This window comes from Lathamus discolor, chromosome 1 (genome assembly GCF_037157495.1).
Source record: "Lathamus discolor isolate bLatDis1 chromosome 1, bLatDis1.hap1, whole genome shotgun sequence".
NCBI lineage: Eukaryota > Metazoa > Chordata > Aves > Psittaciformes > Psittacidae > Lathamus > Lathamus discolor.
Genome location: NC_088884.1, coordinates 50,016,139 through 50,088,227, shown reverse-complemented (window position 1 = coordinate 50,088,227; position 72,089 = coordinate 50,016,139).

The window sequence follows — 72,089 nt, the reverse complement described above, 5'->3', positions numbered from 1 at the left end:
AAAATCTCTCTAGCTTCTCAAGAAATCTCATTATTCATGATGTAACTAAAGGAGAGGAAAAAAAAGAAGAGAAAAAAAAAAAAAAGCCCTGCACAAGGAATAAAATCATGAATGTTAATTAATTTCCCCTAGAAAAAAATTTGTCCTTTTTGCAGCTTTTAAAGCAAAAAGGCTGTTAACCATTAGTGGACATTTGCCACTTGCTTGTGAAGACAAATTTGAAATGAAAATAAAAGACTTTCCTCCTTTTATAAACTCTTAAACCATTATTGTAATCTTATATATGTATTCATGTATTCACATACACCTTCATAAAAGATTTCCTTGCTTATTTTCCGAACAGTTTTTGATTTGGTTTAATTGCCTGTGAAACAGGAGCTTTTCATATTTTTGCTCAACACAAGGTGGCAGTAAGACATTGTCTGGTGACATACAATAGCTTGGGCTGCTTGTTTTCCCTCCTGTCTACTCAGCCTACAGATAACACTGTCCTGATGAGTAAGCCTTGAAAGCAAAGGAGTTTGTAAGAAGAACGGTTTAGAAAGATGCACGGATAAAGAAAATGCTCCAGATAAGATCCCAAATGATTTTTTACATTTTACTAAGCCATGTTGTATAACACTGTGGACAGTTATCACAAATGCTCTATTTCTCTCTGGTTTTATCTTGTGTTCTTATGTTTCCTTAGGATTTACATGTTAAATAACGGCTGCTCAGTGCAAAGGTGGATATTTACCAGGTTCTCAAGTTTTAATTTAACAATATACCCAATGTTAGCTGAGATTCTGAATTTTGGAAAGGGCAAAGCTTTCTACTTCAGTTCTTTGTTGTCCAGAAAACACTTCAGTGTCACTGCACTGAATAGTAGCTACAGTGATAAATTCCTTTTCAAATACAGTGGGAGTGAGGAATGAAGAGAGATGTGCCAGAGTATTCCACTGGCAATGTTGAGAGGTGTTTTTTTTTTTTTGCTTTGGGCATATATAAATCATATGGACATCCTGTGTGCAGACCAGCAACTTGCAAATGTAGCTGCTGCTGTTCTATTATTCATATTCACATTCCATCAGGCCCAAAGCAGATTCAAAGCATGGCTGGGTTACTGAACATGACGATATGATTAGAATTTATCCTCGTGGGACAGTGTAAGGTGATTTAGGTCTGTCTTACTCCCAGCTTCCATGATTACTATGAAAACTTATACATCACGTTTTTGGCTAGCTGTTCACCTGAAAGGGAGTTTCAGAGGGATGACTTTAACCTCCCAGCGGCCACTTGGTTTGCCTGTAGCCTCTGTACACAAACAAAGCACCAAGCAAAGTTTATAGATGTTTCAGACAAGCTGATTGTTGCCTCCTTGTTTCACAAGTTATACACATGTGGTTTATTTTCCAGGAACTGGTCGGCAGAGATCATGTTATTTTGTTTTCCATCAGAATGATTTACTTATAGCTTATAAAATCCAATACTGCTGTTGATACTGTGAACTCCTGTGCATGTGAATCATATACAAAACTTGGAATAAGCATCACTTAGTATCTGTCAAAAATATAGTAGTCTTATGGTGTCAAAATACTGTTAAGACAATAATGTAGACCTAGTTCTTCCTTTGCTTACCCCTTATAGTTTTGCCCTGGAGATGAATTATGGGCTTTGGGACTACGCAAAATAATACAGTTGCAGGAAGAAAACTCCAAACTCTGTGATCTTGATTTTATACTAACGGCTTTCATCATGAAGAATAGGCCCTACAGAACACCTTTATAGAATCATAGAATAGTTAGGGTTGGAAAGGACCTCAAGATCATGTGGTTCCAACCCCCCTGCCATGGGCAGGGACACCTCACACTAAACCATGTCACCCAAGACTCTGTCCAACCTGGCCTTGAACACCGCCAGGGATGGAGCATTCACAACTTCCTTGGGCAACACATTCCAGTACCTCACCACCCTTACAGTAAAGAATTTCTTCCTTATATCTAATCTAAACTTCCCCTGTTTAAGTTTTAACCTGTTACCCCTTGTCCTATCACTACAGTCCCTAATGAATAGTCCATCCCCAGCATTCCTATAGGCCCCCTTCAGGTACTGGAAGGCTGCTATGAGGTCTCCACGCAGCCTTCTCTTCTCCAGGCTGAACAGCCCCAACTTCCTCAGCCTGTCTTCATACGGGAGGTGCTCCAGTCCCCTGATCATCCTCGTGGCCCTCCTCTGGACTTGTTCCAACAGTTCCATGTCCTTTAAACTGGTATATGTGCTAATGTGTGATTCATTCATGAACACAGGGCTTGGAGTAAGAAAATGACAGAGTAAAACTCATCAGCTTGATTGACTATATATGAGGCTATGTTTTGAGATAACAATAAAGTTGAGGGTCAGAAGGAGATTTCTGGGAACCTTTTTAGGGTTCAGCTATTGCCCAAGAACTCTTAGCAAAAAGTATTTTGCATCAATTTCATAATTTTGAATGCACCATAAAATCAGAAAACTGTTGAAGTGTTATTATTATTAGAACATGAGTTGCTGAACTAGCAAGTTCTGTGTCTTCTTTTTAAAGGACTAAAGGTAACATGCTGTAATACTTTACTACTATATAATGTTTATTTACAGAGAAACAGGGCTTCTGCTCTGATATATACCTGCAATTGCCTTGGGTGGAACTCCAACAAATCTGAGACTGTTCAAAATGTGACTATTCTAAATGTAAAATGGAGACTTTTCTATGAAGGAACCTTCCCTGAAATCCTCCAACAAATCAAGTTTCAGTATCTGGTAACATTCCTTGGAAGTTTTTACATTATTTTAATCACGTGCCAGCAATTGTACCATTAATTTAAGTTTGTAAACCTGAAATAACACTACATTTCTAGCACTCTCATATTACACTTGGAATGGCTGAAACACTAGTAAACAGAGCTGTTCCACCGAATGCCCAAGGGAGGGACCCGGGAAAAAAAACTGCCGCACACTCCAAGAAAGAAATCTGAGGTCAAACTGTTTTCATGGGAGACAAACTACGTGGCTGGGATTATCCTGGCAAATTGTGGGTTACAAAATATCTCTTGAGAGTTTATCATAGCTAATTGCTGTAATAGCTTTCCACTTCTACATCTGTTTGTGGGTGTGGGCAGTACTCGGAATTGTTCCTTTTCTTGAAGGCTTTTTACAAGAAAGCATAGATGAGATGCCAGGACAGGCTCTCTCTGAATGGACTTGCCATGCTGCTCATAAAGTTGCTCGCTGTGTTCACATACACAGCAGACAGGTTCTCATTCTTTAAGCTTTTCCACACAGTGGACTGTTCTCTGGCATGAACCATCTTTTGTATGTACATGAGAAACAATGTGGTCTCAGCTGGGAAGCAGGGTAACCTCAGGGTTAAAGGTACTTCAAGAAATTTGAAAGCAAGTTAAATTGTCTACATAAATAAGGTCATTCTGTTCATTCTGAATTCTTTCTTGCTTTCTGCTTCTAATTAATACACTCAGTCTTGTATTTTTCATGCAAACATGTGATTTCTAACTTTTCCCACTCCTGTTAATGCTGTTACATCATTAACCACTGGTTTCAGCTGAGTTCAGACTCAGGCATCTATCATTAAGATAGTGCCAATCTGGAAGGATTTCTTCCTTAAATACCAGCAATTTCTGGGACCATATAAAAAGTGTACCTCTTTCTTTTCTGAGAATCCAATTAAGCAACTTACTGTGTGGCACAAAGTCTGGATTAGAATGCGCCTGTTACATTTACCATGACATTCACCTCCTGTGTTCTGAGGCAGGACTTCTCTTTCAGAAGTCAGGATTATGGACAACAAGAAGCTTAATAGTGGGATGGCTGTGCTTTTTGGCAAATAGTCATTACTTTATTTTATAATTCTGGAAAACAAAAAGGACCTAGGTGGTACAGATTCAAGATTTACTCACAAGTTCTCTATATCTTCATGCATAGAAAAGCATTAGAAATTGTATCTTACATGGAAGTTGGAGAGGTTGTGATGAATTTCTCTCCTTACAGTAGGTCATGAGGCCAAATAAAGCACAAGCAATTGGAGAAAGACACAGACTTTGGAACAATGAAGATCCTGGGATTTGTCTTTCTATGATAACAAAAAGGACTTTGCAAGTGCAAGTGAATTGTAAAAAGTTAGCATACTATGAACTGTGTGTTCCTCTTACATCATCAGTCATTCATAAACTCATTTCTCATCCTTGAAGGAAAGACTCCTCATTTTCTCTGTAGTGTTCACTCCATATATTTTGAGAGCAGCCAAGTACATGAAGTACATTTTTTATGATTTCATAGCAGAAATATGTTAGATTGGCACTGAATGCCATTTCTGTTTTTTTTAACAGATAGTCATCTTGACTCTGGCCAGAAAGTAAGAGAATTAATTTACTGTTTCTTTGTTTTTAAGAATAAACTATTTTAGGGTTAGATCATATGTCTTTTCTCATGAAATGTTTATTTCTATTTCTACCTACATAAACTTGTGCAAATGTGCTGGTAGCACTGTCTAGCAAATACCCAGTTCAGAACTACAGGCTCTCAGAGCTTGCTTATGCAATGGTGACACTCCCAGTATTTCAGTCCCTTGCTTGGCTTCTGGACTGGCACTGACACCTCTAGCTTAAAAGCCAGTAATCGCCATACACAAAAGTAGAGATTCAGGTATTTCCAATAGGGGTTTGGAACAGGCATAAGATGTGAAGGACAGCTAATGAAAAGGTTTAAAGTAACTGTAGGAAATGCTGATGTTAGAGGTGCTGGTATGATTTGTCTTGCTAACAGATATAAATACCTATCTGCAAGGGCAGAGCGATGTCCCTGTTAGGGAAGAACCAGGCTCCAAAGCTGCTGTAGGGCTAGAACACCTAAACCTGTTGTTTCTCGATAATGGGGTTCCTAAAAATGACATTTCTTATAGCAGAAAAAGAAAGAGAAGAGAAAATGTGAATAATTCCAGACAGATGACTGGGGCATTTTCCCAGATGCCAAAGCAATTTCTGTTTTTTGTCTGGATCATAGGTATACTTCATCCGTCAGTATCTTTGTATTGAAAAGCAAGAAAGTGTTGATGAGTTCTGAGGTAAAAAGTTTGATATGTTTGCCTGAGACCAAGTAAGTAAAACTTTGCACTTGATTTCATGTAATGATCAAGTTTGCATGAAACAGAGGGCAGAAGAAATCTGAGTTGGGACTAGGCTAGAGATGATATTTTCTTAGCTTTTTCTACCTTCAGCTATTTAATAGAGAATCAGGTATATAAGGAGAAAAGTTTCTTTGTGGCAGAGCAGGAAAATTAATTCTAGATTTGACTGAGTTCATGCTCGATATTTTCTGTGGAGCTCCGTATTTTATATGAGATGCCCAAATCTGGGGCTAAAATTTCTTTACTACAAGACAAATCAGTCTATAATGTAGGTCATTAAGCAGCTCATTACATGTTCAGGTAAGCATTTTTCCATGTTTGGTTCTTTCACCAGGAATTAATGGCTGCCATTAATTTGTTTCCTGTCTATGTGCCAATGACTCTATGCAATTTTTCAGTTGTACTTTTTTAGTAGGCAGAAGTCATGAATTTTGCTCTTTTGTACCACACTATTGTTAAAGAGTTTTTGTTGGCTTTACATAAAGGCCATACTCACAAGTTGAAAGTAACAGAGACAGAACTATTGCCTCCTATGAAACCCAACCCGCTCAACCTGTTAATTTTCCAGGTACATGTGGCTGTTATGTCCATGCCAGCAAACATAGCAGGATGGAGTTCTTGTCTCCCCTAGCAGCAGTGCCCCAGAACTTTACCTTTAATTATGGCTTGTTTGTTGTAATAAAAAACCCCAAACAAACAAATGAAGAACAAAGCAAAAATAATTTAAAGCTGGCCAAAGCAAAAGCTTCCAAACTTCGAAGACTTTTTTGTATTATTGAGACTTCAGTTGTGGCAGCACATAGAATTTTGCAGTTATTATGGGTGCTAGAGAGACCACAGAAACACTAAATCCTTGTGATTACTCTAGATGGGTCACTGCAACAGAAATTGTCTGTAGTAGGCTTCACCAACCAATAAGAATGTGCAGTTTTGTTGTCAGTACTCTGAATAGTTTGAAACCCTGGTTCAAAAGTTCACCTTCTTCTTGGCTGGAAAGAATGTTAAAAGCCTTCTCTGGGGAAATGATACTACTAGGCATTGAGTTAAAAATACTGATTTATCACATTTGATACATTAAAAACAAACAGAGAAAATGTATATTTAAAGTGCAAGTTTCAAAGTAGTAAGAGATGTGATTTCAGAGGGACATAATTTCCAGTTACCTAGCCTACACAGAAAGGGAATCTTCTGGATCTCTGATTAATTCACACACCTTTTACTGAGGACATGAACAGTAAACTGTGGGTTTGAAATCCACAGTGGAGATCAACTCTGTAGAAAATAACTGTTGTAGTATCTATGTTGTACATCTGGATTTACAGAATAGATAAAGGGGTTTTTGTTTAGCTCCATGGATGTCAAACAACCTGGTCAGCTGTTGTGGTTTGACCTCAGTCAGAAGCTAAGCCCTATACAACTGCTTTCTCAGTTCCCCACAGTGGGATGGGGGGGAGAGTCAGAAGAGTAAAAGTGGGAAAACTCATGGGTTGAGATGAAGACAGTTTAATAGGTAAAGCAAGAGCTGTGCACACAAGCAAAGAGAAACAAGGGCATTACTCACCACTGCCTACCGGCAGGGAGGTGTTCAACCATCTCCATGAAAGCAGGGCTGCATCATTCACAATGGCTATTTGGGATGACAAACGCCATCACTTCAAACGTCACCCCCCAACTTCCTTCTTCTCCTGCCAGCTTTATATGCTGATCGTGAGGCCATATGGTCTGGAAGATCCCTTTGGTCAGCTGGGGATCAGCTGTCCCAGCTGTGTCACCTCCCAACTCCTTGTGCTCCCCCCCCCAAGCCTACTCTCTGTGAGGTGGTGTGAGAGGCAGAAAAGGCCTTGACTCTGTGCGAGCACTGCTCAGCAATAGCTAAAACACCTCTGTATTATCAACATTGTTGTCAGCACAGGTCCAAAACAGAGCGCATAGTAGATGCTGTAAAGAAAATTAACTCTACCCAAGCCAAATCCAGCACATCAGCTTTTCTGGCCTGAAGGCTGGTCAAGTTGGATACTGGCCTTTGCAGGTGCTGGGGTAACAGTCACTATGTCAGCACGGCATTGTGCCGATACAAACCCTTTAAAGAAGAAAGAAAAAACCCTCCAAATTCCTTATCTGAGAATTGTTAGTGTGACAGAAACATTTCCTGTATCAAGCTCTAACTCAAAAAACAGACCTGGGAAGAAAACTGCAGTCTCATACTTTGTGTTAACCAGGTTACTTCTCTGAATCAAGCACCCTGAATCTCTTATGGCTGGAATTACAAGGCAGAGGTTCTACTGATAGGATGCTCCTTTTTTTCTTTTAAGAAGAAAATAAAACATGATCCAACCAGCAGAAACCCTTACAGCTCAAATTCCCTGCAGGCTCAAGGCAGGAAAACTAATGCCCAAATGCCCTCTGGCAGCGCTACCTTGCTAACTCCAAAATACGATTGTGTTATATCACTACTGAAGTTCTTTGTCTCAAAATGTGCTGATGTTATGCTAGATGATGTACAAATGTAAGAAGCAATGATGATCTCAATACAGGGGGATCTCAAAGCCTCTGAGAGCAAGAACATCTTTTCCTTCCTACATCAAGAATGTCGAGGGTCAGCTCAAGCTCTTTTCATGAGAGAACCACATGAAAGAGAGTTTTTAAAATGCTCCCTCTTACATGAGGCACTTCATAATATCTGCTCAAGTGTCTCTTGTTTTCTGATAAGACTAGAGAGCATTATGCAACAAGGAAGACAATGGAAGCAGTACAGTCCTTGATTCAGGCTTTCATGTTAAAATGGAAATAAAATGCAAATTTCTGTCTTGCTGCTGTATAAGTGCATTAAACCACAATGATAACACTGTTGAGCTGAGTAGGAAAGCACATTTTGATGCATTTTGTTAATGGAATATGGTACAGACAGATCAGCTAGAGTGATGCCTGTTTTTATGAAAACTTGTCAGATTTCTTACCTTCCTTGGAAAACTTTGGGAGACTTTTAGCAGAATTTACAAAATATTTTTTAGATTCCATTCATCTTACATATTAACAAGGTGATCAGTAGTAAAGCTTGGTGTTGCAGTGTATTGTAGTGAATTAGGAATTTATCTTCCTGAGGTAAAAGTTGCCTTTTAAATGAAGAGATGATTGGATCCAGTACTGACTTCTGAGGAATACTACTAGTTTCTGGTCTCAACTAGACTTCTTACCACTGATAGCCATCCCCTGGGCCTGGCCATTCAGCCAGTATTCAATCCGCCTAAATGTCTGCTCATCCAGCCTGTACTATATCAGCTTCTCTAGGAGGATCTTACGGGAGACACTGTTGAAAGCCTTACTGAACTATAAGGTAGAGAATACTCACTGGTCTCCCCTCATCTACCAAACCCTGTGAAGGTGCCTCCAGGAGGTGTTATAGCTTTCATCATCAACCATGCCTCTGCTTCCTCTTGCAATTCACAGCTCTTCTCTCATCCCTCCCCTTTCTAATTTCCCTGTCTTTCAGACAACTTACTTTTCTCCTCCTTAAACCCTCATCTTCTTTTCTTGGGGCAAAAGTCTCTTCCCTTTCTTGCCACTACAGTCACTAGCAGATAGACTATTGCAGATGTCCCTGACTTGCCACGCTATAAGAAGCCCTTTACAAAAACAAGGAAGCAATCCCAAATCTTCTTTTATCCTGTCTTCCTCTCACCAGTGGAGGGAAGACTTGTGTTTTACCACTGTGATTCCTCTTCCATCTCCTGCGAAACACTACCAGCCTCTTTCTCAGAGTCATGAATCAGGGAAAGGTAACACTATAGAGGAATGACAAGCGGAGGGATGCGAGTGGCAGTTATGAGACCGGTGGATAAGGGTGACAGGAACAATCATGTATAGTGAAGTAAAGAACTACCCCATTTTTGTCAAGTATGGCATGAAAATGTGTGAGAACATTCATGCCATGGCTCCTTGGGGATGTGCATGGGATCCTCAAGTGGCACTCCAAAGCTGGGATCATCCAGGGGTTACAGGCCATTTGTGGTTCTGTATGAACCAAATGCTGCTGAGGTTCCTCTTCCCCATTTTCAGCCACCCTATGGTCATCTGGGTATGGTACAGTGGGGACTCCTGCAAACATGCTGATGCCTGTGGGATGCTGTGGTAGAGGGAGGGAGTGACCGTCACTCTCTAGCTTTAGCTTCCAGCCACTGAATCTTGCTCTGCCACTGCAGGCACAAAGGACAGTCTATCAGAAAACTCTTCCTGTACAATTGCTCATGTATCATGGCAAGATCGCCTCTGACCTTTTCTTTGAACTGTTTCATTCTATTTTGCTGACCAGTCTCTCTGTAAGACAGGTTTTTCTTGAGATGAAACTGGTTTTGTAGCCCTCTTTTGAATTCAACACTTAACAGTACCTAAAGGATAGAGTAGTTAAGGATACATTTAATTCAGATTTTCTGGGTGTGTGAATCCTTGTAACACCAGTTGTTGTTGTAACCTAACAGCAGTTGGTATATGCTTATATACCTTATATATCTACTCAGGCATGGAAGCATTGGCCTGTAGCTGCAAAAGCTGGTTGACACTCAAGGGATGAGATTAAAATGCTTGTGAGGTCAGAACCTGAAAAGAATCTTGTAATAACAATATGACGAATGTATCCATATAGGTAACAATAGCACTTCTTACTGAACAGCTTTCTTTTGTTAGATAACTTTGTTTTCACCCAAGATGTGATTGAAAGGATCAAATAAAATCTCAGAGTCTGTGATTGAATTTTCTTTAGCCACCCTAATTCACAGCAATTGCAGCATTAGATTGATTTAGACCCTCTGAATCATGAGATTTAATAAGGAAAGATCTGTTAAATGCAATATTGCCTCCTTAAGAGCTTTTCTTAGACTTCAGGCCAACGACCATCTACCCTTCCTTCCTCAGTTTGGATGAGAATTCAGTACAGATTCAATGTGCAGGAAAATGTGCCTGCAACTGCCTGAGGATGGGTTGGCTGTGTTCAGGGTGAAGCTTCATGAGGGGGGAACTGAATCAATCCGTGTGGTCAGGAAGATGGCAGTCCTGCATCCCCTGCCTTGAATCCTGGCTTGTGTGAAATCGTATTGCTCTCTCTGAGCCCAGTGGTCCAGGCAAGAGCAGACTTAGCTGGGGCAGAAGGGGAGAGAAAGAGATTAGGGTAAAAACAATGAAAAAGAAGAAAGACTGGTTTTACTATGGCTTGGTGAGCTGAACTACCTCACTGAGACAATGCCGAGTACCACAGCAGGTGGAAAGGAGGAAGAAGTGCTACCTGAAGTGGAGATCTGAGAGGCAGAACCAGTCCCTTGGCAGCAGTAAGCTGTTAGACTGGCATATTTCTTCTTCCATTTTTGGCTCTCTGCTTCATCTCCTACCAGCTTGCTTCCTTCCTGATTGTAGCACATTCTCTCACATCTTGATTTGCTTTCTGCCCCCTGCCTTCTCTCCAGTCATGTTCTCTTACCTTCTTCTCCTCCCTGCCAGTTCCTGTGGTCTGTACATGCCAACCCAGAAACATGGTACATTCAGCTGAGGGCAGCCTAGCTTCAGCTGCAGAGGAAATTATGGGAAATGGCAGATGGTTTTGGCAGGGACATTGTTCTTCCAATAACTCGAAGACATTTCTCTGCTGTGAGCTACATTTGCCGGAATGATCTTTCCTTTCCTTAGCTTTGCTGCACCACTGTGGGTCTCGTGATTACTAAAGACCTCTTGCCCCGATGGATGTGGGTTTTAGTGTTCTTGTTCATGAGCACCCAGATTTCTAGCATTTGTGCGGTGTTCTTTGTCATGGACACAGAATAATCACAGGTGTGCCCTGCCTCCTCCCCAGAGGAATGCTTTGCCATTAAAAGTGTCACCACATTGACTGCTGCTGGCATGCTGCAGGCTCAGCTGTTTTGACAGAAAGGTTGTGATGATCCGGCAATCATCTCACAGGGGCTGAGTCTTCAGGGCTGAAGGTTCCCATTCTAGACCATTCAAAATAAATAAGAAGTAATGACTTCAGTTACGCTACTCTACATTGATATTACAAAAGAGGATCAACCATTACTTCAGCAAGGAAATGGAAACTAAAATTGCATTTACACTGCTCATTTTAATCTATGTATTAACTTATCTCTACTTGTCTATATCATAGACATGTATTTTTATTCAGCATACACAAAAAACTGAGCAATATTTCATGCTGCCAAATCTTTTTCTCTGCAGAATGCATACCCAAATACTGAATCTCTTGTGAAGAAGAGCTGATCAGTGGTAACAAATGTATGCTGTGGTAAGCACAGCATAGGTACTCAGTTGTCAGCAGTCCTGACTTTCTGACTGCTCTGAGCCCTTTGGTGAGGCACCCAGTCTGTCTTCATCACAGTTCATCACATAATAAATAGAGATAATAACCCTTAGCCCCAGTGTAAATAGGCTGATGATTTAAGGATGAAAAATATATAAAATTACATTGTATTGCTTTTACTCTCAAGGATTACAAAAGCATTCTGCACATTACAGTACAGTCAGCGCTAAAAGCATCAATCCTTAATGGCTGCATTTAAAAGCTTAAAGTACAACACTTGTACAATGCATGACCTATTATTGCAGTCACTGACATTTGGGAAAGTTCTCCCTTCTTTTAACATGTAGTTTTGGAACTTTGTTTTTTCCAGCTGGAAAATCTCCTAATTAAAGAGCTTGTTTTAGCTTTAACAGTCCCCACAGCATTAAAAAACCAAGCCAAACAAAAAAAAAAATGCCAAGACCAAATATTCAGACTAAGTTCACGATGCAAGAACATGACAGAAGCAGAGGAGGTGATGGCACAGTGCCACCTGTAAGAGAGCAGTACATCAGTTACAAAGCAGGGAAAACAAGCAGAAACCGTTCCAACTTAGGAGAGTTTCTTTGCTGCGCTTCAGTTTCAGGCTCAGGCATTAGAAAGTGTCTTGGCAGTTATTCTGAAACTTCAGGTATGTCCCTTCAAAGAGACTCTAAAAGGTCTCTCTTACCTACTTGTTCAGAATACAATTTTTTTTTTGTGGTAAAAAGATGATGTACAACAAGAACTCCCTCTCTACCTGCTGAATGGAAAGAGTCCTGTGCTTATTGGATCAGCGCCTTTAATCTAACACTAAAAAAACATTGCACCATTTCAGTTTATGAAACACATCTTTTCAAATGCCAGTTCAAATTGTCTGAGGCTGTCCGTTCCTTCTGTTTCTCTGGTAAAAATGTGTGAGTTAGGAACAACATTGGGTGCAAGAGTTTACTTTTCCTTGGCCTATAAATTTTCCTTTGATTCCATATGCTTACTTTTATATGCTAAAGATTGTCAAGTTTTAGTAGCTGCCTCCTAACAAAAGAACTATTTACATGGGGGTGTACCAAAGCAATCATTGTTTTATTTGCCTTTGAGCCCATGCTCTTCTCTATAAAACTCTAAACCAGTCAGAAACACTGCCATATAACAAGGTGAAACGGCACTTATTGCAAACAAAACCTTAAATAAATAGCTTGTTTTCAGCGCATAATCTGTTTAATAGATATTGTGATAACTACCTGCCAATAATACATTATTATGACTTTGCAGAAGTCCTACCGCATGAAAAAGGCAATATATGTTTAATATTTCATTTTTAGTTATTGTTACTGAGATCCCTAGGTTAGTGTTTTGTTAGAGGCAGAAGGCTTATCTGAAGATAAAGAATAAGACAGCACAGAATGAGGCCTTATGAAGAATGAGCAAATTATATGTCCAGCAGTACTCAGTGTACTGAGGAGCTATTTCAACTGACTTTTCTGGGTGACAATCTCTTGAGGAATCTGATTATTTTTTTTTTATATAACCTTCTCTAGACCTCCTTATTGCTCTGTAAAATTCTAACCTTTTATCTGCAATTAGTCATGCTATTTCTTGAAGTCCTGCTTATCGGGCTCTGGCATTCCCTAATGGTGGCCTGTGAGCCCGGATACTCAACAGGGAGCTGTTGGCATCTGTGAACCCTTTCACTTATGCAGCCACCTGTGCCTTTGAACTTGCTATCTTCTGCCAAGCCGTAAGCATCCTTCTCCCTTCTATCTGTGCACCTGTGCTTCTCACTTTTACTCTGCATCAGCCTTTTCTCAACTGTGGTCACCATCAGTGAGGCGCCATGAAAAAATTTAAAAGAAGCCATGAAAAGATTCAGAGACTGTGAAATACTGGAAGATGTAGAGTTGGCAGCAGCTTGGTACTTCACTGGGTGAGGAAATGGATGCTTATACTTGCATCCAGTAATGACAGCCTGTTCTTCCTTTCCTGACCTGAAGGAGCTGGGCTTCAGCCAACTCACGGGAAGCACAGGGACAAAAGGAGGTTCGCAGGAAAGCATCCAAGGCAAAAAAGAAGAACCGAAAAGCAGGGTGGGGTTGCTCACTCTTTCAGAAAATTTGAGAAAAACAGCTTGAGGTTTGCAATGTTTTCGTGTAGCCTGAACTATTGAAAATTCCCCCTCTGGAAAAACTCATAAATGAGAAACAATATTAATGAGAAATTGTTTTATATCTATCACCTGATTTCCTTGGCGTACCTTATAGTCTCTCTGCTTGATAAAGTAAAGCTCTGCATGACAGTGTCCAGAGGCTGTAATCACATAGCACTCATAAATCTAATCAATGACATTAATGAAACAGATCTAAAAAATGGATCAATAAAGTAGAAGTCATCACAGTGCTCTTGAGCTATATGTTTATGACCTTATGATTTGAAAGCAGAACAGACTTGTTGCTCTCACCAGTGGCTGCTCACAAATCCCTGACTATTTGGGGAGGTCTACAAATATCGTAATGGGGCAGTGACTATCCCCCAGTCCTTGCACAAATCAACACAGTACTCTCACAGAAGTAGAGGGAATGCAGAGCAGCACTGAGTCTACCATCCCTGTTGTTGCCTACAGCAGGATTTCCACAGCTTTATGCAGCTTTGCTAAGGATCAGTTTTCAAGGCAAGAAAAGTCCTGAAATACTAATCATCTTCCCATTAACTGTACTATTTCATTGTTTTCTGTAAATGAACTTACTTCATTCACTTGACCCTTTCTATTGTTACCACTATTAACAATAAAATGTAAGCCATCTAAGTACATTTAAGAAACACAGGTCCCAACATAGACCTTGAATAGTACCAAACCATATCATGTCTTATTTTATTTTTAAGCTTATTCACCCAGATCACATATATACTTCTCAGCTTTGCTCTCTTTTGATTAATTTCAGGGTGTTTAACTGCAGCAAAATCATATCATTTTTCCTCCCTTATCTTGAGGTGAGCCGCTTGTCAGGATCTATTTTGTTGCTCATGTGGCTAAGGAGCTGCTGAAGGGGATTTGGTCTGTGAGCTGCCGGGGTTGAGCTCTAGCAGAGCTGAGATAGGGCTGTTTGTGTAGATGTGCCAGTGGTCCATCTCCATACCCTACAACACCTCAGTGCAGACGTCTGTCTTTGGCTGGTGCCAGTGGCTGCATGAAGGATTGGTGAGCCCACACAGGCTTCATGAAGAAGCTAAATTCAGGTACTAAGCCCTGGTGCTGCTGTTGGCAGCCTGTGGCTCTAAAATATTATCCTCTTCTCTAATCTGTGGTGTACTCCCTGGCTTTCTCTGCCTGGATCTGTGATATGTTATCTTACTGCCTTCAATTTCAGTGTAAACAGCATCACGGTAACTGTAAGAAAGCCGGAAAAAACAAATTATTAAGCTGACTTCCATCACAAGGCGTTGACAGGAAACTCATGCTGAATACTTATTTTTGAGTCCTGTACCATTCATAGTTTGTCTTGCGGGTAAGATGTGGGTAAATATTTACACAGGCAATTGCAGTTATAAATGAAGTTTACATCAGCTTTTTTGATTGTGGTGTCACTTTTCCTTCCCTCTCCCTTCCTCAGTGGTATATTTGGAGAACCTGTTTTCACTCTTCCCTAGGCAAATACATATTTACCAGTCAGATAATACTTCATTATTAATGGAATTTGAACATGGGTTCATCATTAGAAATCAACAATTTCTATTTCTATTCTGGAATCAGAAGATAAAAATGGGGTGAAGACAGAAGTGCATTATAGTGATGGAGTAATGTATTGAAACAGTAGCTTCAAAACCACCATATTCACAGGAATTGAAAACTTTATACTGGATTGTGAGAAAAATCGTATGAACCGTGAATTGGAATTGGGTTAGTATTCAAGGAATAAATGATTCCTACAAACCCAAAAGCCTGATTTGCAGAAGCGTGAAGGAAATGTTGGTCTCCTTTACACTGCTGGGAGTTCATACCTCCTAAAAAGCAGATCCTCAGTTCAGCAATGAGACAAATTCTCATTGCCCAAATTAAGGACCAAATGAAATGAAAAATCAAGAAAAGCCTACTAGTGCAGTATGAATTGCAAATCTAATGTATCTAAGTGAAATCACTGTTTTATGTTTTAACTGTATGTAAAACCCTGGATCTAGATAAACAAAAGAGAAACTTGAAGATTGCTTTTTTCAGAAAAGAACAGAAAATAAATGATGACTTTGTTCCTTCCTCATGTTCTTTTCAGCTGTTCAGGCTATTCTGGCATCATTTGAGTTCAGGCTGAATGTTAGCTTATACTGTTGGTACCCAGCTTACCCATATCTAAAATAATGCTGTTCACTATCGATACTTGTGCACACCTTCTTGGATTCCTGTAGTTTAGGAAGGAAATATTTCTTTCTCAGCAGAGTGAGAGCTTAGAATGAAGGTAAACAGAAAAGCCACTCCTTTTTCAGAAGTCGAAAAGAAGAGAGCTAGCTCAGGAAGATAAATTCTTATTTTTACTATATTACTTTCTTCAGAAACCTGTTAACTTAATAAATACTTGAATGATGCATTTCCACAGTATCTGCACCTTATGAATCAGTCAGAACATTTCTTTCCCAGCCATGATTTCACCAAAGGCAAAGCAGAGGTAGAAACACCTCGCTGCAGCTCCCCTGCTGATCCATTAGCAGCACAACTCCATTTACCTCACTTAGGTCCAGCTATTACATCTTTCTCACTGGCAAGCCTTTGCCAGTGTTTTTCCGCTGTGTGCCAAAGAAAAAGCAGGTATTGCAGCAGTGTGCATTGGTGTCCAGCTCTCTTCCCATAGGGGCACCATGCAGGGATGGCGTTCTTATTTTTCTTATGCCATGGGCGAGGCAAGACAGTTCTTGCTGCTCTGGCTGGCTGGCTGAAGGAATGGTGTCTGGAGCACCTTGTTGCTCTGGGAAGTCTGCCTCCAGCGCTCTCCCAGGAGAGCTCTTTTCTGGGCTGTGGCCAAGGGAAGGAGGCAGGATGCATGCCCAGCTATGCATGTGTGGCAACACCCTGAGTTCCTGCATGGGGATCTGGGCCCTCTTGGGCAGCTGCTGCAAAGAGGAAGAGCGACATCTTCATTGCATATCAGGAGGCTGAGGCAGGTATAAGTCACTGTAGAGCAGGAGCAGACCTTGCTCTTGCGGGGTTACTGGCTGATAGAGGGCTGGGCCAGCATCTCCTTGCATCTTACATACTGGAGTGGGCTTGATTTTTGTCTGTGCGTTGCACATAGTGACATGTAGCTCATTTAAAGCAGATGGGAGTGAAAGTGTGTATGGCAAGGTAGAGTTAGCAGAATTAGACTCAGTAAAGCTAAAAGCAGCAACGGATGAAGCCTTAGAAGCAACAACAAAAAAGAAACAAGTAACATAAAATGACCAAACTGCTGTTTTATGGACTGAGAAACAGTAACAAGGAAGGATGTTGTTCATAACAAGCTATAAGCTGGCTTTCTCTTAGGCAGCTATTTATAGGAATACTCCCAATGTTGGGAAATATATCTCACATGAACAACCAAACACACTGCTTTGAGGCTTTTTACAAGTCTTCCCTCCTTCAAACTTCAATTGCTCCATCCCTGCCTATCACAACAGCTGCAGGATCCTACTATAAGGAGCATGCTGAACCTTTTTGATTTGCCTTCCTCCATAATTTCATGCTTACTTCCTACCTTGGTTCATTTTCATGTACAAAGTCTGTTTCATTTGAATGGGAGCCTACGAACTGAAAACTGAATTTGTAGGGGTTTTTGTGGCATTAATTTTCTTGCTGTAATGCTTGCAGAAATAGTCATGAGAGTGTGTAAGTTGTACCAAGCCTTGACTAGACAGGAACAAGAAAATTAAATTATATTGAATGTGTTCAATTAGTGTGCTTAATTAAACATTTTAAATAAGTATAGCTGGTCTTTTAACAATAGACAAATTAAGTTTGTTTTCTTTCCCTGAGAGAACCTTTCGGTTAGTTTATTTTTCAAAGCTAATGCTCTATATTTCCAGTGCAGGAGTAATTTTGGTTAATTTAATGAAGTATTTATCTAAGCCTGGAATTGTTTAATGAGGTGCAATTAATTTCTTTTAAAAAGGAGGAAGCTCCTATCCTTACCATGAAGTGAGAAGATTTTGTTCCTGGATTAATCCTTTAAATTCCAGTGAAATCGATTGGTCTGTGTGTGAATCATGCCCTGACTGATGCTACTAAACTAGAAATTTCTCACATTGACATTTACGTAACATTGGTCAAAATGTCTTGTTTACATCGGCGTGTCGATTCCATCATGACATATAGCACACAGGTAAGGAAAAGATATCTTCAGGTGTTACAGAACAGAGTGGAAAAACTCTGGATGAGAAATGCTTTATACCACTTGAAGAATATGTATGGTCAAGCTGTAGTGCCAGATTAGCCGCTTTGTTTGAAAATGGATATAATCCAAAAGCTGCCTGAGGCAGGAAGGCAATCCACTTACCACGCAGTGGGAGGGAAGGCACTTCTAGGATGCTAATTTTTCCCCCTTGGAGCTAGGGGAATGGTTTCAATTTGAGATGGGTGAACCTGGTGGTGTGAGGTTTTGCAAACCTCTCCAGCAGATCTATTTTTTGCTTCACTACCATAGCCCAAGTTTCAAACTCTTCTATTATGCAATTGAAACTCCAGGGTAATTCAGTCTAGAAAAACAGGCTACTTTTCTCTCTCTTGACAATCATGGAACCTATGTGATTACATACTGTGACTGAGACCAGCAAAACCGAGCATCTGGTAGATGTCACATATGTATTGAACTCAAATTTCATTTGCATTTTCCTTTCCTCCCCTTTTGAGATGAGGTACTGTATTGCCTTTATTAAAGGTTAGCATAGAATGAGAAACACGGTGGAAAATTCATGTGCTTGAGAGTCATGCAGAGGGAGTCAAACCACCATGATTCCTTCTCAGACAGGTTTTTGGGAACTAGCGGGAAGCTGTAGAAGCCTCTCTAGGAACAGCAGTCCTTTGTAAGGGCTGGCTGGACCTCAGGGTTGCCTGAATAATTGCTACACTCCTGCTCTGGGATTCTTCCCAGGTTTACCGACCAAGAGCATCCAAGAGGAGCCCAGTGCAGCAGTGTAGCGATACGCATTGCCAGGACCTATTTTCACCACTTCACTGCAATGAACACCCCTAAATCTCTTTTCTTATGCCCTAATGCTTACCTGTCCTGAGAAGGTGTCTCATGGAGAAGAAGGAGGGGGAAGAGGGAGAACTTCTTCTCTTGCTACCTTCCTTCCCTTCCCAATGTGTGAACCAGAAAGTGAGCCCTGAATTTGAGTGGGAATCCAGCCCTCAAAAACCAGCCTGCCCACCCACTGCTACCTCCACCTTCACTCACAATAAAAGCAAATGGGAAGTGACTTTGTTTTCTCACAGGTACTAGAAAACTGCTAACCAAGACTTACCAGGATCTGTGGAAGGTTTTATTGATTCAGGGAACACCCACATTCTTGACAGCAGTGTCTCCAACATTAATCATTGGGTTAGGTGTTATTTTATAACAGCATTGCCCAGTGCTAAGAAACAAATCTTCAGTGATGCGGAACAGCTGGATAGAAAATATTTCAGTGTTTGCAGGGTATATTTTATAAATCAGCTTGAAAAATCCTGTTTACTGCTTGGAAGAGTGGGGAGAGAAGAGGAAAGGCAAAGACAAAGAATGAACTGAGCTCTGTATTAGCAGTTGCAGGTCCATCTGCCAAAGCTGTAATGAGATACTCGTAGGGCAGTAATCAGCAGTATCAATGCTAAATTTCATTTAAAGTAGGGATGTGTGGTAAAAGAACCTAGAAAGAATTAGAGTGCTAAATTTCTCATTTTTTCCAGAAAATGTTCTGGTTCTCATAAGATAATTCAAAACTCATTTAGAATTGGTTTCCCAAAGGAAATATTAGGTAACTTGCATGAGTATGTTTTTCTGACTGAAATACTTGACATTTTGGTTGATGATGAAACATGATCCCCTGGGATGAAGAGTCTTCCCGGAGCTAGGTTCCTGGATGTATGTGTCTCTCTCTTTCTCTTTGCCCCTTTTGCTATTGGTGTCATTTGGGAGTATGTATAAGTACTTGCTTAATTTATGCCTTCCTAATAACCTTCTGCATTAAGACTTTGTCCTGCCCACAGACACCAGCTGGTCTGTAGCATCACCATAGTTGTTCTCAGCAGTGAATAGGCTATGTATCTTGCCCCACCTCAGCCCTCTGCAGCACTCGCTGGCCTGCTCCCAGCAGCAGTGCAATCTGCCCTTTGAGCTCTGTGCTCTGGGTGGTCATTGCCTCTTCATTCCGTCCGGATAGATGGAAGCTGCTAAACAACCCTTTTTTACCCTAACCCTTGGTCTTAGATGGTAAAGCTTTCCAAGTAGAATTAACAGTCCAAAATTCAGATGTACTTTCAATCATTTGTGATAACAAGTTCATGAACACTTCACTAATAGCCCTGAGGACCCAAAAAGAGATCCATAGCTTGCAACCTATTTGCAAATACTTTGCAGATCATCACACTCTACAGTTTCTTCTGATTATCGCAGTTACAAATCCTTGCTGTTTCACCTGCTGTTGCACCTTTGTGCCATAACCTGCTTTCAGGCAGTAGTTAGAAAAACTGCACTGTAAAGCTAACCAGCCAATACATGGAGCTTTTCCCTTGATTTAAGGCTTTTCCTCTTCTTACAGGTACTAATGAATATCTTTCCTAGTTGGCCGTAGGAGACACACCCCTGGGTGAACTTGATTATGAGGAAGGGGGGATGTCCAAGACCCTGCCAGCCCAGCAATGTATTTAGGATATATGATAAGGTGGGAAGCAGAACCACATAGACATGCTCGTACAGTACTGACATGGACTACATCTCTGTGTCGTTACCAGCTCTTCTCTGTGTTCACCAAGCAGTGTTTCAGGATGTTGCCAAACCTTTTCCAGCCTTGGCTCCCTCTTCAATTTTATGAGCGGATATCTTAATATTTGGCAGTTGAAGTTGTTGTGCTGTACTGTTAACTGGTGCAAACCAGGCTCTGCTTTTTGTCTTTCTTACTGTGTTTTTAATCTCAAGCAGAGAGGAAAAGCAAAGGGTTGGGGATTGCCAACATGGTAAATGACTGCACTTAGCTTCCTTAGGGCCACCAGTCCAGATAAGAGCATCTTATTTTCTTCAGGGCAGTTTATATCAGCTGGGAAGAAATTAATAACAAAAGAAAACACTGTAATACAGGATTGCCCACACTGTGACATGTCACAGGTGTGCTGTATCTGGCTGGGGTAATTTTCTACATAGCAGCTAGTATGGGCTATGTTTTGGATTTGTGCTGAAAACAGTGCTGATAATACAGAGATGTTTTAGTTGCTGCTGAGCAGCGCTCACACAGAGTCAAGGCCTTTTCTGCCTCTCACACCACACCACCAGTGAGTGGGCTAGGACTTGAGAGGGGACACAGCAGGGACAGCTGAGCCCAGATGAGCAAAGGGATATTCCGGACCACATGGCATCATGCTCAGCAGATAAAGCTGGGGGGGAGAAGGAAGAGGGTGACGTTTGGAGTGATGGTCTTCCCCAGTAACTGCAATGTGTGATGGAGCCTGGCTTTCCTGGAGATGGCTGAACACCTGCCTGCCAAGAACTGGTGAATGAATTCCTTGTTTTGCTTTTCTTGTGTTTGTGGCTCTTGCTTACCTATTAAACTGTCTTCATTAAAACCCCTCAGTTTTCCACTTTGACCCTTTCATCTCTCTCTCCCATCCTGCTGGGGCGGAGTGAGTGAGAGGCTGCGTGGGGCTTAGTTGCTGGCTGGGGTTAAACCACAACATCAGGAAAAGAATTTTACCTTTCCTGTACATACAAATTTTTCTGGCATGAACCTTGCTTGCTTTAGATCTTAAGAAAATGTGACAGGGTCCGTTTCATGAAAGGCAGTGTCAGCAATGGAACAGAAGGGGTCTCTTGTCAGAAATATTACCCAAAAGGCTCTTTTCCCTGATCCCCACAGTTATTTTTCTCTCCTTCCTCTTTCCCTTCCTGCAGCATGTTTGTGAATCAGATTTTTTTCAGAGTTTCTCTGCATTTGGGGGCACTTCTCCTGCACTCCTTAGAAGCAATCCTGCTTCTTAGAAACGTCCTTTGCTGGCAAGCAGCTAAGCAAGTCTCCATTGATGATACTTAGTGTGATAAAGAAACCTGATTTTCCGACTCTTTTTATTCTTTGAAGTCAAATGCACACAGCTTTTCTTTTCTTTTTTTTCTTTTCTTTTCTTTTCTTTTCTTTTCTTTTCTTTTCTTTTCTTTTCTTTTCTTTTCTTTTCTTTTCTTTTCTTTTCTTTTCTTTTCTTTTCTTTTCTTTTCTTTTCTTTTCTTTTCTTTTCTTTTCTTTTCTTTTCTTTTCTTTTCTTTTCTTTTCTTTTCTTTTCTTTTCTTTTCTTTTCTTTTCTTTTCTTTTCTTTTCTTCTTTTCTTTTTAAAGTAGAAAGTATTTTCACATGACTATCTCCAGCGTGTTGAAAATCACTGCCTTTTATGGGAATACTGATCCAATAGCCATGTATAGTGTACTGTCAGTGACAGTCTGCTATGACGAATTTTGAAATGGAGCAGATTTAGTAAAGGTGCAAAATCATGCTGAAAAGTCTTGGGGCTGTTTCAGGTTTTGTTACAAATTGAATATGATTCATTGCAGTCTACCTTTCCTCTCTCCAGATGACTTCATTTTTTTGAAATATGGTATTAGTATAAAACAGTCCATCATGTAATGCTGCTGGATTGGGTTTAGTGCTGGAGCATTTCTTATTTCTTCCTTTGCTCACAAAAAGAGTCAGGTGTGATAAGTCCAGATTAGTTGTCTAAATCTAGGTAAAATTTCTTATTGTGTATATCTTTCATGTAAAAAAATATGTATTACCTGTGTGTGCACAAATTTGTGTCTATGCATGTAGAAATATCTATATATGCACATACACACGTGTATGCTCATGTAGCCTGAAACTCTGTGACTTACACAGCCTTTATAACTTTAAAGCTAAGACCTTTTGTTAGAAATCTAAGTCCTCATCTTATACCCTGTTGTATTTTCAGTAGGACAAATTCCCTGCACAGAGTAATTTACAGCCTAAACAAGTAGAGAATGGGAGATTATTCAGAAGCTAGGATACGTAAAGTAAGCCCTGGCCAACATCGCAAGTGTCAGACATTTGAAGCAGTTGCTAGTTTCCCAGGGCAGGTAACTGCATGCTTGCCTTTCCTACCTTCTGGAATGAGGTAAAATGAACAGGTACAGGCTTTCTTATGCTGAAATCAGTGCTCCATGTTCATTTTTCCCTGGACTAGAAGCAGCATGGAGCAGCATGAATTTGCTGTGCTCTGAGTGGGCTAGCTAGGCTGGCAAAGGAGTTGTCCACACCAAGTAGGCTCTCCAGGAGTGTTTTGCCTAAAGAACTACAAGCTGTATAGTTAGAAAATTAGGATATAAAATTAAAGCCCTATGAAAGCGTCTGTTTGTGGAGAGAGCTGTAAATAGCCAGCCAACTCAGCAGAGTAAGCAGTCAGGCAGAGTGCTTTCCCAGCAACAGCTGAAACTGCGTTTCAAGCAGTGGAGGGGCTGGTGAGGGAGCTGTGCTGGGAGCAGTGACAAAATGTCCAAATGCAGACCCATTCTCTGAGTCCCTTGTATAAAAAGAGCTTCAAGAGCTGGATGCCGGAAGTGTCAGATCTACCACCCATGTGTCTCACAACTGTGCGCTTATGTGTGTATACCAGAGTTTTGCTATCACGCGCAGAGGAGAGAGCCTGAAGCACTGTGCACGTGCAGACATCTTCTGTTTACGTGCACATGTAGTACTCCCAGATGCTTAAAATCTTAATATAAGCTTGGATCAATTAGGAATATTATTTTATGCAGACTCGAGGCTCTCTTCGTTAAAATCATGAAAGAACCTCTTCTTTGGGCTTTTACTGCAGGACAAGAATGACAAAAATACCGTCTACACAAAGCAAAGAAGCATGTCTGTTTACTCCTAGTTACACCACTGAGTTCAAGGGCAAAGTGTAGTTTCTGGGGACCCAATCTATAAGTTTGCCTTGAATTTTGTAGTTGGCCCAACGGAAATAAAAAGTCAAGACCATCCCCAGTATGCATCTTCTGCTCCACAGTGTAAATATAAGCCCACTGTTGTTTATCACCTGGTTGTGTTTAACGTGTTGTGTAGCTGGTGTGTTAGCTTTCCCCTTCCTCTTGCTACCAGAACAGAATGATCTATCTTTGCAGTTATATAAAACAGTGTATGACTTGAGGTTCTCACAAATCCTGGCTCAAAACAGTATTTCCACTATTGATCTCCTTTTGTAAAACCGCTGAAATGCCTCTTCACAGGCTTTCCCATTTCCTGCGTCTTACAGAGAAATCAGGTACTCTGTATACATTGCATATATGAGCCAGCAGTGTGCCCAGGCAGCAAAGACTACTGGCAGAATCGTGGCTTATACCAGAAATAATGAGGCCAGCAGAACTAGCAAAGTGATTGTTCCCTGGTAATTGGTACTGTTGAGGCTGCATCTCGAATCCTGTGTACAGCTCTGGGCCCCTCACTACAAGAGAGACATTGAGGTGCTGGAGCAGGTCCAGAGAAGGGCAACAGAGCTGGTGAAGGGTCTGGAGCACAAGTCTGATGAGGAACAACTGAAGGAACTGGGGTTGTTTAGGCTGGAGAAGAGAAGGCTCAGGGGAGACCTTATCACTCTCTACAACTACTTGAAAGGAGGATGGAGTGAGGTGGTTGTCGGTCCCTTTTCCCAGATAACAAGTGACAGGACAAGAGGTAACGGCCTCAATGTGTACCAGGGGAGATTTAGACTGGGTATTAGGAAAAATTTCTTTACCAAAAGGGTTGTCAAGCACTGGAACAGGCTGCCCAGGGCAGTGGAGGTATAGAAAAAGTGTAGATGTGGGACTTAGAGACATGGTTTAGTGGTGTATTTGGTAGTGCTGGGTTAATGGTTTGACTTGACAACCTTAAAGATCTTTTCCAACCTAGATGATTCTATGATATATTCTCTTCTCTAGGCTTTATCATGAATGACAAATATGGAAGTTTGAGTGATTTCAGATGATCATGTAGATTTTTTCCACTCTGTTAATTCCTGATAACTGGAAAGATTCTTCTGAACAATGTCAGTGACCCCTCTCAGTTGCTTCTTTTTAACTCCCTTGTGCCATCACTCTATTTTCAACAAATCTTTATTTTTGAATTGAGGTTGAAAAAGTTCAGATCAAAACAAACAAAACTGTTATGTGAATTCAGGAGGTTTTTATTTGCTACTTTGTTCAACACATTTCGAAACTGAACATCCTTGGCTTTGTAATTTTTTCTGGAGTTATGCCAGCTTCAAAGACCATTGTTTGACGATGTGTCTGGTTTTGACTCAATTGTGCTCCCAGATAGAAACACACTGTATTTATTTTTGGCCTAACTGTTCACACAGAGCAGCTCCCCATTAATGGAAAAGCGTGCAGAATAGCTACCTTTCCTCTCTATGGAAAAAATATTCTATTTCATGTTCGAAAGGTGAATGTGAAGGCAAACGTACACAGGAAAGCTCGTCTCCATCAGATTGCAGTGCCTGTGACCTTTATAACTTCTCAATTAAAAAAAAATCCTGCTGGACTAGCTGTCCCTTCACACTGATTTCTCATATGTAATAATCTACATCCCTTTGGTGTGGATAATTGCAGCTCCTGTAGAATTGGATTACTGCCTTGAGAAATGAAAAAAAAACACCCCATCATTGCCTCTGAAATGCTAGGCTAATATTAAGAGCAATATAAATGTTATTAAAATGTTAAATTGCAAACCTCTAAAATATGTATTTTTTATTATAATTTGCTTAAAATAATTTTTCTGTTGGTCTCAGTACTATAACTATTACTGAAGTCAATGACTTACATTCTACCTTCACCAAGCCAGGCATTTTAATTCATTAGAGGTGATTATGCTAAGTAATAAAAAATGAAAAAAACGATCTGTGTCAGAAAGTCAGTTAATGCCTAGCTCTAGATAGTCCCACAAATTTCTGTGGAGTCTATTTTTAACTATATGCAAGAGATGATGGTTGATGACTTACTGAAACTACATTTGCTTGTTTATCTTTTTTGTGGTTTCTTAGGTCTGTCAGTCTGTGTCCATCAGCCCTTAAAACCATCCCTCTTGTCAGGCCTGTCTGCCACCTGTAATATAAAGGGTAGGAGATTAAACCAGAGAGAATGAATTTGATTTCTTTTTGTTTTCCTGAGGAAGATGTTTTTGAAGCTTGGCTGATGCAGTAGTAAGAATAAGGAAGAATTTAGTGCTAACCCTGATGCTTCAAAGGCTTCTGTATATCTAGAGGAATGCTCTAAAGGAGAAACCGTGGCCTGATTGTTTGGACAATGCATGCTGATGTGTGCAGTCCCCTTTGAGTCAAGGTTCCTCTTCACTCTAAAGACTGTCTTGATGGCCAAACAGAAGAACTATTCAAGAAGACCAGTTTAATTTGGAAATCAAACTGCTAGCTTGCCCTGAGGCACCTTCTGGTGGCTCTTAAGTGTTCAAATATGTATGGAGATAGCCTCAGACTCACTGAATGTGTTGTCAAACATTTATGCAAGTTAGAGCTATCTGTGAATAGCTTGTAATTTTTATTTAGCTATAGCTAAACATCATTGATTCAGCTGAAGTTTAAAACTGCTCAGTTTCTGTCTTATCCTTGTAAGAATGGGGAAGAAAAGTGTTTTTTTCTCTCTTCACTTAAAGCATATTTCTGTTGTTCTAGATGTGTAATCTGGGGTTTGATAGAGTCAGGCTTTACCTGGTACCACATTTCATGATCACTTCTGATTTTAAGTATGGATTCATTTAGAATTCCAGACCCTGTATTTTTAATTCAGTAAAATCCTATGAACCAGACCAATTTTTGGAATTTGCCTAGATACCTAACTTTGTTGCTCTCTTAGAGTTTTCTGTGACTTCATATCTCTGCTCTTTCTGTTGATTTACAACTATTATTTTCATTTCCATGACAAATCTTTTATTTCTGCCCATTTCTCCCTCCCATCAGACACACGGGAGATGCCTGATGAGAGAGAATGTCTGTCTTGCCATCTGTCAGCTAGTAAGGCACTGCTGGAAATTTGGTTATGTCCATCAGTCTGTCTGAAATGTAAAGCTATATTCTATACATACGATTATCAGGAAAAAGCCTTACAAATGGACTATAGGAAGCCCCTACCCCCTGCTAGAGTTAATGAATTCCAGTGAACATAATAATGCTTGTGGATGAGAAGTAGGGGGAGAGGGGAGAATTTTTCTTTAAGCCTGAAGACAGTATTGAAATATTTAAGTTAATACTATGAAAAGATATCACAGCATACATAAAACATGAAAAGCCGTACAGGAAAACTTCTAATATTGCAGTTGCTTTGCAAAGGCAGATGGTGTAGCACAGAAATAACATAATATTGCTCAGGCATTTGGTCCTTGCCTAAACAATAGGGTTAGTTTAAAATCTATTAAAAACAAAGGAAATTCTGCCTCCTGCCCAGGTTGGAAGGAACCAGCTGCTTCTTTTAAAAATGCCTTGTAGCATATCCTGTGCAAGGTATCTTAATGCCCTCCTTTCAAAAGAATCAGACCTCAGATCTGCTTCTAAACAAGTGGCGTTTTTTTCCCAGGAAGCCAAGCAGTCCTCATGAGCAGTATTTCAGATGTCCAAAGGAATTAGTATCTGCCAGGATTTTTTAAAGAAAGGTCTTTTAAATAAAGCATATAGTACCATATGTTCAAAGCTACTTTGGAAAAAACCTCAAAGCAGTAAGGCTAACATATGAATCTTTTCTAACACAGGAGTTTAACATGGTCGTGGGATTTTTGTATTGTTTTCCTTGTAGAGTGGGGTAGGGTGGGGTGCATGTGTCAGTTCAAACCTTATCCTCTTCCTTTGTCTTGCAAGTGGAATTAGTTTCTGAGATGAGCAGATACGTTCCAGCTGGATGTTGTAGCCTGTTTAAAACTGTGTAAATTTATCCTGACTAATGTAAACAGCCAGGCGATAACTTTCCACTAACCCAGTCTGGAAAACTGTAAGTCCATTTGTGCTGTATTTCTGTATTTTCCACTGTAAGGTGTTCCTAGCTGTTCCTCTGCTTGCCTGTGCAATTTTTTTTAACAAATGAAGGTTGAGTCTGGTGCCTCATATTTCTGTTAATACAAGACCAGTTAGATATAACTAGAGAAGAATATTCTAGCAAAGGATGATCAAGGATTAGTTCTGATAATATTCACTGTCACTGAAACTTCCTGGTCTAAATGTATTACATGGAAAAATTGTTCCTTAACAGCAATATCTTGGCTCTCTTCTCATCGCTGCCCACTTGGGGTGTTAATGTCTAGATGAGGTGCAAATTTACTGATATCCTGCCAGAGAAAAAGTCTTGGAGAAAGAAGCTTTCAGCACATCCTGCATTTCTGAAGTGTACAGGAGTGATGGAGAGGGCTGTGCTAAGGCTTCTGAGTTCTGGCTTAGCAGAGTTGACTGTTAACAGCACAGCTGGGCCCCAGCTCCACAGCTAAAACTGGTTCTCTGCTCCTTTCTGATGTGATTGACCCTTGGCAGCTGTGCTGCTTAAACTCCTGGTAGCTGGCTCCTTTCTACTTCTCCCTTCCAGTCTCAGATCTTGATGTCTTTGTCCCCCCCCTCCCGGTCTCTGTCCCTGTCAGGATTACTGGTGGTTTCAAAGTGTGCTTTTGGCAGTGGGTACAAGCATAAGCAATTGTTTTTTCTAGATAAAAGTATTTGGGGATTAATGCTCAATTGTTTGAATGGCAACAAACATATGGCTATCAATGTCTTTGATGCCAGCCTATGTGTCCAGGTAGACAGCTGAGCCCTCAGTTAACAGCAGGTTATGAAAGAAGTTACAATCCCACTGACATGCTGGCTAGTACAAGAGCACCGAGGCAGTGTGTGAGGTTGTGATGAATGTTGCTTCCCCACTGGCAAAGACCAAGGGTCCTGAAATACAGTGCTCCTGCATTTTCTGGAAGGCACAGCAGCTCTTCCAGGAATGGCTGTTGCATGTTCCTGAGACACTGAGCATTTCTTGCTGGTCACCTCCTCAAAGGAGAACAACTTCTTCATCAGGAGAAACAAAATTCTCCTGGGACTCACAGCCACATGCCCAGGCACCCTTCTTTTTCATTTGTCTCTGGCTTAGATAACACAATGCCTGCCATAGGCTTTGAGTCTTTCACAAAGACATCAATTCACAGCTTCTCATTACCTGCTTCCATCTGGGCAAAGAGCTTGGGCTTCTACCCAGCCTCCAGCATGGCCAGTGCCCAGCCCAAGGACACATGCTTCCCTAGTACGAAAAGCACAGGGAAGAGCAGCAATTTCACAAGACTTGGTTGCACTTAGGTACACTTTAAATAATGTAATACATTTTCAGAAACCTCATTAAATAGTCATAGTCTTTCCTTTCTTTTCCTTCCCATCATCACTGAACAATTAGCCATGCATTTGTGCATAAGTGGAAGTGCTATCCTTTCTATAATTAGAGAATGTTATAATTATAAATGCCTCCAATTCTAATTAGCCTTGGGCAGCCACCCCCAAGATCAGCTTTTGCATATGCAACTGTACACAAACCTCAGCGCCATGATGCTCAGAGGCATTTTTTTTTCCCCTTTACCAAATTTGACTCACATTTGTTTTGCTGTTCTTGGGGTTTGTAGGAGAAGATCTGTTATGCACAGAGTGTGGGTGAGGTGATCTTTGATTTATTTTGTGAAGCTTCATATATCATCTCTGTCTTTCTACTTCATGGCGAAAAAAATGACTGGGACAGGGAGATGGGATCAGAGAGGTGTGGGTTCTGCCCTTGACTCTGTAACAGATTTATGGAGTAATTTTGCAAACATCGCCTTGCCTCTGTGGCACTGTCTGTAAAATAAGGTTAATGATTTTTAATGCTTTTATGAAATGCTTTGAGCACTTTGGCTGAAAAATGTATAGCAGTGTTACTATCCGATGTGGACCAGTGAGGGGAAAAGGGATGATTACCAGCAACCATTTGTATTTATGCACATTTGCTAACCTCAGCAAGAAAAACGAAAACAAAATATTAAGTAGATAAGTAGAAGATAATGATCTTTTTATTTGATGAAACTTTATATGCCATTTCCTTAAGTGTGGCTGGAATATTTTTAACAATAAGTAAAATCTTGCAACTCATCCAATCTTCCTTAAGATGTTAGTAAGATATCTTTACCTATTCCTGATATTTTTTCCTGCTGTTTGTCAGTGTGAAGTAATCTTAGAAAATACAATAAATAAGCAATACTTAAAGAGGAAATAGAAACATTCCAGTAAGACTGTGGTAAAAATCACCAACTAAATGCACCTATTAGCCGTCTCAAATGAATATGTCACTGAAAAAAGCGGTTTTGGAAAGAATATTAGAGAGAAACAAATCAAACAGATTTGTGTAAAGAAACATTAAATCTCTATTCCTCATCCCTTTTCATGCTCTGTGCATTTTCTGATACACAAGTGTATTTCATCTACAGCAAGATCATCTTATGGAGTTTTTAATCCAGGAAGAATTTGGCTGATGAGTTAGGGTGAAAGATTTCTTTCTCAATGTCTTTCTGTACTCAAGTTGAAGTCTTCATTGACAGTTAAAATTCTGCTCTCTTCACTCAAGTGTCTGCTCTGAAGCCTGATTAATATCTGTCAGTGAAGTGAAAAGTAAAGGTGTGACTCATGATACCCTGGGTGGGAGTGGGTACTGTGTTGAAGGACTCCTGAGAATGGAAGAGGGAGAAGTTATTCTTATGTGTCTAATGCCCACTCTTAGTCTTATAAAAGCACCAAATGTCCTTAGAAATTAAGCCTAAAGAAAAGTGCTGAGATATTATAAACTAGCAAGACAATAATCTTTTAATTTTTTCATACATTGCCAACTAGGATAAATCCCTGGGATTTTGAGAGTTTCTGTGTGATGGGGCTTGCACTTCAATGCATTTGGGAATAAACTGTCTCCTTCACTTGTAGTTGGCCTACTCTCTAGTTTGTGATGCAGACACAAACATGTCAAAAGAAGAAGAGCTCTTTACCTGACCCTGCTGGATTTAGCACAGTCAACTTATCCTACATGAGTGAGCAATTGGATTGCATTGTCCACGAGCTGGGTCTCTGTAGCAAGCACTGGATTGGCTGATGGCACAACTTTTAGATCATCTGTGGCAAATACATGCTATGTTACACATAGGTAACATGAATCTAAGTGTGTGGTACTGAGTGATCTGTTTGTCAACTGTGTGAAGTGGCCTGCTATTGATTAACTATTCAAACTAATTAAACCTTCTGAAAATACTTGGAACAAGAATTGGAGAGGAAAAGCTAATTCTGTAGTGGGGCTGTATGCAGGTCTGAGGCTGTATGTGGCTGTACCTGTGCCTGCTCGGCTCCAGAATGCTGGGGCCTTGATGCTGACATTTCATGGACCACAGTCAAATCACCATAAGTTGAGGCAGAGTTCACTTGCACATTTAGTTTCCCAATCGCAGAGATTTTAGATAGTTATTGATTGTGTGGAAAACAGCTTAGCTTTGTCTGTGCCATTTAGAACAAATAAATTGAGCAGGTGTGAGAGCCAGGGAGCTCTCAGGTAGACCAGATGTGTGAGCCACTTACTCTCGCAGAAGCCAGTGGCTTATAGCAGTCCTGCACATGCCTTGCTGATAGCACAGCTCTCAGCACCTTCCTCACAATATCAACCCAGGGTGGGCCATAGCTGAAGGCATGGGTAAGGGACTGGCGCTCAGAAATCAGGGTCTAGTCTGGATCCTGATTCAGGAGAAAGTGGGGTAGAAAGAGCTGTGGCTCTGATACCCCTCCAGCTTCTTGTAGTCAGCTTGGACAGTTGGGAAGCTTACCACATAGCTTTGTTTTCTCTTTCTAGCAATCACTTCACAGACCTGTTGTACAAGGAAGTGATTTTAAAGATGTTTAACCACACATATGAAGGTCGACTGGAATCAGAAACCACTGGGAAATGACTATATTTAAAACATTAGCTGACCTATAATTTAACAGAACTCATTGCTGCTACTTCCCTGGATAAGCACTGAAAAAAATCCCCTCTTAGACCAGACAAAAATGTATCTGAAATTTATGTATAGATACATCTTCAGGATGACCAGGATTATTTGGTTTTGGAACTGAATTTGCTTTGTTTTTCATAAGATATCAATTTGGACAGGGCTACTTCAGGCTTGTGAGCTAGAGTAATTTACTTCTAACCTTGAAACATTTCAGTAATTCATATTTCCACATCAAAGGGGTGAGAAAAGAGATATGTGTCTTGCAATAGTTTTTTGTGGGTCATGATGAAATGGGTACATTCTGGAATAAGAAAACACAACTTGTAGCAGTATTCTCCAGTGGCTTTAAGACAGGCAAATTAAATGCCAGTTACCTCATTTAATTTCTCTAATAATTTTGTTAATTTTAAAATTTTTAGGAGTATAGGAGCAGGACTGAACCTCACAGCATGCTCTGAAAACAGCTATTTTTATTCAGAGTATTAAGGAAACCCTAAAGCAATTGAGTCCTAACAAAAAAAGGAACCAGTTTTCCACATATAAGAAAGCTTTCTCTGCTTTTATAGCTTCTGTTAACCACCGGGGTGGAGAATAGGCTCTTGCACTAATATTTGGCTGTGTCAGCTCTTTGTATGAATAGACCAGCTCATCGCATGCTTACAAGCCACCCACAGAAATCATAGTTTGCTCTCATTGTGTTTGCTGTGAAATGTGGCTCAAGAAGTGCACAACGGCAGAATGAAGCAGCTTCCCTGGGGTGCAGGATGTAGAAGGTACTGTTCTAGGTGATGAAAGCTTGTGTGGCTCTTGAACACATTGCATCTGAAATGATGAATCAAAATCAGAACAGGTCAGAAATTCTACGTCACGTGCTTGCTATTTGAGAATGCTGATGCCACAGTGCTGTTACGATCCATGGACATAGCTTCATTTCAACACAGGTCTTCCAGAACACAAGCAAACTCTTGACAGTCTAGCTACTTACTTCCCCTGCAGCCAGCTTCTGCTGTAGCGAGTTATTATCCTTGGATTATTTACAGCTGCTGATTTCCTTCTAGGAAAAAGTCCAAGGAAGTGTATTTAAAACATTACAATTTTCTGTGATCATTAAAACAGTATGTGCCTTAGGAGCATTTTCTAAACCAAAAAAATAGCGTTTTAAAAAAGCCATTGGTCATTCTAATGTCTTTTCATCTACTGCCATTAAGAAGACTTTCTTAAGTTCTTTTTGAGGGGAATCTAAACAGTGTAAAGAAAGATTATGAGCATTTTTTCTCAGATAACTTGGAGCATAGACATGCACATTTTTGACAAAGTATTAATATTTTTCCTGTAGTTTGAAACTTGCACGTAACTCATGCAATGGAACATTTTATAGCTGAATTGTTTTTGTCAATAGAGCTCAGAAGTGACCTTCTGCCATAAATACTGAAAAGGAAAATTGATGCTAGGCACCAGCTTTTCCATAGGGTGAAATTTTGAAGTGTATGGGATTGACCACTACCCTTATTATGGATGCTGTACATTGGAACTGGCCAACAGCCACATCTCCCTGCCCCTGAATTTGTCATGGGTATGTGGTGTTAGAAGTACGTTTCTTACAAGTTGTGTTGATGATGGCCTATATTTTTCCAAAATCTGCTTGAGTCTTCTTGGCATTTCTCTAATGTCAGCAATAAGCAACTACTGTGATAAAAATTTGCACAGTGACAGCCATATTATTTAACTGTACCTTTTTGAATATTGTTGAGTATTAACAGAAAACAAATCAAAGCCTCTAACATGCCTCCATTGACACTGGGCTCTGTTCATCTCTCGGTGACCAAACAGAAAGTGACAAGTGCTTCTTCACAACATGCTGGCTATATGAACAAGTGTTGATAACATGGGTTGAAAGCCACAGCCTGGTGCCACCATGCCCAGCTGTTTCTTCACTAGTTACCATTGTATTGCCTCTGTTTCTTTTCAGGTTGGCGAGTGTGTTTCCAACTAGCCTCACATTTTGTCTCCAGGGTACTGTATCTTTGGTGCTGCTTGCCAAGACAATAGAGGAGCCTCTTTCCCATTGCTGAATGTGATGCTTTTGTGTAGACTTAATCTTTGGTGAAACAGGTTTGTCCCTGCTGCTAACAAAATTTGTAGTGCTGAGTGCCAAGAAATGCATCTGCTATTGGCCCTGTCACTTCACTCTACTGAAACAACACTTGTTTTGTGTTTCTGGGCTCTGCTGTGCTGATTTACTATGCAGTGCAGTTTGAGGAGAATAATTTATTTTTATGCTTTGTGAGGATGGCTCTTCTTTCACTTGTTGAATTTTCATCACACAAGAAAGCATATTGATTCCCTGATATAGAGCCCTTCCTAAGGCAGGGTTTTATCCTCAGCCTTGGTCAAACAAACGTAGATACGAGTCCTTTTCGTTCAGTGAGATGGCAGGGTTTAAGCTCTGAATTTTTCTGTGGTCTTCTCTGGATTTATCTGTGGCACCTATGGCTGCTGTGCCTCGGGGGTGCAGACATGCTCCTAGCCCCAAACATAGAATCATAGAATAGTTAGGGTTGGAAAGGACCTCAAGATCATCTAGTTCCAACCCCCCTGCCATGGGCAGGGACACCTCACACTAAACCATCCCACCCAAGGCTTCATCCAACCTGGGATTGAACACTGCCAGGGATGGAGCACTCACAACCCCCCTGGGCAACCCATTCCAGTGCCTCACCACCCTAACAGGAAAGAATTTCCTCCTTATATCCAATCTAAACTTCCCCTGTTTAAGTTTTAACCCGTTACCCCTTGTCCTGTCACTACAGTCTCTGATGAAGAGTCCCTCCCCAGCATCCCTATGGGCCCCCTTCAGATACTGGAAGGCTGCTATGAGGTCTCCAGGCAGCCTTCTCCTCTCCAGGCTGAACAGCCCCAACTTCCTCAACCTATCTTCATACGGGAGGTGCTCCAGTCCCCTGATCATCCTCGTGGCCCTCCTCTGGACTTGTTCCAGCAGTTCCATGTCCTTTTTATGTTGAGGACACCAGAACTGCACACAATACTCCAGGTGAGGTCTCACATCCCGGTTTCCTTGCAGATTCAGACTAAGTACAAATCCCTGTAGTGGCTACTGGTGGGGCTTCTAAACAATATAATCTGCACAAACTCAGGCAGGAGATGCCATTGCAATACATGTAGGCAACCAATGCCTTTTCTCAAGTCTATTTCTGTTGGGACAGGTGGCAAAATTGATTTTGTGCCTATCTTGAGGCAACTTGTGAAAGAAAACATACATGAGAGGTGAATTTTGTCCTGGGGAAGGCGTGAACTACCTGAGCTACTAGAAGACATTGTATCCATACATGTAAATTGCACTCCATTTTAGATTGCTGTTTTTTTTTTAACGTCAGTCTGTATTTGACATTATGGTACCTAAGTGAACAGATTACATGCACACTTGTATTTTATGCACCTGATATTTGCAGTTAATGAATTTCCTGTCAGATGTCTGTACTACATTTCGACTGGCGTGAAACATGCTAAAGAAGAGCCATTTGTAACCACCTTTAGAAGCTCCTACCAAGCCAAGAACTCTACATAGGTCTTTCTAATTCAAAGTTTAACCTATTTTGAATGGGAAAGAAAAACACTTCAGATACTGTTAACTGACTTTGAGCTCTCCCTTATATTTAACACATTCAGCACTCACAAACAATCAAGCAAGGTTGAGGCTGATGCCAAGTGCTGTGAAGCAGAGAGGATATGTGAGGGGAGAGGATATTTTTTGCAATGAGCTCCACCTAATTAAGGCTCTGAGTTTTCATTCCTACCCTGTGTTTCAATTACAAGCAAGGATATCCATGTGTTGGCTGTGCTTCAGTCTCTGCCAAAGACAGCGGTCTGAGAGTAGCAGATTACTGTCCTAAAATAACAGAAGTTAAAGAGGGAAAAGGTTGCTTGTCAAGTCCAAGAACAGCAGAGTCATCTCCTGCTCCATGCTGTCTGGTGCTTTGCGGAGACTTCTTTTTAAATCCTTTCACTCTTGTTAATTCTCTTGAGAGCCAATTCTTAGCTTCAAAAATCTGAGCTGACAACTGAATCCTAAACTATGACTCCTTGTTTAACTCTTACAATACTTCCACTCCCCCACTCCCAGTAAATCTTAAAAGGAAATCAGATCATATTGAAGTTTTAAAAGGGAGAGTGGGATAAACTGTTCCTTACAGTGTAATGGACGCTTACATTTTAACGTTCCAAGCTTTATTGAAGACTTGGTATTTACTGGAATTTCACATCTCTCAGAGTGCAGGTGAAGGAAATTGTTCTTTTGCTGATCCCTATGACCACAGTATCCCTGAGCAACAGCAAACCACGATGCAAAACTAATGGCTTTCCTGAGATACACCTCTGGAATAACTGCAGCAAATCTGCCCACTTGCTCAATTTCTAAGAGGGCCAACTTTTGGGTTTTTTTTTTTTACTGTATCTGGCTGCAATAAAAGAAAGCCTGAAACAGTTCCCATCTTAAGCCCTTTCTTGTGGAAAGCTGACTCTGAAGGCACAGTCACAAACAGGATTATGTAGGTTGTCTTCTGATAACCTCCCCAGCAGTCCCCTGGAATTGCTCAGAGTGCTAAGTGCTCTATAATGCTGGCTGGAGATTGAAATTGAAACCATGTTCTCCCACTCCAGTAAATATCTGCTTCTCTCTATTGGCATATATAGAATAGTGGGATCACTTGTGCTTATTGCTATTTTTCCTTTCTCTTTTTAGTGTTATATTGTCTCCTCTTGTTATTTCTTTTATCATTATTATTGTTATTATTAGTAGTGGTGGTAGTAGTTTTATATTATGCTTTAGTTATTGGGCTGTTCTTATGTCAACCTGTAGGGTTTACATTCTTTTGGTTCTCTTCCCCATCCTGCCTGGAGAAGGGGGAAAGAAAAGGGAGTGAGCAAACAGCTGAGTTGCCGACTGGGTTTAAACCACAACAATTCCTCTTTGAGGTCTACCAGGTAAGTTAGGTCTAGGGAAGTTGGAAGTCCTCTGTTTCTTGGGTCATCAGTAACTCATTTTGGATAGGAATTTAGAAGCAGGCTGGGCTTTTTTAGAATGGGGCTGTATTCACTAGTGTGGCAGAACATAGAAAAGCCTGATAGCGGCTGGTCAACATGTTGACAGGACAGTGATTAACAGAACAGTGTGGGGCAATGATATGCTTTATCACAAAGTGCTCCTGGCTGGGGTGTAATTTAAGGCAACAAACTCGCCACTCTTCAGCCCAATTCCAATGCATCTTTCTAACCTGGCAGCTTGATATTTTCTGCCTGTGACAGTCAATGAGAGGCCATGTCTAAGGACAGCTATAGCCCTTGTACTCCACTGAGCTACTTTGACACTTCAATGGACTTTTAGCATCTGAACTTCAAATATATCTAATGGTCTAGGGAGGCAGATGAGCTTCCTAATCCTATTGCCGACATTCTACAGGCAGTGTCCTGCTGACTTCACCAATGAGGATCTCACTTGAACTCAAAGTTATAATGCAGTCAGGATTAAAGTCTTGGGATTAACAATTCATCAATCAGCTATTTGATGAAAATTTGGTCCCTCATCTCTGATCTTCTCATGCATATTGGCTTTTTACCTATGTGGTGTTCTCTGGCATTTTTCCCTTGGATTGCTTCCCTGTCCACTGTAACACAGACCAACAAGGAGTCTGATGGCTTTGCTCAGAGATGTTATAGGAGTTATAGGACAGTAGAGGGTGCAATGTGAGCAATAAATTAGTCTAGACGTTGCATCCTTGGATCATGGTAACCTTTCTGACTCACCAATGAAAATGAGCCCACAGTCAATGCCTGAGCAATAGTACCATGAAGGTCGACTGTGGCTAGGTTATAAGGCTTATTGAAAGTCTTAATGCTTAGGTTTCAGCAGTCTTTTGCAAGCATTAAGTTGCATATTCTTTTCACCTTTTACTCATCATAGTTCTTACTATATAACCTCTTGATGCTGATGTGGATAATCTAGATAGAATGTAAAGCCTGATCTTCCTCACTTCTTTCCAAATCTTGAACTATTCCAATATTCATGTGCTTTTCATAATTCTGGCTGTGAATCAAGATAATGAATCAACCTGGTTTTGGTTTTGTTAAAGATGGGTAATGAATTATTCATACCCTGGCAAAAGGCACAATGAAATAATTAGGCATTAACTATGCACTCTAAATCAACCATGAACAGAGACCCTTCCAAGCTGAGACTATATTTCATAAAGATTTCTATCCATATAGATCATAAATATCTGGCAATTAGTTTGCTGGTTTCCTGAAATAAAAACAAGGTTCATCTTCTTGTCAGGCTGTGATGAACTGGGGACAAAAAATGTGAAGAGAAATTGCAATGATCCCTACTCTGCATCTTTTCATCTTATCGTAGGTCCGTGGAGAACATTAGGTTTACGCTGTCTGACAAAACCAAACTTTTATCTTTCAAATTCAAGATAATAACAAGACAAGTAAATGACAGTTTAGTACTTAGTATAAGCACTTGGCAAGGCAACACTTAAACTTTCTATATGCTTAATAGGAAGCATCAATTAATCTGTTAGGCTTCTTTCAGATCATGTGTCTGAAGGCATCCAACATACTGTGGTTTCTTTCAGCTAATACAGTTAGTACAGTGAAGCAATACCTGATTATTATTTTATTGTTATTATTATTTTGGGTTTGTGGGGTTTTATTTGTTTGAGGAATAGGAAAAGATACAGTTTAATGAAGATTTACATAGCCCTTTGAGGGAATAATTTTTAAGTTGTTGGTCCTGTGGGCTACAAGATGTTCAACCTGTATTTTGATTGTTTAGAAATATCAGTGTTCTCTAGCCTCCACCATTGTTCAAGAAAAAATGAATCACAAAAAAAAAAAATTTGTAAACAATCCACAGCAAACCAAATTCATTTTTTTCTCATTCTAGAACTCCATGTTCACTAAATATCCTTACGTAAGGTGGGGTAGGTATGACTGTTATAATACAATTTACTTCAGAGAGAGAAAGTGGGAAACAGCACACAGAAGGAGCTAGGCACCAGGCAGAATGTTGACCCATTCCAAACGCCTTAGAGTCGCCAATGTAAGCATCTGTATCTGCTTATTGTACATGTTCAACTTAGCAAACACCAACAGAAGTGATAACCCATTAAACACACTTAAACACAAGGCATCCACAATCCAGATACAGCACCAACATTGTTAGACTGAAATCACAGACAGAAGCTTTCTTGTAACAATGCAACTATTTTTAAAAAAACAATAGGCTACACAACTGGAAATACAAAATTCACAGTTCTGTGTATTTTGTGAAGGACTGGAAACAAATACTGAAAACACCTCCTTGCAGGACAAATTTGAACCATCTCCAATGTAAACATGAGAGCACAAAAAATAAGTGCAGAAGTGATATTATTCTAGCAACACAGTTGCATGCTAATGTTAGAAAGCACATACCATATAAACTTAAGAGCCCACGTGCTCTTGGAAGAGCACTGTAATACCACAAAAACTACCTAGGGCTATAAGTTGGGTCATAGCTGTGCTTTATTTGGAAAAAGAGTACAACTGTGTTAAGGGCATGAGAGGGAAAAGCCACTCCCCTTAAGCAGTATTGAAAGTAAGCAACTCCTACTGATAAATTCACAATGGAGGCTGAAAACATATCCTTATAAACAGGAAGGGAAAGCTATCAATGGCTAACACAGCCACTGCAGAAAATGTGCAATCACAGGATCAAAATAAACGTGTTATACCCGGGGACTGGAATCCAAAGCTGGCCAAAATCTGGGAGCTGTTATTCTGTTACAGGAACACAGAGTGCTATGAGTTGTTTTGCTTTTGCAATCAGGCATGGCTTTTTACAGCTACTTCTTCACTGCCTTGTGTGCTTCTCATGCCATTTCTACTGCTTATCTAGAAGAATACACAGTCTTAATTAATAGCAGCCACAGGTATAAAGCACAGCAGACTTTGTAATTTGTTCAGGATTTTCCTGAAATACCTGTTGACTAGGTTTTTAGTCAGAGGGGAAGTCAACAGTAAAGCCTTTCCACTGTACATAAGTTCCCTTTCTAATGCCATAAGTGTAGACTGAAAGATCAATATTATCTCAAAATTTAAGTTATATGCCATACTGACAGCTTTAGGACATTTGAAGTGCATTGGTTTTGTTTCAGTTACAAGGCTCATCAGCACTGATTTTTCAGAAGTCCATTTGAAATCTGTAAACACCTTCATGGGCTTGCAGACTTGACTGAATGTTAAGGCACTATTGCAGGTTGTTTACAAGGTATCTAGTGATAAATCCCTAAATATACCAGTCAAAGTCTTACACCCTTATATCTTTAGCAACAATTATAGCCTTTACACAAGATTCTGAGGCATTTTCATTTTAATACTGGTGTATATGTTTGTATTTTAGCTCTTCAGTTGGAAGATCTGGTTGCTCTTGCCAAATTTTCCTTACAATCTCCTCTACCACCAAATAGATTTGCATTAGTTTACAACATGCCTGGCTTTGGTCTTCCTTAGCCCTCACCTCTGAATCCTGCTGAAAGGCATTGTGATAAATATCTTCCAATCAGTTATTTGGGAAAAGATCATGACAGGACTCTGAAATTAGGTGGCGGTGTATGAGTGAGAAAGTATCTCTCATCTAGAGAAAAGAGTGCTTACAAAAGGAGCGTGACCACAATGATCCAACAAGACATTTTGGTATGGGTCTAAGGCTGATTGCTGCCAGGAAAGAAACAAGTGCTACATTCTGCTGTGTTACACTGGTACCTTCAAACTCTTCTGCATGGCCTGGGTGGTCTGTGCCAGTGGGTCTGGTGCCAGAGCAAGACCACTGTTACTATGTTCCTGGGAAACTGCAAATAGGCATCTCCCAGGTGCAATACTGAGACAGTCTTCATGGTAGGCAGTTTCAGGCTAGACTGTTAAGTCCCGCTTTGGTCATGCTCATCAATAAGAACTGATGGTAAGTCCATAATGATACATGGTAAGGAATTGAGGTGTTTGTATTTGCTGTCAGTCCACCTCTGAACTAATTGCTGGTGAATGTTTACACATGGGCTTGCCTTCTTGAGCCTGTCCTGGTCCTGGCTGCTGCTGGCTGATGAACAACAGGAAACAAACCCCGGAGTTTATGGAATAGGAAACCTCCCTGTAAGTCTGGCTCCATTCATAGGCAGGCTGCGGCCCCAGGATGGGAGTGCTCAAGTCAGGGGCTTGCTGGTTTCTCTTGCTCCTCTGCTTTGGGGAGCTGTTTCTGGCTTGGACACCCCATTGGCCCATGCCTAAGAAGCTGGCTGCTCACAGGGGCCTCTAAATGCCTCTGCAGGCAAACATGCACGTATGTGCGTACCCCACAGATGTTCGTCAGGGGGAAAGACAAAGCTGTCAAAATAGTGGTAGTTGTCTGTTTTCATTTTTGCTTGTGCTGCCAACATTATGGGCAGTGTCTAGCAAGTGTTTTGTTCATGGCGTTCTCTGGGGAGCTGCTGGAGTGACTGAGCTTTGGCCATGCGATTTCCTAGAGACTGAAACACAGTTATTGGCAAAAATTCACTTGCAACAGTAAAACCCACTCTGAATTACCTCCAAGATGAAAATTCCATACCTGCCTTCACTGTTTAACATTATTCATAGCCTGCCTTTGGAAATTCACACAAATATAAAGGGCTTTCAAGGTGGAAGAGAAGAATTTGTTACATACCACTGGCCAGGACTGTGGCTGGGCTTGACGGATGTTTCTTCTTTGGAAATTTTTATGTACCCCATAAACAGCTTTTATTTCTTGGTTACATGAATTGCTCAGGGGAGCGCATACTTCCTTACAGCAAAAGCAGAAAAGGAAGAAAGAGCTTTTGGTGGAGGTTATCAGAAAATCTGTTGGTTCTGTTTACACAAAGCTTTTATGAATGACCAGGGAGGCACGCTGAATGCAAAGTCTTCTGCCTAACTAGTAAAAGGAGAGGCAATTGCGCCTTCCTCCCCACCCCTTGCACAGTGATGGCTCAGCCAGCTTCATGGGCAGCTGTCCTGTTTCTAATCTTGTAACAATTGATTTTTACCATCATTGTTTCTTGCAGCAGTAAGGAAAATGTCTTTAATGCATCATGATCGCTATTTGTTTCTGTGTTTGTGATAGTACTGTCCTTCAGCTTTGGTTTGTGCAGAGACCATTCTGATACTGAACACCCCACAAACACAGGTCAGGATATATCAGGATACATCAGGATATATCAAGGCCAACATCTGAGAAATATTGGCTGCATGTATTTAATGGCTGATCCTTCCGTCAAAACCCAGAAGTACCGTAAATTGTCTTGCATCCCCACACAGAAGACTCTGTCTCACCCAGTGCAAAAATCCACAGCTTGGTCTCTGACTCCGCATAATGCCGGTGAATGTAAAAAAGGGGTCAGGACCCACATCCTGAGCAGAAGCATCTTATGTCTGGTTTGTTTTTTTTTTTTGTGGAAAGTGTGTGTGACAGACTGCTGGTACCAAGTAGCAAGCTGTGGGGCTGGCAGGCAGCTCTCCTTCCTGCCTTGTTCAGTGTACCTCATGGCCAGCTCTGTCCTGCAGGCACAGGACCTCATATGAGTGGCTGTGGGGTCATTTTGTTGGAAAAGACACGTCCTTTGGCAGAAGGAGAGCTGATACCTCAGTGCTTTTGCAGCCTTAATTCGAGAACGCTTATCTCCATTAAGGCAGCATCACACAGATACACTGGCTCAGCACATGTGTATATGTTGTCTTCCTGTGAGAAAGAGTGCTGGCAATGCGGGAGGGAGAGGCCAGCAGGATGCACATTTGAACTTCACCTAAAACAAAGTTCATACTCGGCTGCAGCCAAGAGCTCAGAAGTATCTGTGAGTCCCTCAGTCTGGACTTCACCTCTTTGTCTCACACAGATGAGTCCTGGGGGTAGAAGATAATTGTACTACTTGACATTATCCCAATAGAGCAGACTTTATTTAATGATGATCAATGGCAAGGTCAAGATCTTGTGTGAGGTTTGGCTTTTGCAAGGAAACAGATTTGCAAAGTAGTGTGAGGAGACGCTGATATTGTAAAAGTATCAGCTGTTAAAAAACACTTGGGAGGTAAGAGCAGTTTCACAGGCTCAACGAACTCCAGTCCTTAGAGGCAGATGTTTGTACAGCTGAGTATTTGTAATGGAACAGAGAGTAGAATGAGAAACATTTATCCACGCAGTATGTACTTCACCAGCATCTGAAATTTCGGGGTGTACCTTCAATGAAGACATAACTGGGGGAAGGGAGGATGGAAACAGCTGCTTCTTTGTAGGATCAAATGTTTAAACAAATACGTAAGAAAGAGAACATTTTACCTCTACCTGCAAAGGAATTATTTCTTTTTTATCTCAAAAATTGCTGAAGCTACATGTATTTGTACGTGTGATGCACCAGGAGGGTGCTGACAGGTGGCATGGGGGAAACACAGAGGATTTTCACATTCAGCGCCCTTTCAGGGAGACACAGGTTCCTCAAGCTGTTGTTTGGTTTGGCTTAGCAGTGTTTTTTCAGTAGAAAATGCAATTAGATTTGATGTTCTAAAGAGAGATTTAGATCAATGAAAAAATAGTGGAAGAGCATGACTAGAAGCTCTAATCAGCTCTGGAAAGAGCCAGATTGGCTGGACTAAACCTAGACAAACAGAAATGTGCATTATCTGTAGCAAAAAATAAGGTAGCTAGAAGAAAAATTAACATACCACAGAGTACAAGCAAATCAGTGTGAAGCTAAAGCTAGCACCTCGTACTCACCCCAACAGTCAGGAAGGAACACAACAGTTCTTTGGAGCAGAATATGGGAACATTTATGCCTAATCCAGTTACCCAAATCTGTGATCCAAAACCACTGTTGTGCAAAGTAACCAATGTGGGGCATAGTTTTTCAGTGGGTAGGTTTTGAGAAATCGAGGGAGTGTGTTCAAGGCTTTACAGAAAGGGACAATAAAAGAACTCGTCCTAGACACCTCAAAGGAGGATATTGATGGATTGCTCTGATAGAAGAGCAACCAAACCCTAACAAAGAAAAAGCAGCTTTTTTTTGCTTAGGGCCTAAATCCACAGATGTGAAAATGTCCTTTTTTGTTTACTTGATTTGGTAGGAGGTCTATTTTAGCTAAAAATATCTACAAGCTTCTTTTGTCTTTGCCAAAAGGGTCTCGTAAACCTTTTCCATGGATACAGAGGTTAGGATTTTTTGAACTATGAACTGAATACAAAGTTGAGAGAGACTTGGTTGCAGCAGATAAACATATTAGAGGGCCTTGAGGAAACTCCTGAGTTACATTTTTACCATGTCAAGTTTATAAATTCCCCTTCAAATCTCAGACAAATGATTATATGAGACAAAGTTCTTCCTGATAAAAAACTACTGAGGTCAGTGTATGCCCAGATCTTTTGATCACTTGCATGTTAATCCTAGACATGAATTTCTTTTTTGTGCATCTTGTAATTCCTAATGTGCAAAAAAAAAGTATGTCAATGTGTCATATAAAAGTCATTAAATGGTAGGAAAAAACCACGCAGGGCTGGATATATTTTATATTTGTTCCAAAATAACAGTGAAAGCCTGGAAACTATTTATATGTTGTATATGACAGAAATATAGTCCAAACAAAGCAAAGGGGCCTTTTTGTTGACAAAGGAATTGTTGATCTATTGAACTATTGAAAGAAAATTATTACCAATTTGTTTGTTAGCTAGAGATAAAATGAATGTTGGAGTTGTCCTATACTGTTCCCAGTTTCCTAAGATACTGTTAAGAGGAGGTATTGCCATGCATATACAACTTTAGTTAGCTAGACAGAATTTTCATTAAAAGCTCATGTCTAGTGTGAGATTCAGTTTAGGTAATTTTGAAGGAAATACAGCTTTAGATGAGTAACTACTAGTTCCTACTATTTCCCATCAAACAGTTGGAAAATATTAACAAACTAATAAAGTGCTTCATAGCAGAAGACATCTGAATCAAACTGTGATTTGAGATGGGAGGAGTGGAACCTCAGAACAGCACTAATGAATCATGAGTTATCACCTGCTGACAATTTTTCAGGAGAAGCCAGAAGATACGAACTCCTGCTATGTTAGAAACTCACCCTGCAGTTGCTGGGGAATTGCAATTACACAGAAGGACAAACAAAGCTGTATGAAACCCCAACAGGATATGATCCTGGAGCTGCCACAATTTTGTGTAAATTGTGCCATGCTTGGCAATGATAGGAAATATTGCTTTCAGACAGTGTGTATCAAATCGCCTTTGTGGTTTAATGAAACTGTGACTCTATTCTTTACAGTGTGACATTTCCAGAGGTGGATGTATAGCTGGAAAAATGGTGATGGGGATGGAAATAAGGATGGTGATCTAATTGCTGCCTCTGAGAATGTCTTTGACAGGTGACAATCCTGTTAGGCTAAATGGGAGTTGGGAGACGAGGCAAGTGGAGCTGAGGGATGTCCCACTTCCTAACAGTGTCCTAATGACTTAGGGGAAACCTGTAGGTTTTCCTCATAATGTAGGACACCCCAGAGATTAACTGGACACTTCTTGACATTCTATATTGTTTTATAGTGCTCTATATAATACTTTATATCATTATGAGACATTCAGAACTATGCTAATGTTGACAGAAACTTGTTAATTTGAGCTGTAGGAAGGAAGTTGTGGGTAGGAGGTCTCTCAGAAGAGCCAGCTAGAAGATGCTGTTGCTACGTTGTGCTGGGCAGAGAGCTAAAATTACAGACCACAGATCAGTTTGACCTGTGCCATCCTGTGAAACAGACTCTGCCAGCCTCCTTGGCGCTGCATAGCTATTGAACGACACAACAAGAACCTTGTTTTTAGATCTTTTTAAAGCTTCAGCTCGCTGTTCCTATATAATCAGCGAGTGACTCAGGCCACATATGCCTGCGTAACAGCCCTGCAGCTTGTCCTAGAGGTCACTGGGTCAATCCCACTCTTGTTCCTATTAAAGGCCCGACACACCACATGAGTAACTGGATACTGTGTGTGCTCAGGGAGTGGGATCCCATCCTCAAAATTAGATGCTTTGTTGGGAATGGTTTTTGTGCTGGGACAGGCTGTGGCTGGATGAATTTACTCTACAATCACTTTACTGCTGTATGAATGGCTCTACTGATAAAGCTTTTGTGTTTATGTGCTTGCTAACTTCAAAGGACACTATTGCCTATATGAATTCAGATCAGATTTCAGGAGCTGCATTAAAATCCAGTAAGAGCAGATGGCTGTCTGTTTGAATAACTTTAATGTTTAACTTTTAAAAAAGAGGAAAAAAAAAGGGGGGGGGGGGGGGAGGGGGCAAAAAAACCGCCCCAGCACCTCAAACCTGTAAACCAATAACAATGTTAGAATGACATTTTTGTTTCAGCCATTGCTCTCTTTTTGTTTCCTGCTCCCTTCTCATCTAAGTGGTAATTCATCCTCCTGAAATTTCTCTCAACCCCTGATTAAAATCCTTGAAGCATTCTGGTTTTTCTTCCTATATATCATATTTCCTCAGCATCGTCCTTGGGTAGTACTATTTGTGGTTCAGTGAGGACAGAACTATTCTCTACATGCTGACAGAAAAAAGCCCAACAAATCTTGTCTGGCAGTTTTACTTAGTAAGCTAAACAAAGCTGAATAGACAATAGTACATTGCTGCTCTGGAGTGTAGGTCCCATGAGCAGGACTGACATCCCTACCACCTCTATCACCAGCATGCAGAGACTCCCTCCTGCCTCTTGCCTGCCCTTCATCCCTTCCATGCCACCCTTCAAGCCTTGAAGTGCTCATGTTCAGGAGCATGCAGGAAGGCATACTGCATTTAGATTTTCACTTGCACAAAAAATTTATCAGGGTACCTGTTCGTTTGAGAACCTAATAAAATAAGCTTAGGTGGTTAGGAAATCTGGAACAGGCAGCCAGTGGAGGGAGGAACTGAAAGGAATTAGTCACTTTGCTGCTTGGGCGAGACAGTGATGTTGTGGTAATGAATATGAATGTCAGGAACATACAGTTTCTGTAAATAGCGGTGTTTGGTATTTGGGGCTGGGCACGGTTCTGTGGAAAAATCACAATAGTATGGAAGCTAATAAGATTCTGCAGAAATCTGAAAGTTTACAGTAGAAATGACATTTATCTAAAGTATATTGTTTGATTGAAAATAATTTTATAGACAGTTATAGCTAAATCGTAGATAATATGCTGTTTAATTCTGCATCTTGTTAAAAAAGTCTTCTGGATTTTTCCAGAGGATCAAGAAAGCAAAGTTTGGAAACGTTAGAAAGAGGGTTCTGTGGTGATTCTTGGTTCAGTGTATGACTGCTAATATTTTTACTGCTATTTAGCTGCAGCTGGGTGAAGAGTTTGCAATAAATAAATGACCAAATTCTATTATTTTCTGCACCTGGAATTAACCATGTGAAGAAGTTGATTTCTTTCACCACCCCTAAAACTCATTTTTGAGATCTTTTTATCAGTTCCTGTACACATTAAATATATACTGTGCTGGCAAAATAAGGCCAATCTTCATCAGATTGTTGTAATAATAAAGTTCAGCAACAACTATGAGATATATAGATAGGACAGAAGACCAGAAATGTACTTTGCTGCTGCCAAATACACCTCATCTCATGTTAATTACCAGTTTCTCTAAATAGTTGGATTTACTAGGTCTTTTCCCTGGAGAAACTTTAGTGAAGCTACTTTATCTTTTGATGTACTTGGATCTGAGTGTATCTACAGCTGGAAAAAACAAACAAACATTCCAAAGAGTGTTCAGACTTGTGCATTTTTAAATCAAAATCATACGCAAAGCTTTGGATAAAACATATTGGGTTTGCAATGTGCTGTAATTTTGTTCACATTTGCACTTCAAAAGGCTATAATGGGGAAATCTTAACTCAGCTGTTGACGAAGTTTCTAATAAATCAGTCTTGAACATATCCTGCAGTGCTCAGCTACAAAAACTGACTGCGCTGCTTGGCCAGTCTGTTGATATTCATATTGCCATGAAATTGCAGACTCAGCAACATCCAGATGTTGCTGCTGACCACAAGTTTTGAACCACTGTAATGACCTTGCTCAACAAACACACTCGTTATTTTTGACACAGAAGCAATTTACCAACCAGTCTGTACGCTCTTTAGTTGACATTCCCAGAAGTTATCATGCATTTGGAGGTTGCTTAATGTATAGCTAGTAGCTATTTTTTACTGAACTGAACTGAACATTTTGTAACACTTCTCTTGACTTTTTTAACCCGTAAATGAATCATGGAAAATTACATCTGCTCCTTGCTGTGGGCTTAGAAACATGATCTTTTTTGGATGTTTATATGGGGCGCTCTGATAGGAATCTCTTTACGCTGTACCAAATCAAAACACAGCTTGGCCCATGGCACATAGTCCTGTGATTTACAGGCTGAAACAAGTTTGAGTTCCAGCCTCCCTAGTAACACAGGCTTTAAGCTGGAAATGCAATCTCTGTATCTCTGAAGTTGGGAGAACTTCTTAATCAGAGAACTTTCCCTGAGGTGGTGTCTCCTTGGGAAACAAAAAAAAAAGCAGAGGGAAATGGGGGTCGTATTGTACCTAATTAGGTCAGTTAAAGTTCCCTAAACTTCTCAGATCCTAAGCAGTTCTTCAGTGTTTCCAGCATGCATGCACTTCAGCCTTCATGCATTAATAGTTATGCTTCTTCACTGGCACGCATAGCAACACACTGGCATCACTTTTAGAGTGGAAAGTTGATTACATGATATTAAAGAGTAAAATGCAGGTTTCATGTATCAGGTTATAATGCCACATGCACACTCACAGAGAATTTTTCCTGAATGCTGGTTGAACTCTTCCTCTCAAACATGGGCCACCTTCCATGTGCCTCCCAGCTACTGAGAGCTCTTCAGGGCCCATATGTATTTTATGTTTGTGGTTTCTTTTTTCACTCCCATGTCTGTGTTTTCAAAGGTATTTTGACATTTCATTTAAAAATCACTTAAGAAATATTGTGCACCGTGCTTGTGGGTGTACCTTAAAGCAACCAGTGCAAACCTTGCTGGAGTGATTGAACGTGTCTCCATCCTCAGGAATGCCTGCCCACTATTTGGTTGGGGGTTACTATTTCTGTGGCAGGGAGTGCCCCCGCCAAGGGGTGCCTCTTCCTTAACCTCTGCAGTTCACAGACTGACCTTCTAACTCAAACCAGCTGTTTGCGCCTTGCAGCATGTCCGCTTGTGCCTGGGGACTCATGTAAGGATAGTGGCATATGTAGTATCACAGATATAAGAAATTCAAAGGATTCTGCAGGCTTTGATCAGCATTGCAGCTGCATATACATATTCATTTCTACCAGTTTTGCTGCAGTCTCAATCCAACACATGCACAGACTTGGACTTTGGTGTTGTCAGGCACTGACAAGTGCTCACTGGTTAGTGTCTCAGTATGGACTGGATAACTACATGTGGTGTGTTGACATTGACTAGATGTTAGGTGCCCACCAAGCTGCTCTGTCATTCCCCTCCTCAGGAGGATGGAGGGGGAGAAAAGAAGATTGAGAAAAATTGTGGGTCAAGATTAAGGCCATTTAATAAAGTAAAAACAAAAGCTGCATATGGAAGCAAAGGAAAACAGATTTATTCTCTACTTCCCATCAGCAGGCAATGTCCGGCTACTTCCTGGGAAGTATAGCTTCAGTACATGCAGCTGTTGCTCTGGAAGACAAACATCATAGCAAACACTCCTCTCTCTCCTCCTTTCTCTTTGCTTTTATTGCAGAGCAGACATTGTGAGGCATGTAATATCCCTTGGGTCAGTTGGGGTCAGCTGTCCTGGCTGTGTCCCCTCCCAACATCTTGCCCTTCTCTCCAGCCTGCTGGCAAGGGGGAACGTTGGAGGAACAAGATTGATGCCATGTGAGCACTGCCCAGCAGTAATATTATCAACACCTTTCTGGCTACCAGTACAAAGCACAGCACTATGAGGGCTGCTAGGGGGAAAATTAACTCCAGCTCAGCCAGTCCAATACACTACACCAGGAGCATACTTATCAGAGTACATGCATGCTGCTTTATCAGAGCTCTTCTCTTGGTATCTATGTTCTTGCTGTTGCCAGCATACAGTCCATAAATATTTATTTTCAAAGTGTACCTTAGCCTTCTAGAGGTACAGTTTAGGGGCTTAAGTATGTATAAGCTAAACATACTAAGTGCCAAACATCAGCCAGCTCAGCTATAGAATTAGTCAAAAGGAGACCAGATAATTTTTTATTATGAGAAAGAAGTATTTACAACTCCTCTCTCAGCTCTCAGATAATAATTCTTCAATGCTTTTGTGTCTAGTTTTGAAAATAACTGCTTACCTTTTCAACAATGACTTTGTCTGGAAAAACTCAACCCTGTGGGCAGCTGTTTGTCATGGACTCAAGCACCTGAAAACAAGAGGTGGTAACAGCAGGCTTGCAGCTACACAGTGGGTTTGTTTTTTCCCTACACAGGCTATGATTACCATGGTATCCACCTGGTGTGGAAACATACAGTGCCATTTTCACAGGTGAACTTAAACTAGGACAGGCCATACCTTTTCTGTCTGCCTAAACATCACAAAGTGAGCTGTAGCGCCCCAGGCTTACGGCTGTTGAGCAGAGAGATCACGACTGAAGTAAGAGTGAGCGCTAGTTCACTGCAGCTGAAGGCCTGATATCCCCAAATTACAAGATTTCTGTATGTTCTCGTGTGTTTTATCAGAGTGCAGCTGAACTTTCTCTATCAGGCAGCAGAGGGGAGGTGGTTGGGAAACTGAAGGCAACGCCATCAGGGCCAGCGATTTCTCTTTGGAGAAGGCAATCCTAGCTGGAGGATTTGTTTGCTTTCTGGTCTTTGTACATGCTAAGTTTTGTAAATGGAAGAGAGAGGAGAATGGAATCTGGACAGTATCTATGGGGTGCTGGGCAGTAATTTTACTCAGAAGATGACTTGTAGGAGTTTCTGCAGGTCTGTTGAGCATCAAGGGGATTTGAGGCATCAAACCAAGTTGAATCTCGGTTCCAGCCATTTTTCTTAAGTTTCATGATTAATCAGAACCTATCAAAATTTAAAGAATATGAAATTCTGAGACATACAGTGCAAGCAAACAAGACACAAAGCACAGCTGTGCTTAATGCAAAGTGGGAACTGAATCTCTTTAATGGCTTTTCACTGAAAATCTTCAGCCCTTATATAGCCACTTATAGAGTGGCTCTGCAAACTGTGAATATTACCTGAATGGAATGCTTGGCTGTTACAGGAAAACATATAAAAAGTTGAGCACACAGAGGACCTGCCTCCCATCATTAAATAACACAGCTGGCTTATGTTCACACTAATACTTTCCTGTGGAATTTTCTCTCTGCACCACTTGAAACCCTCACTATCCTGTGTTGCCCTTTTCCATTTTGTGCTTGGTCTGTGTTTTCAGTGGAACTGAACTTAATGTGCCTGCTCTGTTTTGGTTACGCCTAGAGGTGGGCACAACCCAGTTCTGGATTCGCCACATTTTAAGTTAAGTATTCTCTGTCCTCTGTGTAAACCCCAACCCCCTGTTACCATGGAAAATCTTTTTTTTTCTCTCTGTGTGTGAGCTTTCACCTACTGCTCTACTTCCTGCTTTCAGCCAAAACATCAAGGGGAAGACAGCTAAAGGAGGGGGCAAATGCAAAGCAGCAATTTCATAAAAAGGGCCAACAGGCATGAAAAGCAGAACCTTCACTGGTTTCCCACATACGCATGAAATGTTGAATGTTTATTTTTCATTTCAAAGGCTGGATTTCTTTATTTTCCTTCCTTTTCCACAGTAAAAACAACTTCATCTGGACTCTTTGCTGAAAAGCCAAAAGTGTCATCAGTGTCCTAAACTTTGCACAACTCTGTAGATCATCGCAGCAACTGTTGTTGCAATTAAGTTCAATTAAAGAAAGAGGATTCCAATTACAAAAATCACTTGTACTTTAAAAGGGTAAACCTGGAAGCAAAGTCCTTGCAAACTGTGCTGCAAGCCAATCAACAAGCCAGGGTAATGAGCAATCTCTTTTGTAAAAATGCTATGCAATGACACTTGATGTCTTCAATACATCATTCATCAATATGCAACTGTTCATCAGAAACTAATGAAGTCCAAGAACAACCCAGTAGGGTCCAGGAAAATTAATCCGAACTCCTAGTGCGACTCAGTGATAGAGCCCAGGAGTTTTGTAGCATAGAATCCTGTATTTCAGCAAGAGTTTGTTGTTCATTTTTGGGAACCGTAGCAGTCATACTTTTTCCAGAGATCCACCCATCATCCAACCGAAAATACAAAACTTCTGTCTGCCATCAAGTATTCTGCAAGCTATAGTCTTTTCTTTCTTATTTTCTTTCAGTATCTGACAAATGATGAAAACATTTATTACAAATAAAGTAGAGTGCATCTTTGTCAATATTACTATAACTTCAGGAGCTATTCGTTTGAGACCTGTAGCAGGGATTTTCTATAGCACTTGGTCTGCATCTTTATTCTCTTTCCCTATACATTGCATGTCTGTGTTGAATATTCTTTGTTCAGCCAATAGAACCAAGACAAAAACTAAGTCAGGTTTTGGTGACACTGAAAACATACATTTTGCAGTGCTTTTAAATAGTTACTTCTGAAGCTTTTCCATAGCTTGTCAACAGTTTTCAACGGTTCCTTCTGAAGGACAAATATACTACTCTGGGCATCTGCTGAATATAGAAATTGTAAGGACAGTTTGCTGGTGGAAGTGTATCACTTGTGTGAGAATAGCTCATGTTTGTGGGAAACATATCATTTAGTGAGTGATGTCTTGAATTAAGATACTGGTCTTGCATATAAAAGCCATGTCTTTTTCCATTTGCTTTACAAATTACTTATCATGGTTCTGCTGCACTGTATATATATATATAGAGAGAGAAAGCGCTCACTACATTTTCTAGGTATTGTATCATTATGCTGAGCAGATAAATGTTCCCATTGAGTAGGGCCTTATCTTTAAAAGATAGATACATAGTTGCCAGAGCAATCATAAATATAGCCTGTGGATATCCTGGAAAGTGGATGCTTCAACTGTTTTCTTCGTGTTTTCCTCAGAAATATTTTATCCCAGCCCAATGAGACTGCCTTTTTGCTGCCTTAAAAGGAACTTTAAAAAATATGTTTTATATTTCACTCCATATGTGAATTGAGCCTTTATATGGGAGATCTCACTAACATATACTACTCCCTGTTGACTACACAGCTTTCAGCAGCCAGTAGAGCATTTTATTTGAATTTTCTCCTAATTTTGCTTCCACTGTTTTTTCATCGTAACAGAGCTGAGCCAAATGCGTTTGAAAAAAGCAGCAGGTCAAAGTGAGGATGAATAGGTCACATTCATTATGTGTTCTCTGCAGTTTCAATCAAACTGATTTGTGTTACCTATAAATCTGATGTTCATTATAAAAAATAAAATAAAATCAAACCAAGCCAAAGTTTCTGCTCTCTGTCTACAGAGTTAAGTTCAAAGCTGTTTTCAACTTGATATAGCACAGGAACTGGAGCAGAGGTCTTTCATTTGCTAACTGAGTGCTCCAAGCACTCAAGCACTGTTAAATGTAATACTTCCCTCACTTTTAGAACCAGTAAACATTTAACATATCCATAGAAAGAGCAGTGACTCTGGGAGGAAAGTGGAAGAACAGCACACGTGATGGCTTGATTCTTAGGACAGTATCCCCATAGTAAAAAGTATAGGTTCAAATCCCCTCCGACAGCGGATATGAAGAAATGTTCTACTCTTCAAGTATGTAACTCTACCCCAGACATATCTAATTCAAAACCCTGAGATGTATTGTTTTCAGCTTCATACTTTACAATAAAATTTACTTTCTCTCTCAGATTAAGTCTCTGGATGGTCTATTCATTGTCTTTGTTTTCTCACTTATTAACAATAGTGGGTTGCTCACAATGAAAGAGGTTGATTGCTGTGTCTGTTCCTTTTTAGTTTTAAAGGATGGGTTTCAACTCGGTATCAAAACTAAATTCGCTATCTTACAGAAAAATGTCTGCATGCACGGCAGGTTTATAGGTTCCTTTTACAGTCAATAGAAGTTGCCTCAGTGTAGCAAGAGGAGCCTAGGAAGTGATTCTTCCCAACATAAGATAGACTCAAAGCTCAATTTAGATGCTTAACCATTGTTCTGGAGTTTTTGGAGATGTAGTAGGGAATCCCACCCAGCCTTCAGCTGCAGATCTACAAAGACACAGGTCTCACACAGCTGAACTGAGCTCCCCTGCCTTCTGTCCTGAGAAGCTCTTTACTGGATCTACTGTCTACAGACTTGTTCAAGCTGCTGGCACACACAAGCATCTGGGACATTGGAGATGCCCTGGGATAACCTGCTGGGGTTTCAGAAAGAGATGGATCTCTACAGGCTTTACATCTGCCAGCCTGTGTGGGATGTCTTGGATGTCCTAGGACGTGCATGAGCAACAGAAATGAGCACCTGCCTTGACTGTAATGATGCACCATTGCTTAGAGGATTAGCAGACATCTGCAGGCTTAAATATTGGGGGTCTAAATGTCAGACTGTACTTTCAGAGCCCTATCTCATTACATTTGAAATAATGCATTTTAATGGAGACCAGACTCATTAGTTAAGCCCACTTCTCAGCTGCCTTGTGTCACTGATATACAGAATAGGTAGTTGACTATTGAACATGTCTGAAACTGCAAATACTGTCTGTGCACAGGAGAGTGGCAGGGGATTGAACACAGACTCCCTTATATATGGCTGGGGTGCTTTCGTCATTTATCATGTTCCTTCCTCTTTGCTAAAGAAGAACTTTGCTGAACTTGCAGGTTTTATTTGTGCTGCACACATCAGTCTGGTAATTTGCATCATAAACAAGCAATTTGCCATCCTTGAACCTAATGGAATGCCAAGGATGCAGTTTACCTACCCTCCTTAAAATGAATTTAGGTACAGTACCTTGGCTTTAGTTTATTTTATTTACACTTGTAAAATTTCTGTGTATGGCATTTCTCAGAGGTATTTGAAAGCAGAATGGTGTGCATGTATTTCTGCAATGAAAATTTTAGAGACAAGACAGAAAATCTCTAAAATAATCTTTTAAATATGCTATAAGATCATGTATGTTTTAAAGCATACAGATTAATGCTTTATGGTATCCTTTAAAAGGAGATACTAGTTGACAGTCTTATTTGCCCACTAGACTCTACTGCTATACATCCAAAGTAATGATAATATGCTAGGATGAACACATGATGAAAGATTTTGATACATTTCTCATGCAGCTACACACAGAACTGCCTACATGTATGTATTTGTATGCACTGCTTTAAAAAAAGACAATAAAAAGAGGAAGTGAAGTGTTAATGACTTTAGGTTGTGTTCTGAAGTCAGATGTTAAATTAGTAGGACAATTGTACGTAAGTTTGTGAACTAAACTCCTTAAAGATTGTGACAAGATTGACTAAATAGCTCAGCAGCTTACATTAATAAAGGCAATAAAAGTAAAGCTCCTGATAATAAATTGCTAGCAAGTTTTCTGTTTTGCACTGCAAGAAATTAGTTGAATTAGCTTTTCTTTTCATTATTAAAAGCCATGATATTGGTATGTGCATAGGAGTTTTTGTTAGAGTGCTCTAAGATACATTTTCAAAATATGCAGAAAGATTTGTTCTGCCCTACTCATTCCTAATATTTAAAAATGGTATAGCTCATCTTATAAATAGCATTCTATTGCTGAAGGGGTTTTGTGGTTGGGTTTTCCTTCTGATTTTTCTTGCTTACTGAGTGATGAACTTTTGTGTAGAGGCGAGGAGATTATTCTCCTGAAGTTGGAGCTATTTGCCTTAGCATAAGTTTCTGGAGTTTATTTGTGAGGAAGCAGACCAAGAACACACAGTAATTACCTATGTTCCATGTTATACATGGTGCCAAGCTGTCCTTTGACATTCACTCTGTCTGCAGGATACTACTGTGTCTTAACAATCAACTACCTTTTTGGATCACATTCACTACTTCAAAGTCTTATCTTTGTTTCATGATTCATTTCAAGCTCTGTTTGCTAGCCTATGCACAGATTTTGAATCATTGTATCTTTAAATGCCATTCCCCTTTCCCTTTCTTCTCTTGGCTGTGTCCTTCTTGGGTCTCCTTGCTATTTCATGGTGATGATGCAAGAAATAACACTTATGTCCTAACCTTCAAAGTTAGTCTGAAGGCACACGTGTCCTTGCCTGAAGGGAGAATGCATACATTCCTATACTTTCTGCTGCATTCTCTATGGAGTCTATTTATTTAGTTCACTCTATTATTTTTTATTTAAACTAAAGACATATATGTTCAAGCAACAGTGCTGTTCTGAAGTGTTATTCGCAAGCTCTAGAGCAACATCTCAGACTTCCCTAGGTTGGTGTGCATGTTGCCCTGGCTGAAGTGCATCCCTGTTGCTTGGCTTGGCCATGTCACTCCTGATGTTGTGTCACATCTGCCAGCAATGAGACAGGTCTTCCAGCAGGTGGGCAATGAGAGCCATCTGACTATATATTACTCTGTGTAAAATGATTGGCTTATAATTTGTGGCTGGCAAACTGATTCCAGGTCAATAGTAAAAGGCTACAATCAACATCGTTTGCTTCCTTGTTCTCACACCTCAGGGCAGTCAACACAGAGATAAGAACTAGTTTCACAAGGTCTCAACACACAGCTGGGAAGTATTGTCCATACTGAGAACGAGCGGATCATCTGTTGGTTGTCTAGCTGCTGTCACTCACATCCTCATTTCTTCAGCTTAAAAGCAACATAACCTTTGTCATTGTATATACACTGCTCAGAGCAAATAAACCAGTTGTAAGACTTCTGCTGGCCTCACTCTGCTTGCTGCTTTTCCTTTACATGATCTCTTTATCCTTTGCTTAGTGCAATCGGTCTGTGCTCAGTGTTGTAAGTGGGTGTGATACAGGAGCTGAAGCAGCAGTTCTACCAGGAGCGCCCAGATCTTGTTCTATCTTTTAATCTATGACTCAGTACACTGGAGATTAAGGTTGAGCAAGGCAGCAGGGAGACTTTTCAGACATGTTTTCCCCTCTGTCTCTCATGGCCATTGTTATGCTATCATTCTCCTCTTGCTGGTAGAGACAGCTTTTTTAATGGGGCCTGTAGTGGTAGGACACTAGGGATAATGGTTATAAACTGAAAGAGGATAGATTCAGACTAGATATAAAGAAGACATTTTTTATAATGATGGTGGTGAGACACTGGAACAGGTTACCCATAGAGGTGGCATATGCCCCATCCTTGGAAACATTCAAGGTCAGGTTGGATGGGGCTCTGACCAACCTGATCCAGTTGAAGATGTCCTGCTTCTTGCAGCGGGAGTGGATTAAACGACCTTTAAAGGTCCCTTCCAATTCTAACCATTCTATCATTCTATGATTCATGGGGCCAAGCCGGGCTGTGAGGGGGCCATGGCCAATCACAGAGGGAGAGAACAGTTCAGGCTGGCAGGAAAGACCGGGATGGGATCAATCTGGACAGGCAAAATTTTTCTTCCTGTGACAAGGACCTTGGCTTCTGGACTTTTTAGCTCTCTTCCCACCAAGTTACATCTTCCCAGTTGATCTAGAGTAACAGCTCATTCGTTGGCAGTGATATACTCACGTGCAGGAATGTGCTAGTGCACAAATGGTGTCTTACCTGCTGGGTAGTGCAAGGCCTTGCACAGGGATTGAACTGTGCCAGAGTAAATGCTGGTGAGGAAACAAGATGGACACTTGTAGGCGGCTGGTAACAAAGAGTAGAAAGTGTATGGTAGAGAGTGGGAGAAGTTACTATTTGTACTGGCATACATTCAGAGTTGTTGTGGGAAATAGAGCTGGAGTCATCATTTGGGTATCTGGAGGTAAGAAATCGAGGGATAGCGGTGGGGAGTTCAAGAAGTTGAAGATGAAAGGTTGCATGGCTTTGAATAAAATGGCTTGGTTTTAAGTATTCTTGCTGCCTGCATTATATGTATCCCTGTGAAGAGGAACACAGGACTTCTTATGAAGCATTGATAAAAAGGTCTGTGGTTGATTCATGGAACCTATAATGCATTGCATTTCTGAAAGATTTCACACTTTTATCATTACTGGAAGGATGTGAGCCATGATGACCCTTCTTTTCAGCCAGAGAAAAACAGGTTAGCGTTGCAGAAGTCTCCATTTTAATGTGTACTAAAGAATTTATATTCAGAAGAAAATTGAGAAGGTCATATCTATGTATTATAAGCAGAGATTACTTTTTCCACTCCAAAAATAGCCCAGCAGAAAGGAGAGGACAGTGAATTGATGTGGGAAGGAAAAAAACCCTACCACACAAAACCCCAAACAAAACCCCAAACCCTAAGCCCTGTTCCCTCTATTCTTTCAGAGAACACTATACTTTTGGTAGTTAGGATGGGTAACGGAAAGTACTGTAACCGTAATTAGGATTAGCTAACAGAAAGTACTGAGGCTGGAATAACACAGAGCAAGAAAATCGAGAAGATATCTTCTCTGGGATACCATGGGGTAGCTATTAGGCATCTACAATACTAGAATATTAATATGAAGTGCTTACTTGTGCCTTCTGGACCCTCAAATCCATAAAGCTTGGAGGTTATTTCATTGTCTGTCTCATTTTGTTTTTTGGTTCTTCCATAAGCATTTGCTGCCAGATGGAAGGATGGGGCTGAAGGGAAGTGGGGGGGGGACGGACTGAATTTCTAACTTTGACAGATATTGCATTAAAACCAGACAGCTAGCAAACTGTCATTTTCTTCTACTATTTAATCAATAATGCATCTAATTACCCTCTCTACAGACTGGTATTTTTTTTTCGTTCAGATCAAGTAGGTACACTGCACTTCATTTTTCTAGCCTAATTAACTAAATAACAAAACATCAAGACAGCTTTGTCTGCCTTTTCCCAGTTTGAAATTCAGGCTGTTTCGATTACTTTTGAATCCACAATGGTGGGTCTGGGTACTAACAGGGAAGCTGCCAGTTTGGTTTCTTCTCTTGGCCTGGGTATATTTCTAGAAGGGATTGCCACTAATTTTAGAGTCAATTCTCTGAATAACCAACCCTATAATATAGATAGAGATGGGAAGAACATAAACTCTAGCCTTCACATTTCATCTGGTTCTTGGTAAGCCTCCTTACTCCGGCTGATAGTTTCCTGAGGCACTCAAAGAATTACTGTATCTAAAATGTGTTTGTGTGGCATGTATATAGCAGCATTCACTAAACTTCATGTTCAGATAATGGGACGCAGTGTGGCTTGGTGTGGTGGTTTTTTGGTTGGTTTTTTTTTTTTTCAGAAACAGGAAATCAAGCTCAAGTGGGCCTGATTCCAAACATTGACCAATTTTATCCTGACTCTGATTTTGCTTTGACCTTTCCTGACTAATGCAAAATGAGGCTAGCTACGTGGAGAGGGTTTTTTCAGTGTTTGTACTGTAAGAGTCATGCTGACTCAAACAGAACCAGGCTTGTGCTCTTCCAGTGAGCCACATAATAGATCCTTTGAGAAGAGCAGTGGAGGTAGCGTAGAAGGTAATTGTCAGTCTCTGTACATGGCAAGAGGATGCAAACAAGCAGTGGTGTGAATTCATACAAGTCAAAAACACCTGGTCACAAGACACAAGAGGGCAGATCAAAAACAGGAAGAAGTGGTGAGGTTCTGGGACTTCCTACAGAAAGCCACAGTTATACAGACAAATAAACACACATTCCATCTATTCCATTGCATATTTTTGCAATCAAATTTGATACATTTGGGGTAAATATAGATTTATGGACTCTTTTGTGGGTCCCTCAGTCCCTTTGGCTTGTCCTCTCTGCACTTCTGCATCCCTTCTCCAAAAGGCATAATGCCATCATAATCTATAACTCTGAGAACTCTTGGAGATTTTGGGTCACTCATCTAGGTGTATGATTATGTTGTCAGACCTATGATAGTGCCTCAGACCAACAGAACAATAAGTGCTTTGTTCCTTGTCCTAGCTGGGGCTACTAGGTTCTGTCTCTGTGGAATCAGTGGAGGGAAGGAGACATGATATCAAAGTTAGGCACGTACTGTAGTTGGTCTGCTTGCCTACAAAGCCACAAATACCTTTTCTGCTGTGATTGAGGTCTGGCTGCCTCAGACAGCCCAGGATATACTTACCTATCTCCCACTTCACTTTTGACACTGTGGTAGGCAGGATAGCTCAGTTAGCCATCAGTGAGACATATTTCACCTAATGTTAGTCATCGAAAAATTGGAAGATCAGAGTAATCAGGTCATCCAGGCCCCCCCTCAGCTCCAACGACCCAGATTTATAACAGGCTCCTTAGGTCATGCAATAGATGAATCAGCTCACCCCGTGTACCTCCCCATGGGGAGCAGAATGAACTGAGAAAGCAAATTTTCATGAGATATCTCAAATTCTGAAAGCTTGTTAGGCACAGTGAAGGTGGCTCTACTTCACTTTGCTCTTCCCTGGTGTCCCCCAGTTTTCTGTGTGAGTGCTGTGCCCTTTTCCTTCAAATTCTGTGAAGATCTGATGCTGTGAGAGAGGACAATGCCTTCCATAGGGCTGTACTTCTGTAGCAGACATAAAGCCAGCAGGACTATTCACATGCATTACATCTCTAGAGCAGTATGTGATTTGTTAGTGCTAATCTGCATCTGTTTCTTTTTATTGCTGCTTGGGGTCATATTTGTACAAAGAATGGTCATTTCAGCGAAGCCTACAAGCTCCCTAAATGCAGATCTGAAGTCCTGCCAAGCATCTGTGAATGGGAAGAAGTTAGTATTGTGAATAACATGTCTCTTCCTCTCATTGTCATGTGTATTAAATTAGTGATATTACTGTAATGCCTACAGGCTGCAAATGAAGTTTAGAACCTCATTCGGCTGGGTCCTGTAAAGGAAAATCAGATGACACTGGCTCTGCCTTAGGGAGACTACAGTTTTGCAAACCTATCACCCAAATGTACTTAAAAGACCCATTTGATTTGGAGGGAGGGCATGGATGAAGGAATGTCAAGGCAGATTTCATTTGCTATTTGTAGCACAACAAGGAGTAAGCGACCATGTTGCACTGGTCAGAGCCAACGAGAGCAAGCAAAAAACTAGGTAAACTGCTGGCAAGTAACCTGTAATGCTGTCTGTACCTGTCAAATGGAAAACCTTCACACTGTCAGGCTGGGAACACCTGCAAGTCCAGAAGCAAGTGCTATACCCTCTGCAGGGTGAAAGTCACCCTTGTCCTCCTGTGAACAGGCCTTCTGCTATGGCCTGAATACCAGTGCTGGAACTTGCTCTCTAAGCAGACAGAAAGGGACATGTTCCTACTTACACCAGTGTGATAAAGATCAGCCACCTAATCTGTTACAACTAAACGGATAATGTTAAATGGTGCAACATCTTTTAAAGCAGCAAATGAAATAGCATGTTTATTCAGCAGCAGTACTTTGTTGGTTTTGCTACCACCATTTTCTTTTGAAGCAAATGTCTCAGTAGGACTCAAAAGAAGATCAAAAAAAGTGTTGCACTTTTTAATATTGGGAACACACAGTTCAGTGATAATTCTCTCAGCTTCCGTTTATCACAAACATTTCCGTTTGTAGGAATGCAGTTTTTCCTTCTCCACCCCTCCCCTTACTATGCACTGTAGCATAATGGATGATGCTTGATATATGATACATTATCAAAGTAATAAGTCAATAAAACAAAACAATATATTATGCCTTCTTTGAATTATGAAATCTGAAGCCTCCATTTGGGAAGGTGCATGACATGTAGTTTCCCTAACTTTCAAAAATATGCTTTTTCTCATAGTCATTTCTGATAATGTTCTGCAAGTCCAAACGAAGCTGTTCCTAAGATATCTTCACCCTCTCCGCCTTCTGTGTGTGTGTACTTTGTTTTGTTTTTCCTTTGCGTACTCACCAGACTAGGGCTGTTACTGATTCTGACATTGATAGTGACCTAGAAAAGTATTCACTCCAAGCTGTGCCCGGATATAAAACACTTCTATATTGAAAAGGCAATGTGTATTTTATAAACAAATGCAGACAAGAGAGAACAGATAACATTTCAGGCCTACCGCTTTGACAGCCCCCCCCTTTGATGTGCCAAGCCTTTCTAGCTGCAAATGGATTTCCATCCCAGCTCTGCGAGGAGCAGAGAGCTAAGAGGCTGAACAGCATGGAGTGAGTGCCAGGCTGGCACAAATATTAGGTGTCACCTTTTACCTGCTCTGTGAACCTGCAGCAATCCCTGTGGAATGGAAACCAAAGATTTTAGCCCTCCTGGTGTAAGCAGCGAGCTTGAACTCTCTCTGAACTCGGTGTGTGTTGAAGTCCAGAATAGTTCAAAAGGGAAGGATGAAGGAATTGATAAAGATGAAAACTGTATAGCTTCATGTTCTGGGTAATGATGCCTGCATTGCTGCGCTGGCACAGCTGGATCTGAGTGCTGTTGCATTCAGGGAAACATTGCATATATAATTCGGGTTTCCCTTTGATTAAAGCTGTTGCTACCTTGCTAGAGCTACAGGCCAGATAGCCAGACATATCATAAAATCAAACAAAACACTGACAATAAATAAGGATAGCAAGAACCCTGATTGCTGCAGTTCTGCTATTTTTTTTCCCCATTGGGTTCTGGCAAGAGCTATGGAAAGAAGTCTGATAAGTGCTTGTGTTTGCTCCCACTGGAGACAAATGGCTCTCCTGATAAAGTTGTCTCTGGGGACAGGCCTAAAACTGCCAAGTTCACTCTAGTTAATGTACCTGCTGGGTTAACAAGTGGTTTGAGCATGATCCCAGGATGTGGCAGGTGCCTTGATGTCAGGGAATGGGGGCTCCATATCCCAAATGTGTGTGGGAAGAACAACTGTAGAGTTTATCCAGAGCATGCCCATTGGCAGCACCACTGGGAAACTGTTGCCGAGTCTCTCCAAGGCAAAGAAAAACCCTGGGTACTTTGAACTCCAGTGAGGAAATCACCCTTTCATAGCTCACTTCCTCAAATTAGACTTTAGCTTTTCTCCCTCCTTGTCTCGGCCTTGTTAGAGTACATTCTCTGGTGGCAGACAGTGGTGCAGATGTGGAATCTGATGGTGACTCCCTCTTTGTTGTGAAGCTTTTTAATACATTACAGTGATGTTTCTCAGGAAGAAAGAGCAAACAAATAAATGAATATGTATGTTTTGACAAGGCAAATCAGGGAAGGGTAGACATTTTCTAACTGCCCTTTTTTTTTTCATCCTGTTTGTAAATATTTTTAATTGATACCTGCGTCTATGAGCTGTTCATGTGGTCAAATAATTAGCAATAAATTCAATATAGAAGCATATATAAGAACTTTTACTGTGAAGGATTGTATGCCTTCATTCTCATTTCAACTTAACTTGCAATGAATACCTCTCACTCCTGCAAAGGAAGATGACAGTCTCTCTGGATCAGGAGTGTTCAGTTCATTTAATGGGGTATACGTGATCTGTTTCCTTAACCTCTGTCTCAGAATTTATAGACAATAATTCAAAACTTCTTTCCAGTTAGAAAGAAGTGTTCATTATTAAGGAAATGGTAATAACATAAATTCAGGTGTTTAAAATTAATCATATAACTTTATTTCATTAAATGAAAGACTTTGCACAACACTTCTCTTTCCATCAGGATTAATGTTTCCTGTTACTTTTATTTTTTTCCCTTTTCATCTGTGAAAGTTTCAGAAGTGTAACTTTTTGATTGGGAAATTTGCGACTTTAAATGCACTGGCTTTTATTTAGGATGATAACAGAATAGAGAACACTAAAAAACCTAATTCTCCATTATTTTTCAATACTGTAGCAGATTGAAATGCTGATGTGAACTTTGTGGGTGTAATGACCCCGTATGTCTAGGCTGACTTTACCTACTCTTAGCCATATAAAAGTCATTTGGGCTCAGCTAGCCTGCAGTAGTCCGTGAACAGAAGGCAGCCCAGCAGGCAATTCATCCAGCCTCTCAGAAATGTGGGTGAGCCACCTATCTTTTTGATGACTGATGTTACATGAGACAACCCTATCCTGGTTTAGGAGCAGTAGGAGTGCAAGGGCTGTGGCCATGCCCTGCACTGCCCAGAAGCCTGGGAGGTGCCAGGAAGAGAAAGAAGGTCTGAGTTTGACCTGGTTGCAGCAGGAGGGCCTCTGTGCAAGGGAATCTCCAGCTTTCCTCTTGGTACAGTTTTACGGCATCTCTGTGTTGCCAAACCAAACAAATTAAAGACCATGGTCTATACATGAAAGAATGTAACTGTACAAATGCAACAAAGATAAGGAATAAGCTCCATATCAGAATTAAAGTTAAGGCTGAAAAAATTACGGTCATAGTGCAATAGGCGTGTTATATGTATGTTTTTGCTACCCATCTTGGAGGTTTTAGCAAATGTGGAGACATCATATTGTTAGAGCCGATCTCAGATGTGGTGTAGGTCAAATGGACATTGAGCATTCAGTAAAACTTCATTGGCCTGATCTACCTCCCAGTAAAAAACCTTAATGACTTCTGCAGAAGCCCAGTCTTTGAGAAAAATAAAAAAAGGAGGTGTAAACAGAGAGGCTTCTCCAATTACTCCTGTAGTTAATGGCATGGACATTCAGAACCCAATGAACCCAGGGAAGTCAACAGGGCTTTCACAATAGACTGCAATGGTGAGTGGCTGGGATTCTTGCTCTAGCCTTCCCCCCATGCATGGCAGCCACTGCCATGGGAAACCACTTTGTTTTACTGAATTTCAACCCCCTGCTGGTAAACAGTAGTTTGAAATACCACCAAGAATGGCAGTACTTGGCAATGGCAGAGATTCAGTGAGATGAACCGGAGTGGTTAAGCATTTGACTGAAACAGGATAGCATCTTTCTAGTGTAATCTTCTTCCCAGAAATGTACCAAGCTGAACACTGTTAACAAATGACCAGTTCACAAAGCATCTCACCCCACCACCTCCTGCCACTTTCTGTGATGAATACTGTAACCCAAAAACGGTGGGGACAAAAAGGGGTGGTGGCGAGTGTGAGGAGAACAGCCTCTGAACCAGTCTCTGTTTTTGAAGGGCATTTCTGAGAACTTTTTGTTTTGGAATTTTTCATTTCTCTGGCTGATTATTCTTTTCCCTCCACCTGGACCAAAATAAAAAAATAAAAAAATAAAAAAATGGCATTGTAAGGATCTCTGGAATAGCAGGACAGCTCTTACTGGACTCCACAGAGTTTGCCCCTATCTTCCCCAGTTGGAGAGCCCAACAGCTGTCTTCATAAATACTGTCAGTCAGGATTTGAATAGTTTTACATAATCTGGACTGGAGTGGGGAATCCAAGCCTTTTGCTGGTCAAGTGGCAGGTGGGGAATTTAAGCTTTTGAAATAGGGCCACAATTGCTGCTCCCACAGGGATTTTCTTTTACTGTCTATTGATTTATTATAAGCTCCAAAATAAAGACCCCAGGATTAAAGTGGGGGTGGGAGGTGATAAATTCTGAAGGTCAGAAGGGTGAAGATGTAAAGGAAATCTGAATCTATCCCTCTGTTGCCGTTCTGGCCCAGATAGAAGGCCCTGTTTGTGACCCCTGTGCTGAAGAGGAGAAGCGTTTAAACTGCTGGGTCACCAGCTGACATGAGAAAAGGGGAAGCTGATATTTTTGTTACAGAGTTTTGCTTTTAATTCTCTTTTTTTTATTTTTTAATACGGAAATACTTGCCTAGCTCCTTGTGTTTTCTAGCTCTGGCCATAGTCTGTGCCTTTGCCGTGACTGTATCACCTTAGAACTGACTTTCCCAAAGCAGCCCAGATGCTCTGCACTGGTGTGAACTTCTAGGACTCCCCTGAGATCCCACAGACTCAAACTTATTTACCCCAGCTGAGGGCCTGGCACAAACCTAATGACAATTACTGAGCAAATCACAATTTAGGAGATATCTATCTAAGAGAACATCAAAGGAAGCATGGAATACCTTGCTTCATAATTATACAGGGGCAGTGTAGCACAGGTTTTTCTGAAAAATACCTCACTGGTAAGTTTGAAAATTAAGCCAGCCTTGAGCAAATACGGTAAACTAAATAGAGCTGGGACTATGGTAAAAATGCATGTTCTCTTACTTACGCTTAGCTGACCATCCCTGCTGTTTGCATTTGCTGTGACATCAGCCTTCAAGTGGGGGCATGTTTACACGTTAAAGCTAATGAAGCTTGATTGCAACGGGCCTGCCCTTCAGCCTCCCTCTTCCTTGGTAGTGCTGGTTCCAGCCAGAATGCTCCTGGGCTCTGCCCTGCTCCACCACCCTGACGCCAACGCTGGGGTGATGAACTGCTTTTACACAAAGCAAACTTTCATTCACTGGGAACAGGTGCAGAGTGTCCCTTTGTGTGAACAGCTGGGAAAGCAGTAACCCTTCCCCTGCCTGCGCTTGCTGCGTTTAAAGCTCACGCTGCGGGAGGAATAGAGTCAGAAGTTTTCAGGCGATGTTTTCTACATCTGCCTGCTTGCCATGGAAAAGCTTTGCCTTTGACTTGTACCACCAAACAGCTTTTTTGTCTTTGTCTTCAGTATATGCAGAGCTACCCCACAATAAAAAATTATTTTAGATGCCTCGCTACATGTAGCTGTGATTTTCTGAAGCTTACCGTTGCCTTGCAAAGGAGCTGCATGTTAAGTTCTGGCATCTGCTGTCATGATCCCATGAATTGGTCTGAATATGGGTGGTCTTTCTGTAGCTAATCACACAACTCATTCGGTCACGTCCTCTGTTAGACTCTGGAGTTCAGCAGAGAGTATTAACCACAGTTTTCTTGTTCTAATGGTAAGAGATACCAGTAACAAAATCCTCACTCCTGTCAAGCATGTAGCTGTGTGCTTAAGATTAAGTATAGTAGAAGTTCCAGTGAATTAAAATAAAGTTGTAGGCTGGCCTTTGTCAAAGGAACCGAAATGATTTGTCTCCTGCTTTGAGTTCTTTAAGTTCTTAATTTTTTCTTTCATACAGTTTCCTTAGAGTTCATTTTATCTGACACATGCTCATCCAGAGATGGTGCAATACCAAGTTTTTAATAGCTGTGAAAAACAGTGCTGATATTTCACAAGTAACACAGTCTGCTATTCCTAGACAATAATAAATTAATGACCACTGAATGTGTTTTCAAAAGCACATTTTGCAGAATTCTTTTCAGGTCTCTGATGTTTCCCTGTTTCCCTCATACCCATTGAAAAGGCTAAAATTTCACACGTGATCTCCCACTTTGTAAGTGGGAGGATTTTGTTTCCATGTGAAAATCTTTCAGGTCAGGCAGCAGTTCCCTGGATCTGAGTGCACACATAGTGTTCCTGGGAGAGCTTCACTCCACCAAGCTGCATTTGGTTCCATCTTGCTCCTCTGCAAGAGATGGGGGTTTAGACCCTCTGGAGGGACAACAGGGTTGCAGTTCTCTAGGCTGGCCAGTTGTCTCACCAAGGCACACTGGAGTTTTTGCAGAACTAATATGGGGGGTTGGTCTCTAGCCAAAAGAGCTAGTCTTCAAGGTCTTCTTTACAACATAACACCTAATACAATACTTCCTTAATTTTTTGCACATACTGTCTCTTTGTTTAACACCTTATTGCTAGACACTGAAGAGCAGAGAGTTTAGGCCCTTTACATTTCCTATAGCAGGGAGCTATAAAGTCCAAACTTTCCTTCCTTGTTCCTAATCCCCAGAGTACGTTTTTGGATGCATGGCATATGAGATGAAGCACTCATCCTGCAGCTGAGAAGTGGCACCAGGAGACAGACAAATCAAAGATCACAGAATCACAGAATCACAGAATCCCAAGGGTTGGAAGGGACCTAAAAAGATCATCTAGTCCAACCCCCCTCAAGAGCAGGGTAACCTACAGTACATCACACAGGAACTTGTCCAGGCGGGCCTTGAATATCTCCAGTGTAGGAGACTCCACAACCCCCCTGGGCAACCTGTTCCAGTGCTCTGTCACTCTTACAGTAAAGAAGTTCTTCCTGATGTTAACGTGGAACTTCCTATGTTCCAGTTTACACCCATTGCCCCTTGTCCTATCACTGGATATCACTGAAAAAAGCCTAGCTCCATCATCCTGACACCTACCCTTTACATATTTGTAAACATTGATGAAGTCACCCCTCAGTCTCCTCTTTTGCAAGCTAAAGAGACCCAGCTCCCTCAGCCTCTCCTCATAAGGGAGATGTTCCACTCCCTTAATCATCTTTGTGGCTCTGCGCTGGACTCCTTCAAGCAATTCCCTGTCCTTCTTGAACAGAGGGGCCCAGAACTGGATGCAATATTCCAGATGCGGCCTCACCAAGGCTGAGTAGAGGGGGAGGAGAACCTCTCTTGACCTACTAACCACTCCCTTTCTAATGCACCCTAAGATGCCATTTGCCTTCTTGGCCACAAGAGCACATTGCTGGCTCATGGTCATCCTCCTATCCACCAGGACCCCCAGGTCCCTTTCCCCTTCACTACTTTCCAGCAGGTCAACCCCCAACCTGTACTGGTACATGGGGTTGTTCTTCCCCAGATGCAAGACTCTACACTTGCCCTTGTTAAATTTCATCAAGTTTCTCCCCGCCCAACTCTCCAGCCTGTCCAGGTCTCGCTGAATGGCAGCACAGTCCTCTGGTGTGTCAGCCACTCCTCCCAGTTTTGTGTCATCAGCAAACTTGCTGAGGGTGCACTCAGTTCCCTCATCCAGGTCATTGATGAAAATATTAAACAGCACCGGTCCCAGCACCGACCCCTGAGGAGCTCCACTAGTCACAGACCTCCAGCTAGATTCTGCGCCATTGACCACAACTCTCTGCCTTCTTCCTTTCAACCAGTTCTCGATCCACCTCACTACTTGATCGTCAAGCCCACACTTCCTTAGCTTATCTATGAGGATGCTGTGGGAGACAGTATCAAATGCCTTACTGAAATCAAGAAAAACTACATCTACCGCTCTACCATCATCCCTCCACCTAGTCACTTCCTCATAGAAGGCTATAAGGTTGGTCATACATGACTTCCCCCTCATAAAACCATGTTGGCTGTTCTTAATGACCCCCTCATCCTTGATATGCCTAGTGATGGAGTCAAGAATAAGTTGTTCCATCATCTTTCCAGGGATGGAGGTAAGGCTGACCGGTCTATAATTACCCGGGTCCTCCTTCTTGCCCTTCTTATAGATTGGTGTGACCTTTGCCATCCGCCAATCCTCAGGCACCTCACCCATTTCCCACGACTTACCAAAGATGATGGAAAGTGGCCTAGCAATGACCTCCGCCAGCTCCCTCAGCACCCGTGGGTGCATTCCATCCGGACCCATCGATTTACAGATGTCCAGTTTGCATAGCTGATCCCTAACCCAATCCTCATCTACCAAAGCAAACTTCTCCTTTGTCCTGACTCCTTCTGGGGCTATAGAAATCCGGGGCCCTCGGGGAGAGTCTGCAGGAGTAAAGACAGAGGCAAAGAAGGCATTCAGCACCTCTGCCTTCTTTATATCCTCTGTCTCCAGGGTACCCACTTCGTTCAGCAGTGGGCCTATATTGCCTCTTGTTTTAGTTTTATTTGCTATGTATTTGAAGAAGCCCTTTCTATTGTCTTTAACCCGACTAGCAAGATTGAGTTCCAAGGAGGCCTTAGCTGTCCTAATTGCCTCCCTACATCCTCTAACAACTGTCCTATATTCCTCCCAAGCGGCCAGCCCCTCCTTCCATAATCCATAGATTCTCCTTTTCCACTTGAGTTTGCCCAGCAGCTGCTTGTTTAACCACGCCGGTCTCCTAGATCCCTTACTTGACTTCCTACTCATTGGGACGCTCCGATCCTGAGCTTGGAAGAAGCGGTCCTTGAATGCTAACCAACTATCTTGAGCCCCTTTACCGCCTAGTACACTTTCCCATGAGACTTCCCTTAGCAGTTGACTGAAGGGGCCAAAGTTGGCCCTTCGGAAATCCAGAACTGTGGCTTTGCTAGGTATTCTATTCCTCCCACACAGGATCCTAAACTCCACCATCTCATGGTCACTGCAGCCAAGGCTGCCATTGACCGTCACCACTTCGACCAAACCCTCCTTGTTGGCGAGTACTAAATCTAGCAGCGCTGCTCCCCTAGTTGGTACGTCCACCATTTGCATTAAGAAATTATCATCAATGCACTCGAGGAACCTCCTAGACTGTGAATGACTGGCTGTGTGAGTCTTCCAGCAAATATCGGGGTAATTAAAGTCCCCCACGACGACTAAGGCATGTAGTCGCGAGGCTACTTCCAGTTGCCTGTAGAAAGCCTCATCAACTCCTTCGTCCTGATCAGGAGGTCTGTAATAGACCCCCACAACTGTATCACCCGTGCCAGTCAGCCCCTTGATTTGTACCCACAGACATTCCACTTGCTCCTCATCCGACCCCGGACAGAACTCAATACATTCTAGTTGCTCTCTCACGTAAAGAGCAACTCCACCACCTCGCTTTGCTGACCTATCTTTCCTAAAAAGGACATAGCCATCCATGACCACATTCCAGTCATGTGAACTGTCCCACCATGTCTCTGTAATCGCCACTAGATCATAACCTTTAGCCCGCACACAGACTTCTAACTCCTCCTGTTTATTCCCCATGCTGCGTGCATTGGTGTACAGGCATTTCAGGGAGCCAGTCCTAGTACCCTTTTTCCCCTGCGGGACAGGGTCTAAAGAGCTATCCTTTCCCACAAGTGAAACAAGAGATTGATAGTCCTCCTTAGCCCGCCATCCTTCAATCCCTAGCATGTTCCTCTTGGGCTTGTCCCCAACAGGCCCAGTTAAATCCCCTCCCCCCTTCATAACTAGTTTAAAGATGCAGAAGGGACCTGTTTTACACTAACACAAAGGATGATTTCCCTGTGGTCTCATTCCCTACTTGCTGCCTTGTGGCCAATGCACCCCATCTGGGTTGGAGCTTACACACCCGCAGCATGGTCATTTTGATAGCTGAGTACCTGCTGTGTCTTAAATGACATACCACATTTATTTGAATGAGCATAACATTTTCCTCTGACAGAGGGATGTTCTCAAGGTAGTATTCCTTGATTTCTGGTAGTTTTCTTCTTACATTTTTTTGGTGTTAGCATTGCAGATAAAGCTCATGTATATTCTAATACTACGTCCAACACAAGTTCAGTTATTTCTACGACCGCAGCTTGCCTGGTCAGGACTGGATATTTGTCCTTTTCTGATGAGGAAGCTCAACTAGTGTCCAGACCTTGGCTGGAACAGTCAGGGAAAGGACAACCAGTGCTCTGTCATACATATCGAATAATGTTTTATGAATATTTTGAGGCAAACAAGAAGGTCCAGACTAGATTAGCTACGTGAACACCACTGTTAGCATTAGTGGCAGCAAGCAGTAGACAGGCCTCACAGAAGGGAAGGGAGCCGAGGCAGGTCAACACAGAACTGCACATCCCCAATATCACCCTCTTTTCTGGTATTCAGAGGTTGACTAACTCTTACTTCATGAGATGGAATACTTGCTTTCTTTTTTGTCTGATAATTACAATCATTCTTGAAATTCTTGTTGCTAATATTTTTATTTTTATTTTCTTGATCCTTGCTAAATTCCTCTGTGACATCCTCTGCTAGCTAACATTTACTTACATATTTTGGAAAAAGCATATCCTTTCGATTTTAATCTCACACTGAAGATCTCTCTGATGTTGTGGTAGTGGACTGGGAGACAAAAGACTGCAGTCTTGCCTTCACACATGCCCTTCTGGAAGTTGGTGTGGTCCAGCTTGCAGCTAAGTGCCTGGACCATGGTTCACAGGGCGTTTACATCCAACCTACTTCTTCATCCTAGTGAGCAAGGAACACCTTGCATACGCAGCAAACACAGTGCAAACACAGCCGTATGCCTCCTCCTGTGCCTGTGACACTGCAGCACAAGCCATCAAATTCTTCCTTCTGCCACCATGGTGAAGGGCTGTGGTTGCTGCTCAGTGGGAAGTGAGAGTTAAAAATTAAGAAAGCACTTACCTAACCTAAAGGCAGGATTTAATACATGCTAGGCAGAGTGAAGTATGGAAAGTATGTTTCAGCAGAGCACCAAGAGAGAACACGCAGTAATTAGTTCATCTGAACTCATGTAATATTCCCCACCTTCTTGGAAGAACTTTGTTTCAGACAGCCCTGACCTAGCAAAAACAGAGAGCATAAGGAGACACTTTCTTTACGCAGTAGAAATGGCAAGGCTCCTCATGCTGTCCAGGCATGTTCAAAATAGATCAATATTGCAA